This window comes from Typopeltis vanoorti, chromosome 19 (assembly GCF_054136105.1).
Source record: "Typopeltis vanoorti isolate ZY-2024b chromosome 19, IOZ_Tvanoo_1.0, whole genome shotgun sequence".
Classification (NCBI taxonomy): Eukaryota; Metazoa; Arthropoda; class Arachnida; order Uropygi; family Thelyphonidae; genus Typopeltis; species Typopeltis vanoorti.
The window spans coordinates 2512534-2584622 of NC_143567.1; the positions used below are offsets into that span (position 1 = coordinate 2512534).

At 36.3% G+C, this 72089-nt stretch overlaps 1 protein-coding gene across 1 annotated transcript; it reads right to left on the reverse strand.

The window, feature by feature from the left end:
• Window positions 1-2624: 2624 nt before the first annotated feature.
• On the reverse strand, window positions 2625-36281 carry LOC150095821 (acyl-CoA Delta-9 desaturase-like). The gene is made up of 4 exons (XM_090409540.1): window positions 36095-36281; window positions 32038-32168; window positions 4523-4728; window positions 2625-3045 (listed from the first exon to the last, which is right to left on the reverse strand). Exons 1-4 carry the CDS (start codon window positions 36279-36281, stop codon window positions 2625-2627), a joined length of 945 nt encoding a protein of 314 aa, XP_090265666.1.
• Between the last annotated feature and the right edge of the window lie 35808 nt (window positions 36282-72089).

Below are 72089 nucleotides of genomic sequence, written 5' to 3' on the forward strand. Positions count from 1 at the left end.
CTGTTATAAGCCGAATCTAGTCGTATTATTCTTATTAAAATCTTTATAAGTAATCTCGGTTTTTAAGTCATTAAATCTATTTTTGAATATATATATATATATATATATATATATATATATATATTATCTTTGTTATGGAAAACAGAATTAACGAAATTTTTGCAATTTTTTCTCCTCCTTAGTAGAAAGTAATGAAGAAAGAGGGGGGGGGGGTGGATTTGTAGCAGAGATACCTTGATGTCTACAAAATATGCCATTATTTTTTATATTAATAATATTTAATCGAATCTCGTATTTTGGTTTCGTACCTTCATTAAAGTGCAGTTTATATTCTTACTCGTATGTATGAAGAAAATGATTAAGGTATGAAAAAGACAAGACTTTCGCCTTGTCTTTTTCTTCATACATACCTTATACTGAGTGACATCTTTATCTCGTTTTGATGATATTTTTCATTCCTCATTTCCACTTCGTTGAAATTTTTAATCCTGCAAACAAACTTACCTGAGCATACAGTGAAGCCAGACCGGAACAACCGACTAGGAATAAATCAGCTCGATGTCATTTGGAAGTAGTCTGAAGATATCGGCATGAGGGAAAGAAAATATAAAGGAAAGAAATATCGAAAATCAGAAAGATTCCAAAATAGCCGATCATGTGTGTGTGTGTGTGTGTTGCGGGGGGGTGAACCTAGGACTGTTTGAGAACCTGAATTCAGTTTCTTCTGACAACTCTCTCTCTCTCTCACACACACGATCTGCATTATTGTTCTCTGTTTTCCTATCAAGACACTTGCATCCTCTTTCTCTCTCTCTATCTTCCTCTCCTCTGGTATTCGTGAGTTGTTTTTTTGATATATTAGTGGCGTTTTGTTTTTACTGAGTTACTTCTTTTCCTACATAGTTAAAGTGTTCCGTCACTGTTTTTTGTTTCTTTTATAATATGTTAGTTTTTCTCACATCTTTCTCTCTCGCTCTCAGGCAATACTGTATTCTTCTTCTCTTTTCCTTTCAACGTTTATTCTTCTGACTCATTCATGCACTATCTCACCATATTTCTCTCTTCTGTTATTCATGAAGTATTTTTTATAAAATGTTAGTTGGTATTTTATCAAATTATTTCGTTTCCAAAATAGTGGGTTTTTCTGATTCTTTCCATAAATATTCAGTCTTTCTCTCATGTTTCTCTCTATCTTCCTCTGGCAAAGCTGTATTTCCTTGTCTCATTATTTTCTTCACATTCTCGTGACTCATATACTCTCTCGCAATCTTTCTCTCTTTTGATTTCATGAATTACGATTCTACAAATGTCTGTTTGTACTTTTCATTTGTTTGTATAATTTCTCTTATCCTCACTTTCACTGTTGATGTATTTTAACATTTATTTTATTTTTTTTTTCTTTAAATGTGACTTTTTTAGCATCTTATTTCCTACTTCTTTATCCGGAATATACCAAATGAAGCGCTTGGTTTGCTTGATTTTTATTAGTGTAACATAAGTGGTGTTTCTTGGCGGTAAAAACGTCTTCAAGAAAATTCACATTTGCGTTATGGATAGTTTATTTCTCAAATATAATTCCAGTTATCATCTGAATCCGAATATTATTTTCAATGGTTAATTATTCTAAATATTCCAAAATTAGAATACATTGAAATCATCTATGCATATTCTATCAAAGATCCCAGATCGGGTTGAATGACACGTGGATATGAAATTTACTATGAAAAAAATGCCATATAACATACGAACATGTAGGAAGGCTTTATTCGTTAATGAAAGGTAAATTCACTGCATATAGAAACATTCTTCTATGCCTCTCTTTCCCAAGTGTTTCTTTTTCGTTTCTCTTTCTCTCATTCTCGTGCGCATGCGCATTTCACACAGCATAATTCGTATCTTTCTGTCTAGTTTCATGTTTTCGATCACACCCATAATATATTAAAATAGGAATTAAAATTAATTCTACGTATCCATGTAGTTTTTAATGCCAAGCATTCACTTATTCCCCCCCCCTATTTCTCTCACTGTCACATCTAACCTTAGTTTGAATTCAACAGACTCGCTCTCTTTTGCATTCCCATGTCCAGATGTTTTTGGACATTCCATATTTCTCTCTTCATTCGCTCTTAAGCCCATTGCACTCTCTCTCCCTCTCTTTCTCTTCCAAACTCAATTTTTCGAATAATTTTGGCAGCTCACTTTGATTCTCACACTCTCAGTTTTTTTTTTTTTCCTCACAGTCATTCCATATGTAAAGTTTCTGTTTTAGCTTTTCACTTTATGCCTGAATTTTACATTATTTCTTTCTTCCTCATTCTCTCTCTCTCTCTCGCTCTACATCGCTCCTTTAAATATGACCGAAAGATTTATTTAGTGCTTTTCTCATAGCTCTATTATTGCCATACATTTCAGTATCTTTGGAATAACACGAAGGTCGTACAAGGACATTAAATATAAATAATTGCATACCGATAATCAGTGCGCACTTATGTTACGGTGCAGTCAACATAATATCCAACATAATATCGCTACGGCATTGAGACTGGCACTAATGGTTATGTGGCACTCTGGTAATCTACGAAGTTAAGTAAGTATCTACAACGTCTCTCAGGACGAGAGGCCATTCAGTGATGATCTTCGACGCTTCTTGTCTTCCTCTGGTTTATAAGTTCGGCACTAGCTTTTTTCCGGTCGTAAACGAGTCCCAACCATGCCATGACATCGATGAACATTGCCGTGAAGTTTAGCCTCCAACCCAGCTCGCTAGTGGAATAGTCCCACGGGAACGTGTGATGGTAATTATGGAATCCTTCTCCGATTGCACCGAGGGCGACGAATCGATTTTCTCTGGCACTGATGTATCTGTCGTACGGCTTGTTTCCCCATAGATGAGCAGCGCTGTTGACGAGCCACGTGGCGTTCAGGCAGAAGCAGTATCTTAGTATTGACGCTCCAAAGAAAGACGTGGCCCAATCTTCTCCCCAGAAAGTCGGGAGATAAGCGGGTAGGAAGAAACAAAACAGGAAGGCTAGTGGAACGTAGAATCTAAATGGAAAGACGTACATTGTTAGTTCATCGATTCTATTTCATAGAATAACGGTTTCCAACTCTTTTCTTTTCATTTTGAGCACCTCACTTTAATAAATTCTCACTAAAATCAGGCGATTTTTTCATAATGCTCACTGGTACTTTGCTTGATGCAAAAGAAGAAAAAATCGCCATTAATTTAAATAAACTTAATGTGCCACATTATTAAAGAACCGAGTTGCTAATAACATGTGACAAAAATTAATGTTTAATTTTATAACAAAAGCTGAATTTAAAAAAAAAATCAAACTGAACTCATTTGGTACGCACGTACGTTGTGAGGTGTAATACATAAGTTGGGAATCATTATTCTAGAAGAGATTCTGGAACATAGCCGTTAAAGCAAATTTAAAACGTTGTTGATCAAACCAGTTTCCTTGATGGATTCTGCTGGTTAAAAAAAAATTTTTTTTTTAAATTCTTATATGAAATGATTCAGTGTTTCATTAGCATATTATTAAATTTTATATATTAATGTACAATTAAAGAATAACATTTTGGTTTAACATGTTTACTATAATAAATAATTCTAAATATAATTTTATCGAATTCTAGATGTCGTAAAAATTGGTATTGGGAAGTTAAGTCTTCTCAGATGCATTTCTTTTATTAAGAAAACAAAATGAAAAACAGATGAATGTTCGTTAGTTTTCTGCAGTGTGTAGAAGACAATCTTTTACACGAAATCGTTTTAATATCGCCATTTATTACTTCGATTAGATTCAATTAGCCGGCTGGTTTACCGATTAATAGCGTATCCACTCCAGTCAACAGGCTGTGGATTTGAATCTCGCTTTGGCCATGGATACTTGTGATTGTCTTTAAGTAGGAGATGAATCTGATCACACGGTGTTAGACCACAACCCTGCTTAGTGGAGGCCTGAAGTGGCTCGAAGAAGTTCCATGTTTGGCTTGTAGAGTAGATTTTTCGGATTGCATAAAATAAATGTGAGAAAATAAAAATAAAAAACGCTTACGTGGTCCAGGGTACAAAAGTACTATAACTCCCACCACGAGATGTTTACAACCTTTCTTGGGTAGAAGTCACATAAAAAATTCTCGACTTTTTTTTTTTTCAGAGGCTATTTGAGAACTTGATATACGTTGAAAAGGTCATGGTGTGCACGAGAAAGAAAGAATTTACTCGGTCTAGCATATATCTAGCGTTTGTTTGTGACCCTTAGCATGTTTCAGGAACTCGCACTCTGCGGTGCAGCGAATGCCAAGGAAGGTCAGTGTGATCATAACACAATTCGACACGTCTCTGATACTAATAATAATAAACTCCGTATGCTGACGAACATGTTAAAATTTATTTTACCGCAAATGCTGAATCAAATCGCGTAAGCGATGTGTTGCGTCAGGTCAAAGAGCAATCCTTCTTGTGAAGTCCGCGCCCTAACTGAAATAAGTAAACGAAACGTAACACACTTACTTTCTCTGGAATCGTACGAGAGGATCTTGTAAGAGGTCGCTGCAGTCGACACTTTTGCCCTTCTCCATCACATCGGGATGTTTTTTGGTCATGAGCCAGCCCATGTGGGCGAAGAAAAACCCTCGGTTGACATTATGGGGATCTGCATCGGTTTCGGAATATTTGTGATGCACTCTGTGATCTCTGCTCCATTCGTATATGTCGTTCTAAAGGAAAGAAAATGACTCGCCTTGTTAATCGTTCTTGGGATATTTTTAAGCTAATCATTATATATATATATATATATATATATATATATATATATATATATATATATATATATATATATATATATATATATATATAATGTGTGTGTGTGTGTATTCTAGTGCACTGACTTCCAGAACCAAGGGAAATTGAACCGCGGTTTGGTTGTTTTTAATTATAATTACTTATTTCTTTTTCATTTCTTAGTAATTGAATTAATGTAGGTAAAATTGTTAATAATTAAATGTAATAGAAGATCTGTCTCTAGTCATAGGAACGAGTCCCTTCTTGATCTCGGAAGTGGTCTTTGGCCAGTGCCATTCGTTATGTCATAGCCATTTCATGGCGTCGTTCTTAAAATTACATCGCTAACGCTTTAAAGTGGACACGTAAACGTTCGCATTGTCTGGGTTGAGTCAATGAAGTCAACATCTTGTCCTGCTACTCTGTGCAAAGAAGTTAGTTTAAGCCGTTTACGAGTTAGCCAGTAGTGAGTAATTGCGTCAGTGTGGATGCTAAGAGGTTGTTTGGTTCTAGAGCAGTGGTCGCCAAAGCGATCGCCGAATCGACTCCTAACAATGTTATCTCGACCCCTGGGGGTCGAGATAACATTGTTAGGAGTCGATTCGGGCTCAGGGATCGATTGAAAAATATAAGACATCATTGTACGGGTAATATTTAATTCGGTTAACTTGGACTACCTCCATCCTGAATAACAACGCAATTAAGAGTGAATCGTGGGAACAGTGACATGAATAGGACCTGTAAGAAGGACGTCAAAATCAAAAACGCATCCCTTTGACGTTAAGCCAATATAATAATATATACTATATTATACATGTAAGAAACACTGTAACTATAAAATATACATTCTAAAAACTCGCATAAGCGTCTTTTTTTGCTTGTCCTGTCATAATTACGTAATAGTAAAATAGAGGGGGTCGATAAAAAAGTCAAGAAACTCTTGAAGGGGTCGACGGTCAAAGAAGTTTGGCGACCCCTGTTCTAGAATGTCAACACTATTTTAGGGAACAGCAAGCAACGTGAACATTTATGAAAGAGGGGTGGGATAGCATGCCTAGTTAGAAGTACAGATTGCGGGAGTTATAATGACAGATGAAGAAAATAACAGACAGTGGCAAATGTAGAAAGGTGTTGATCATGCTCCAATAACGAGAAAATAATGTAATAATAACGACACTTCGGAATCATCGTTAGAGCGAAAGAGGAGCAGGGGTTGGAGAAGAGAACGCCATAGAGAGCGTAGCTCTCTTAAAATAAAATATATAACCTCTAGATTTAAAATTTCATTAAATGATATCTACCCAACGCATAAAACAATTCCCAACGTGTTTATCTTCAATTACTTATCTGATGCATATCAACAACTAGTGAACCAATTATGATACTAAAATCTCTTCATTTGTTTGTTTCTTTCTTTCTTTTCCTAGGGGAGGTACAGTATTCAAAGAGAACGCATCAAAAGTGAATTGCCAATCTTAGAAAAGTTGAGATTATAAAATATTGGGTAATGGTTATTCGATGAGGTCATGAGAAAACGTTCCAAAAGTAGTTAGGAACCACCCCTGTAAGGATAATCTGATAAATGGGTATATGTTTTAGGGGAAATATCATTATATAAAGAAATATTATAAACAATGAAAGGACAATAATAAGAGCATTTCGGAACAAACTCGGCGACACGATTTGGGTGTGGAAGAATGCAATCTGCGAACTTGAAGAAAATAAATATTTTGAAGGCCACAGTTCAGAGCAACCCTTTCTGCTAAAATAATCGATCAGGAAGTTTTTGAGCTCGCCCAAATCTAGTTCGCAGGAGTAGCTCACGGAGTGCACCTTCATTATTTCGTCCTAATTGGAAGGAACAACCGAAATGAGTAACCCGACTCGTGCCACCCACTTACAGTCCAGTGAACCCTCGAAACGAACACGCCGAAGGCTTTTTGCCAGATGACAGCGGGAGGTCTGGTGGCTTTGACCTTAGGAGGGGTACTTGTGGTTAACCTTCCTACTGATATCCGTAATCACCACCTAGGCGGGAAGGGAGGTTGCGAAGCGACAAAAGAATTTCTGTACACAAAGCGGATGTTTTGTTCGTTCATGTTTCGTCGGTACGTGCTTACATCTAACTACATGAGCAGCTCACGGAATGACTTCAGACGATTTATTTGAGTTAGTTAATATCAGTTGGCCTTATTTAACGTGATGGAAATACTGCTGTGAAATTGTCATAAAATCGAATGTTTTGAGAGGCGGTGTAACTCAAGCTGGTATTTAGCACATACAAAGTTATCTTGAATAGCTGAGATCCTTCAGTTAATTTATTATTATTATTTCATGTTCACTCTTTATTTAAATGGTTTTATTTCTCGAAAGTTAAAATGTTATTCCTCTCAAAATTTATTACATCGAGCTAATCGGAAGCTAATATCCACATTTTTCTGTGTTTTGTCAGAAGAGGTTTTTTTTCCTTCTGTTTTTCACTCAGTTTGACAACAAAGATAGCCATGTTTAAAATGATGATCATAAATAAACTATTTTTGTTTGTTACAGCAAAAAAAAAAAAAGCAATAAGTATAAATAAACAAGTAGAAATCGTGATCTCGCAGAATGTTAAGAGGTCATACTCGGATATTCGAAGAAATTCTTGCTTTCCTTTGTTATGAAAATGGAGCTTGAATTTCATATTTCAGAGGAATATTATTGGCACTACGGTGGAGTACATAAAAGCATTACTCGAGTACATCTACCACAGTTTCAAATTATCAAGAATCCCTTTCAAATCTTACTGCGATTTATGACACAGAAAACTGAATGCCGAATTTTATGTTTCTTGCTTTTACGAATTGTTAATATCAGGAAATGGAACACCACAATGCTGCCCTCAGCAGAGATTTGGGGAAAAGGAAGACGGCTTAAATGAACTTTTTTTTTTTGTTTAATGTTTATTATTCACATCACGTATACAAATTATACATATTATACTATTCAACTTGTATAATTATGACAATATTTCACAATACACTTCAATGCGAAGTACAATGTTACAAAATAAAATTCAAGTATTACTATCATATTCTGTTGGTACTAACACTTATTTTGGCTATTATTTTATTATGGTTAATAAAACGTTTTCTCATATATGCAAGTAGAATATAATATATTTCGAATGGTTTCATAGTTATGATAAGTAACTGGTTTACAGTAATGTAAGTTAGTTAATGCAAATATGTGTAACCAAGGGCCGTAGCCATATTGGTTACTAGAAAAGTAATTAGTTAAAACAGACACTGAGAGTCCGGGGACCGCATCTAAGAGGGCTCCTTTACCAGTTATAATAATGTACATGTTGATATTTTAATTCCTAATTGAATGAATCAATTTGCAAATCAATACCTTAATTGGACATGATATGTGACTTATAATGATCTCTTATACTATAAGTTTAAAATAATTGTCAACATTCTTTAATCCCATGAGGTAGTCTCTCAATCTTTTTCTGAATGCATATTCTGCGGTTATAGATTTGATTTCATTTGGGAGTTTATTATAGCTGCTCGTCGCAATGTACTCGAAAGATTTATGAAAAATTTCTTTGTTAGCCTTAGGTACTTCCAGCGTGTTTCGACCACAGCGCAATCCATAGTGAACATTATATACCAAGAAACTTTCAGCGTTTCTTTTTACATATAACAGACAACCATAGAGATAGTTTCTGAAATGGTAGAATATTATGAACGCTATACAGATCATTGGTTGAATGTGCGAAGTCGATAGTAGTTGTGGCTCTAATTATTCTGTTTTGTATTCTTATTAATGGAAGCAGATTGTTATAATAGTCTCCTCCCCAACAGGTAATGCTATATTGCAGTGAAGAATTTACCCAGGAATAGTATAAACATACCTTTTTATGAAACTCGAGTAGCGCTTTTTCAGTATTGCTTCCGGATCTGAACCCATATTGATTAGTAGCGTAAAAGGATATTGTATTTAAATAGCTATTTAAGCGTTTTTTCATCAGAATTTCAATAACCTTTGAGGTTGTGGATAGTATAGATATTGGTCTGTAATTTTTTATTTCATTTGTATTTCCTCCTTTAAATAACGGTACAACTGAAGCAGTCTTTAGGTGTTCTACAAATTTACCATGTTCAAAGGATTTATTAATGATATTTGTAAAGAATTGTAATTTATGCCTAATGATAATGTTTAACTTTTTAACATTTATGTTGTCACATCCCACTTTTTTCCCTTTTTTTAATCCGATTACTACACTCTTCACTTCATCTTCGTTTACTGCATGTAGATACATTGAATTCTTAATCCACGGAAGGTGACTGACATACTTTGCGCTTTCTGCAGGTTCTACGTTTGACCGTAAAGGATATACAATTATACATTCATGAATAATAACTTATTTATGAATATATAGTTGAATGATACAATAGAAAATTACTGGTTTATTTATCAAGGCAGTACTAGTTTCGTCTTTCTAGAAGACTTCATCGGGTGCATTGTGTAGAAGTGAAAAAATCAAGGATACATAAAATATTACTTGAGTATATCTACCATAGTTTTAAATGATCACATTTGAATGAATTAGATTCTCAGATTAGCTGTATCGTTGTTCTCGCACGAGGATGTGATCTCTCGATCGCCATAGATAAATAGCAGAGGAGTAACCATCAGAAAGGATGTAGCTGGGATTGACATTGAGGTGAACAGGCTTTTGTGCAATTTATCTTGATTACAGGATTTTTATTTCAAGTTCATCGAGCATTTGTGTACGATTTGAGATCTATTTCGGTTTACTGAATGTAGAGTGGATTAATCATCGTCGGGATCAGAAGAATTGAAAACATGACTGGATAAAGGTAAAGCCACACCAAAGATGGTAACACACCTGGATACTTAGATTGTCATGTTTTGGTTTTACTGGGCGAAACTAGGATCGGAGCTTTGTGAAAGGGTGAAAGTAGTAGGGGTGGCGGTTCTGACCAGATCAAGATAAGATAAGGAATCGTGACGTGATTGGTTGATGACGTCATTGTGTGCATGGCTTCATGGGTCTGGAATCTTTGGAATTTCCGTGTGGGCAACTGTGTCAATGGCTTCAGCTCTTGTGTTTTGGTTCGCATATGGGATTATGGGTGATGGTAGAGATAAGGATTCGTGTTGTGATTGGTGGTGCAATTCTGACAAGATGAAGATCAAGATAAGATAAGGAATGGTGACGTGGGTGTGTGTTGTTTTCAGATGTAGATAAGTGACGTCATTTGTAAATAAGTGACGTTGTTGTTTTGAATGGAAAGGATGATATTAGTGGATAAGAAATCGTGTCGTGATTGGTGGGACACTTCTGACCAGATCAAGATCAAGATAAGATAAGGAATCGTGACGCGAATGTTTGTTATGAGATGTAGATAAGTGACGTCATTTGTTAGTTGTAAATAAGTGACGTTATTGTTTTGAATGGAAAGGGAAATATATTAGTGTATAAGAAATCGTGTTGTCATTGGTGGACACTTCTGACAAGATCTAGATCAAGATAAGATAAGAATCGTGACGTTATGTCTTTGTGTGGTATTTTGGTTTGGCTATGGAATTGTGGGCTATGTTTTGAGATAAGATATCTTTGAATTTTCCCAGGGTGACACACATCCGTCATTGTCGTCTGTGGGAATTCTTAGAGTATGTCGTGATAGCGGGTGTGCTTAGATTTTTCTGAATAATTAATTATATACTGATGTCACTCAAACACACATACTTTTTTTTTCCCATACCTCATCTGTATTTTCTTCTATATTCATTTCTAATCAAGTTCATATTTTATTCATAATTCATCCGCATATTTTGATTTGTCTAAAAGTAAGATCTTAAAGTTCAATAAATAAATAAATAAACAAATCGTGTGTGTTTTCACGGTTATTTCAAAAGTGTTCTTTTAAGTTTACATATTTATTTCACAGATATTATTTACAATGCAATATGCAGAAATAGGAATTTACATATATCACCAATGCAAATGGTGTTTTTCTTGGCATAACATTTCTTTGAAAAAAAAAAAAAAAACTTACATTTCTTTCCAGAATGGGAACATCTTGGTACTATCTAGGTTTTCTGAATGTTCCAAAATGTTGATTAACATATATTCACAGAACACAAACACAAGTCTGAAAAGACATTTTCATTATAGGTTACTGTGGCTAACATATATTCACAACACAAAACACACAAAACATAGTAGTTGAAAGATATTTCTGTAAATAACCAGAAAAGCTAGTGGACTACTTAATTTACTTTAGTATCCGATTGGTTCTCTGTATTAATTCTTTCCCACGGTGCCCACCTTGGTGGAAAGTCTATGCGTCGTTTTGTTTAGGGTAAGTGTTATTTCCGGTTTCGAATTCCGATTGCTGTTAGAGTATGGAATTCAGACAAGTGAAATTTTTATTTATTTATTTTTTTTTTCAAATTGATTGGTTATTTTCTGTATTTTACTTTTACAGGTCATATTCTAACAGAATAACTGGGCTGAATTAATAAATATATAAAGTATATGAGACTTAGTTGAATATTTAATTTAGATTACTATCCGATTGGTTCGTTCTCTGTTTAATTCCTTCCCACAGTTGCTCATCCTAAGCTTGGTGAGAAAGTCTATGCGCCTTTTTGTTTAGGGTAAGTGTAATTTCCTGTTTCGAATTCCGAGTGCTGTTAAGGTATGGAATTCTGACAAGTGAAATTATTTTTTTTTTTTTTTTCAAATTGAATGGCTATTTTCTGTATTTTACTTTTAAAAATCAGTTTAATTACATATTCTAACAGAATAACTGAGCAAAATTAACGAATAAATAAAATGTGAATTTATTTTCCAACACTGTAGATTTCTCACTAAGTCGTATCTTAAAGATATCTCTTATCCCTATAAGAGAGATATCTCTATCTCTCTTATCCGGTTGCCAACTTGTTGTACCTAGGTGAAAAATAGTGTGTGTGTGTGTGTGTGTAGTAACGTGTTGGTTTAAAATATCTAATGGCTCTGTTAAATAACCAAATTCTAGCAGTATTGTAATTTCAGATGAAATCTTCTGCACTAAAATTCTGGTTATTAAAATAATACTCGATTTTTTTTTTTTTTTTTTTTTTGCTTCCAAGAGTTGACAGTTTCTTGATATATTTGGGGGCTTGCATGAACAAATAAGACTTTTAACTCACTGAGTCAAAAAAAAAATAAATAAATAAAATAAAATAACAAAAATCTAGTTAGTTTGTGGCATTAAATTTTACAAGGAGAAAAAAAAAATGTTGTGGTCTTACTTAAATTTGTATTTTGACTGTTGTCCTCTCTCAGCCCGACTCTTTTCTTTTTTTTTTTTCACAGTTGGGATATTTATATATTTTAACACAATTATTATATTAGATATTCTTTCCAACACAAATAAATAATTATGTATTCTTATTTCAAATGAATATTAGCTCAGAAAGAAAGAAAAAAATGTTTACCTTCAAATAACTATTTTGGAATCACAGCAAACAAGAAATTCATCACCTTCTCAAAGTTTTTAAATTCCTACCCGTATTGTTTTCATCATTTGGTATCATTTAAATGAAGAACGGTTCTGGCTATAAAGTTTGTTAATGTTATTGATTTTTCTCTTCCAATGGCTGTAATTTTTTTTTTTTGATACATTCATGCTGATTCCTTGTTATCTGCACGCTACGATACCTTTTTATTTTCTACAACAAACGTTTTTTGAGTTTAAGTAACGTAATTGGCTAAAATATCAGCTGTTTGTCTCTGTAAAATAATCAAATTCTAACAGTCGTATTGTTAGAATTTGGTACGACTGTTTCTGTTTCTTCTAGTCTGGTGAAGGTATCTACTTCAGATGTAGTAACAAATTGTCACTTATCACTTCATTTTTGCTTTATTCACAAAACTACAAATCCGTTATTTGGTATGGTCTCTGTTTTTAATTCCCCCATTACTAGAATGTACGGGTGGTAAAGTTTTGAAATAAGTTTCGACTCGCAAGAAAAATAAAATGTTTACATTCAAATAACTATTTATGATCACAGCAAGCAAGAAATTCATCAGCTTTTCAAAGTTTGGAAATTCATACCCATTTTGTTTTCATCATTTGGTATCATTTAAATGAAGAACGGGTATGGCTATTAAGTTTGTTAATGATTTTGATTTTTCTCTTCCAAAGGCGATTATTATTTGATATATAGATGTTGATTCATTTGTTATCTGCATGCTACGATATCATTTTTATTTTCTACAATAAACTTTTTTAGAGTTTAAGTAACGTGATAGACTAAAATATCAGTTGTCTCTCTGTAAATAACCAAATTCTACCAGTCGTATTGTTTGAATTTGGTACGATTGTTTTTCTAGTCTGGTGAAGGTATCTACAGATGTAGTAACAAAATTGTCACTTTTCAGTTAATTTATACTTTATTCACCAAACTACAAATATGTGTTGTCAAGTTTTGAAAAAAAAAAAAAAAAGAAAGAAAAAGTTTCGACTGGCAGTGATATGTTTTTAAACTTTTATCATGTACAAATATCTTAAAAGAAAAGAAAAATGTACCTTCTTTTCATTTTTACATCAAGCTTTTTTAAGAGTTTGGTAACGTGATGAGTTCAAATATCTGCACTCTGTAAAATAACCAAATTTTTATCTTACTTTGTGTTGGGAAAGGTAAAATTTGTATTTGTGTTATCTGGAGAGTATGAACCTTTTTTCTATACTAAACTTTAAGAGTTTAAGTTATGTTTTGGGTAAAATTATCTGCTTTCTCTCTGTTAAATCACCAAATTCTAACAGGTAGGATTTTCGAGTATGCGAACGAAATGTTTACAGATAACTCAAAAAAAAAAAATGTCAATATATAGCATTAGACAAATTTCTAAATACTTAATTACAGGATATCAGGTTTCCCATGGTCCTTGCATTAATTTCACATTAGTGATTTTTTTACAATAATTAAACAGAATTGCATTAAGGTATAAACTTATGGATTTAATTATCAAATTCTAAACTGAATAACTGAGAAAAAATTTCACTGTGGAAAAACACAACAGCAACACACATCTTTGTTCATTTAAGTTTTACAAATGCTTATTTTATTTTGCTGAAATATTACTTAAAACGAAAAAAAAATCGAAACTTGTAATTACCTAAAAATATTTCACAATATTTAGTTTACACTATTTTCCTGAAGAAAGAAAATTTCAAAGACTTTTGTGGTTCACTCATTATTTTACTTTACTGGACCTAAACACCACAACACAACACAATACGATAGCTGCACTGGACGAACGAATTGCAGTAACTGGAAAGACACTCGACTCGATTGTTTTACTTCATAGTACTGTTTACCTGACCCTTTACCCTGACCGTTCCTTCCAAATGAAACTTTCGCGCAGGTGACTCACAGACATGTTTTCGCATGCTGGTGGATTGATGTTGATGTGCGTTTATCTTACTTTGTGACATTATGGTACAAACTTTATCTCTGTGGCTCGAATTCATCCAAAGGAAGATGAGTGAGCTACCCATTTGTAGATATCTTTTAGTGATGTCACCTCAAACTGATAACCAATGAGATGAACGATCTCGCCATTGCGGATGTCCGAAATTGTTTGGATGGAAAAAAAAAAAAAAAATAGCATCATGTGTTGGGTGTGAAAGGGTAGTCAAGAGGTTGACAGGTCCGTGCGGTTAGCCTAGTGGCTTTGCGCTTCGCAACCATATGCCTGGGGAAGGAGTGTCCTAGGTTCGATTCCCGTCAGAGACGTGAGGAGCTGAAGGATCTTCCTCAGCCATAGCCAAGTTAGCCGGTCTTGGGCGCGGGCAGTAAGGTTTTTTCCGCCAGTTTATCTGGTGTTTTTCATCCCGCAAGCAGGCAAACCGGCCCTTGAACACACAGGGATACAGCCAAGAATACCTTGAGGCATAGGAGTGACCATTCTATCCTCGTATTTCGGTTACGAAATCCAAGCATGCTTGGAAGGTTGTGGGCCTTAAAGGCCTGTTAAAGCCATTGGGATAGATAGAAGAGGTTGACAGTGGTCTTCCCTGCAAGGCTCCCCCACCTTCCCTATCCTCCAGAAGATGTCTGCTCATCTAAGGGAGATGAGCTATTTTGCCGTTGTCGGATTTCTTTTAGTCATGTCACTTCTAACTGATGCTAAATGTTCCCCATCCCATAACCTAACCCATCATCCCTCTCTCCTCCAGCAGATGTCTGCTCAGGCTAGCGGAGATTAGCGAGCTTATCATTCGCGGATATCTTTTAGTGATGTTACATCCAACTGATACTGATAACTTTGGAGGAAAAAAAAATAGCATCAGGTTGTGAAAGTGAAAAGGTAGTGACTGAGGTCTTCCCTGCAATACTCCCCTAACCCCCTCTCCTCCAGAAAATGTCTGCTCAGCCTCATGGAGATGAGCGAGCTCATCATTTGCGGATATCTTTTAGTGATGTCACCTCCAATTGATACTGATCACTTTTTTGGGAAAAAAAAAAAATTTACAAAACTGGTTTTTTATGATAACTTTTTAGGAAAAAACACGTTTTTTATGAACACTTTTTTGGAAAAAAAATAAAAAACGCGTTTTTTTATTTTTTTTCCAAAAAAGTTTTCATAAAAAACGTGTTTTTTCCTAAAAAGCTATCATAAAAAACCAGTTTTTTAATTTTTTTTTCCCAAAAAAACGTGTTTTTTCCTAAAAAGTTATCATAAAAAACCAGTTTTGTAAATTTTTTTTTTTCCCAAAAAAGTGATCAGTATCAATTGGAGGTGACATCACTAAAAGATATCCGCAAATGATGAGCTCGCTCATCTCCATGAGGCTGAGCAGACATTTTCTGGAGGAGAGGGGGTTAGGGGAGTATTGCAGGGAAGACCTCAGTCACTACCTTTTCACTTTCACAACCTGATGCTATTTTTTTTTCCTCCAAAGTTATCAGTATCAGTTGGATGTAACATCACTAAAAGATATCCGCGAATGATAAGCTCGCTAATCTCCGCTAGCCTGAGCAGACATCTGCTGGAGGAGAGAGGGATGATGGGTTAGAGTATGGGATGGGGGAGCATTTAGCATCAGTTAGAAGTGACATGACTAAAAGAAATCCGACAACGGCAAAATAGCTCATCTCCCTTAGATGAGCAGACATCTTCTGGAGGATAGGGAAGGTGGGGGAGCCTTGCAGGGAAGACCACTGTAAACCTCTTGACTACCCTTTCACACCCAACACATGATGCTATTTTTTTTTTTTTTTTTTCCATCTAAACAATTTCGGACATCCGCAATGGCGAGATCGTTCATCTCATTGGTTATCAGTTTGAGGTGACATCACTAAAAGATATCTACAAATGGGTAGCTCACTCATCTTCCTTTGGATGAATTCGAGCCACAGAGATAAAGTTTGTACCATAATGTCACAAAGTAAGATAAACGCACATCAACATCAATCCACCAGCATGCGAAAACATGTCTGTGAGTCACCTGCGCGAAAGTTTCATTTGGAAGGAACGGTCAGGGTAAAGGGTCAGGTAAACAGTACTATGAAGTAAAACAATCGAGTCGAGTGTCTTTCCAGTTACTGCAATTCGTTCGTCCAGTGCAGCTATCGTATTGTGTTGTGTTGTGGTGTTTAGGTCCAGTAAAGTAAAATAATGAGTGAACCACAAAAGTCTTTGAAATTTTCTTTCTTCAGGAAAATAGTGTAAACTAAATATTGTGAAATATTTTTAGGTAATTACAAGTTTCGATTTTTTTTTCGTTTTAAGTAATATTTCAGCAAAATAAAATAAGCATTTGTAAAACTTAAATGAACAAAGATGTGTGTTGCTGTTGTGTTTTTCCACAGTGAAATTTTTTCTCAGTTATTCAGTTTAGAATTTGATAATTAAATCCATAAGTTTATACCTTAATGCAATTCTGTTTAATTATTGTAAAAAAATCACTAATGTGAAATTAATGCAAGGACCATGGGAAACCTGATATCCTGTAATTAAGTATTTAGAAATTTGTCTAATGCTACATATTGACATTTTTTTTTTTGAGTTATCTGTAAACATTTCGTTCGCATACTCGAAAATCCTACCTGTTAGAATTTGGTGATTTAACAGAGAGAAAGCAGATAATTTTACCCAAAACATAACTTAAACTCTTAAAGTTTAGTATAGAAAAAAGGTTCATACTCTCCAGATAACACAAATACAAATTTTACCTTTCCCAACACAAAGTAAGATAAAAATTTGGTTATTTTACAGAGTGCAGATATTTGAACTCATCACGTTACCAAACTCTTAAAAAAGCTTGATGTAAAAATGAAAAGAAGGTACATTTTTCTTTTCTTTTAAGATATTTGTACATGATAAGTTTAAAAACATATCACTGCCAGTCGAAACTTTTTCTTTTTTTTTTTTTTTTTTTTTTTCAAAACTTGACAACACATATTTGTAGTTTGGTGAATAAAGTATAAATTAACTGAAAAGTGACAATTTTGTTACTACATCTGTAGATACCTTCACCAGACTAGAAAAACGATCGTACCAAATTCAAACAATACGACTGTTAGAATTTGGTTATTTACAGAGAGACAACTGATATTTTAGTCTATCACGTTACTTAAACTCTAAAAAAGTTTATTGTAGAAAATAAAAATGATATCGTAGCATGCAGATAACAAATGAATCAACATGTATATATCAAATAATAATCGCCTTTGGAAGAGAAAAATCAAAATCATTAACAAACTTAATAGCTATACCCGTTCTTCATTTAAATGATACCAAATGATGAAAACAAAATGGGTATGAATTTCCAAACTTTGAAAAGCTGATGAATTTCTTGCTTGCTGTGATCATAAATAGTTATTTGAATGTAAACATTTTATTTTTCTTGCGAGTCGAAACTTATTTCAAAACTTTACCACCCGTACATTCTAGTAATGGGGGAATTAAAAACAGAGACCATACCAAATAACGGATTTGTAGTTTTGTGAATAAAGCAAAAATGAAGTGATAAGTGACAATTTGTTACTACATCTGAAGTAGATACCTTCACCAGACTAGAAGAAACAGTCGTACCAAATTCTAACAATACGACTGTTAGAATTTGATTATTTTACAGAGACAAACAGCTGATATTTTAGCCAATCACGTTACTTAAACTCAAAAAACGTTTGTTGTAGAAAATAAAAAGGTATCGTAGCGTGCAGATAACAAGGAATCAGCATGAATGTATCAAAAAAAAAATTACAGCCATTGGAAGAGAAAAATCAATAACATTAACAAACTTTATAGCCAGAACCGTTCTTCATTTAAATGATACCAAATGATGAAAACAATATGGGTAGGAATTTAAAAACTTTGAGAAGGTGATGAATTTCTTGTTTGCTGTGATTCCAAAATAGTTATTTGAAGGTAAACATTTTTTTTTTTCTTTACAATTTTCTTTCTTTCTTTCTGAGCTAATATTCATTTGAAATAAGAATACATAATTATTTATTTGTGTTGGAAAGAATATCTAATATAATAATTGTGTTAAAATATATAAATATCCCAACTGTGAAAAAAAAAAAAAGAAAAGAGTCGGGCTGAGAGGACAACAGTCAAAATACAAATTTAAGTAAGACCACAACATTTTTTTTTTTTCTCCTTGTAAAATTTAATGCCACAAACTAACTAGATTTTTGTTATTTTATTTTATTTATTTATTTTTTTTTTTGACTCAGTGAGTTAAAAGTCTTATTTGTTCATGCAAGCCCTCAAATATATCAAGAAACTGTCAACTCTTGGAAGCAAAAAAAAAAAAAAAAAAAAAAAAAAAAAAAATCGAGTATTATTTTAATAACCAGAATTTTAGTGCAGAAGATTTCACCTGAAATTACAATACTGCTAGAATTTGGTTATTTAACAGAGCCATTAGATATTTTAAACCAACACGTTACTACACACACACACACACTATTTTTCACCTAGGTACAACAAGTTGGCAACCGGATAAGAGAGATAGAGATATCTCTCTTATAGGGATAAGAGATATCTTTAAGATACGACTTAGTGAGAAATCTACAGTGTTGGAAAATAAATTCACATTTTATTTATTCGTTAATTTTGCTCAGTTATTTTGTTAGAATATGTAATTAAACTGATTTTTAAAAGTAAAATACAGAAAATAGCCATTCAATTTGAAAAAAAAAAAAAATAATAATTTCACTTGTCAGAATTCCATACCTTAACAGCACTCGGAATTCGAAACAGGAAATTACACTTACCCTAAAAAAAAGGCGCATAGACTTTCTCACCAAGCTTAGGATGAGCAACTGTGGGAAGGAATTAAACAGAGAACGAACCAATCGGATAGTAATCTAAATTAAATATTCAACTAAGTCTCATATACTTTATATATTTATTAATTCAGCCCAGTTATTCTGTTAGAATATGACCTGTAAAAGTAAAATACAGAAAATAACCAATCAATTTTGAAAAAAAAAAAAAATAAATAAATAAAAATTTCACTTGTCTGAATTCCATACTCTAACAGCAATCGGAATTCGAAACCGGAAATAACACTTACCCTAAACAAAACGGCGCATAGACTTTCCACTAAGGTGGGCACCGTGGGAAAGAATTAATACAGAGAACCAATCGGATACTAAAGTAAATTAAGTAGTCCACTAGCTTTTCTGGTTATTTACAGAAATATCTTTCAACTACTATGTTTTGTGTGTTTTGTGTTGTGAATATATGTTAGCCACAGTAACCTATAATGAAAATGTCTTTTCAGACTTGTGTTTGTGTTCTGTGAATATATGTTAATCAACATTTTGGAACATTCAGAAAACCTAGATAGTACCAAGATGTTCCCATTCTGGAAAGAAATGTAAGTTTTTTTTTTTTTTTTTCAAAGAAATGTTATGCCAAGAAAAACACCATTTGCATTGGTGATATATGTAAATTCCTATTTCTGCATATTGCATTGTAAATAATATCTGTGAAATAAATATGTAAACTTAAAAGAACACTTTTGAAATAACCGTGAAAACACACACGATTTGTTTATTTATTTATTTATTGAACTTTAAGATCTTACTTTTAGACAAATCAAAATATCCGGATGAATTATGAATAAAATATGAACTTGATTAGAAATGAATATAGAAGAAAATACAGATGAGGTATGGGAAAAAAAAAGTATGTGTGTTTGAGTGACATCAGTATATAATTAATTATTCAGAAAAGCTCGAAAGACTGAACCCATCACGACTTACTCTAAGAATTCCCACCCTTTAACAGGAAACAAATACCCCAAATGTATTGGAAAATTAGTACAAACATCTGTATAAAATAAATAAAAAAAAACCGTATGTTTGAGTGACACCAGTATATAATTAATTATTCAGAAAAATCTAAGCACACCTGCTATCACGACATACTCTAAGAATTCCCACAGACGACAATGACGGATGTGTGTCACCCTGGGAAAATTCAAAGATATCTTATCTCAAAACATGGCCCACAAATCCATAGCCAAACCAAAATACCACACAAAGACATAACGTCACGATTTTTATCTTATCTTGATCTAGATCTTGTCAGAAGTGTCCACCAATGACAACACGATTTCTTATACACTAATATATTTCCCTTTCCATTCAAAACAATAACGTCACTTATTTACAACTAACAAATGACGTCACTTATCTACATCTCATAACAAACATTCGCGTCACGATTCCTTATCTTATCTTGATCTTGATCTGGTCAGAAGTGTCCCACCAATCACGACACGATTTCTTATCCACTAATATCATCCTTTCCATTCAAAACAACAACGTCACTTATTTACAAATGACGTCACTTATCTACATCTGAAAACAACACACACCCACGTCACCATTCCTTATCTTATCTTGATCTTCATCTTGTCAGAATTGCACCACCAATCACAACACGAATCCTTATCTCTACCATCACCCATAATCCCATACGCGAACCAAAACACAAGAGCTGAAGCCAGTGACACAGTTGCCCAGACGGAAATTCCAAACATTCCAGACCCATGAAGCCATGCACACAATGACGTCATCAACCAATCACGTCACGATTCCTTATCTTATCTTGATCTTGATCTGGTCAGAACCGCCACCCCTACTACTGGTGAATAAAGTACGAATCTCATATTTTTTGAGGATTTTCGCCAACTTGATAGAAATAGGGCAGATATACGGAATGATGATTTAACCTTTCACATCATTATTTTGACACGGTGTGTGTGTGTGTGTAGGAGAATTAAAGAGGAGTTTAGAAGTCGATTGTTTACGATAATCATTCTTCTGAAAAATCGATAAAAGCGATTTTAATTCTTTGGCAATCTCTTCTTCATCGCTAATGAGATTGTACGCGCGGGTTCCCGAAGTAGAAATAGTACCAAGCCTTTGAGGTGGATAATGATAAAGGACTAAGCGTGGAGATGTCTGTTGTATGAATAGGTTTTCTGCAGCTAGAGATCTTTAGTTTTTCAAACGAAAGAGTAAGTTTTACATCAAGAAAAGGAAGCAGCTGTTAACTTCTAATTCGACTGTTAATTTTATCCTCGGATGTTGGTTGTTACGGTGGTTTCAAGAACTCTTGGAGCAAATGTGGACAACAGCACTCCTTCAAGAAACCATTATCATATAGATATCTTATCCACATTCTTGGCTTCAATAGGAGTGTTTGTTGCTTTTTCCTCTAAGGCTTCCAAGTTTATAATTACTAGTATAGTGATAGAGGGTTGTCCATAGCTAACCCAAAATTTTGTTTCTCGATCGCAATTCTAAATATGAAGTTGCCTGACTTCAGAATGCCTTTTTGTTGGCAGAGATATCATTATTTTTTTGCAGATGTACGAGTACTACTTTAATCACGGAAAAAAATGTTCAGAATACTTAATGCAGGAGTTAGAAGAACCTGTAAAAGCTTTCAGGAATTTTGCCAGATGCTTAGATAACTTATAAATAGGGGAGTCAATTCGATGTACAATTGGTCTTAGTGGAGTGGTTTCCTTGTGTATTTTAGGGACCCCATACATGCAAGTAATGAGAATGACTAAACAAACACACGTAATAACCACAGTAATAAGTGTTAATAAGTAAACATTTTCAGGTCGTTACATTCACAGTTTTTCTCATCATCCATCTCAAAAATTTGGTATCGTTAAATCATTTGTAACCAGAGCACGCAGATTCTGCTCCTCCGAAGAATCTCTAAACCAAGAATTGAAAATAATCAAAAATACAGCCATACTCAATGGATACAATCTTAAAACAACTCAAAAATCATCAGTCAATCCACACATCATCCTAGACAAGAACAAGGCCGTAGGATTCCCATACCTTATGTCAAAGGTATCTCCGAACGTATTTCAAAAATTATGAAGAAATACAAACTTGCCACTACCTACAAGCCAATCAACCAGATCTATAACTTGTTACCTTCTCCTAAAGACAAACTCTCACTTCTGATTGGCGTGTACGAGGTTAAATGCTCCTGTAAATAGTCTTACTATGGACAGATAGGTAGATAACACGGAGTTGAAAACCCAAACTATAGGATCCATTGGAAAAAGACCAAACTTCTACATAGATCTTTATATAAACATGAACGTTTATATAAAGAAAGTGCTGAAGCCTTATGTCACAGACCAAATCTAAACCGTAATGACGTTCTTGCTATTCCTAAAGTATGGGAATTATCATACAAAATTGTGTAAAATGATTTTTTTTATATGTTATCTTATTTTAATGTAATATATTTTTTTCCTCCAGATATATTTTAATTTAATTCTATAACACGATATATATACTCGCTATATTAAATTTTTCCTGGGGGTGGGGGGTGAGAAAGTGAAGGAATGATATCGCGAAAATCTTAAGATTTTTAAATGCATTCTTTATGTTATATTTTTTAATATTTCAAGTTTTCAGCTGTAGTAAATTACTCACGCATGCTCATATTGCACCGCGATTTCCAAACAACTGTACTTTTTTTTTTTGTTCCAACGTCGACACCCACTGAGGGCTGACCACTTATAGCAGGGGGTAGTACTGTGGGAAAGTGAAAAATTAAATAAACATACTGCTTCAGAGACAAACAGCTATTTTACACTCGTCAGAACTCCAATAAGTGCACTGATGCAATCTCCATCTGATGATAAAAATCATCTACGTCCCAAATGATTGGAACTGAGATTAGAAAACTGGAAATTTGAGTTTTGCTGCCAAATGAAGGAAAACGCATGGAACTTAACCCTAACCTATTTTTACGTTTTGACGCTGCGATTGCTCCCAACTTCGTGTGGACCTCAACCATTTTTTGTCGAGGGGTAGAATCGGAGCATTCCTGAGGTCACAATCAATGAAAGATAACCTCTCAGATACGAGAGCAGAGCTGAACTGAGCATTTTCTGGATCTGAGCAGAAATTCGCCTCACAAGGCAACGTGGATAACCACGAGGTTGTTATCGAATAAATATGGGACGATCTTATACTAATCTCTAGGTTATGTACGTATACGTCCACAACAATAAAAGGGCTTCTTATGAAAAACAACGCTTCTCTGGTTTTGTTCGTCGATAACGTCTGGCGTCACTCGAAATAACCGGCTGTCTTGTTAGGGGAGTGCCGTGTTTGCGATTATCGGTGGCGAAATATTTTTGTTTAGTTACTATGGTTGAAAACGGTACAAATCTTCAAAGAACATTTTGAACTTGGGGGGGGGGGGTGTAAGACTATAGTTAAATTTTCAAAATTAGAAACAAAATATCTTTTATGGAAAAGAAAAGGTTAGGTTGTAATGCTGAGCATTGAGTCGCTACGGCATCGTTCAGTTCACGTAAGAAGCGCATTTATCCTCTCACGTAACCTGTCAAATGTTATCCCAATTTTTATGATGTATTGTTATAATATTATTATCATAATCCCACTCACAGGAGATCGTAAATCTACAGTGTTGTGGGTGCTCTAAAGGTAAGATAATCGGGAAATCCAGCTCTTGAGATAGCAAGTGGCATTTTTGGCCTCATCTGAGGTCTACAATAATCACTGGTGGTGCGATACCTGATGAAATTCATCTCCACTTAACCCCTTAACGTACCAATTAAAAATCAGAAAGCGGTCGTTTTTCTACCGAATGTTTAGGCGAGTTTTGGGCGGCGGTGATTTGCTGGATCAAATTCATCGTTATTTGAAAAAAAATGATGAATTTGTGCAAACGCAAACGAAATAGCCGATACACGCCGTTGGCAACTTTTCTCGGCTGAAAGGAAATAGGCACAAGATTGTCTAGCGTCTCTATTCGGTTGTATTTATATGTGAAACCAAAATTCAAAATCAATTTTGGTGCAATAAACAAAAGACGTGTCACAGACGTCTTTGTAGGTTAAGGGATTAAGGATATTCATAACCATCCATTCCCATAGTGCAATTAGAAACCTTACACAGATGGGAAAGCGAACACGTATCCAGATATCCTACTCCAGCCCACATTCTTGCAAGTTCGAAGAAGACTTCAGCTAATGTTGATTTAAATACGATATTCCGATATTGATTTTTTTATTATTATCCTATCGTCGATTATATTAAACCAATAATGTTCTCCTTAACTAAGGTTGCGCATTCATTTGAACGCCACATTAATAGTAATTCGGCTTTAACCACCACTGAACACGTTTATCAACCAGCATTTGTTAGTAGGATTCAGTTCTTCTTGAACAGGATTCAGTTCTCCTGAAGGGAATCTTTATGTCATCTCCACTTCTTCTAAATGCTTCAGACCCGTTATCTAAAGTAACTGCGCAGTCGCCGTGGATGATGCGAACGCTCGTCTTTCGGTTGGAAAGACCTGGATTCGAATCCCTCCCTTCAGTAGATGAACCTTTAGAAGAAACTCTTCGGTGAATTAGCTGGTCGCACATAAAATTTTTTTTTGTCCCATCCTGCAAACTCGAATTTTTTATGTCGCGAAATAGGCAAATTGGCTAAATTATTTTTTAACTTCGTCGAAGCAACCAAAGCTGTGGGATGGGTTAGTGTATTATGTCAGTTAATCGGGTGTATTCTTCTTGCCGGTACGCCTGTTTTGAGGAAGGAAAACATGAGTCCGCCATATCATCTTCTGTCCCAGATTCAACATCGGAAGCTGTAAACTGTTTCCATCGGTTCCTTATCCTTACTGTTGGTCTCTTAGTTGAGCAGAACTCTTCTTATCACATTCTATTAAAGTCAATCCTCCATGTATTTTTAAGACGGCCATTTGTTCTTTTCCAGAGGTCTTCCTTAGTAATCATTTGTGACCACCGACTATGCTCCGCAGACATCGGTTTATGAATGTTTGTAGTTTTCTTTGTATTTCCTTTGAAACCAGCCATGTTTCAAGTCCATATAAAAGAACTGATTTAATACGTGCATTAAATATTTTTAATTTTCTATCTGTGTGCATATTTTTCATTTTCCATACTCTACTAAGTTCAGCATATGCACTCTTGCCTGTCGAATCCTTATATCAACATCTCTAACTGTTCCTCCATCGGAAGATAAAACACTGCTGAGATATGTAAAATGTGAAACGATTTAGATTTTTCCATTTTCAATTGTACTTGATGCTTTGTTCTTCACCTTGATTCTCATTTCTTCTGTTTTGCTTGTATTTATTTTCAAACCGACTTCCATTGATTCTTCTTGTAATGTGGTTAGTTTGTTTTGGATATCTTCATGTCTGTGAGCAATTAGATAAATATATGTATAATTTTATTATAGATCTGCATAGATCACCAAAAGTTTTATTTCCCATGATATTCCTTTGGCATGTTTCATTGCTTTCTGTTTTAGAACTTAATCTAGCACCAATATAACTAATAAGGGAGATAGCAGACATCCTTGTCGCACTCCATATACAGTTTGAAAGAGTTGTGACAGATATCCATCAAGCAACATCTGCCGTTAGAATTTGTTATATCCTTCCCGTGTGTGGTTTATTATCTTCTGTGGCATTCCACACACACAATCGCTAGCAATGGAGTCGAAGAATTTTTTATAATCCACAAACAGCAAATATAAAGGAGAGTTAAATTCATTCGACTATTCGATTATTATTCTTAAGGTGTTAATGTGGTTTATACATGATCTATTTGGCCTAAAACCAGACTGCTCTCTTTTTCTTCCAGAAAGTCTTATAATACTGTTTCCTCATCTAAAATTCTTGAAACAATAGTTTTTCAGGATATTTGCTAATGACACATGGCAAGTTTATTCCCCTCCAATTATTATGGTTTCCTAAATCTCCTTTGTTTGGTATTTTTACTGTTATTCCTGTATTCCAATCCCTAGGGAATTTCTCTTTTCCCCAGATATCTTGGAATGGTTGGCAGAGCATATCTGTGATTGTTGTCGTGTCAGATTTTAAAACCTCTGCCGGGATGCCATCATCTCCAGCCACTTTCTCATTTTTCATTTCTTTAATAGCTTTTTTTTTTTTAAATCTCCAATTTAGATGGTGGGTTGGTGTCAATTTTTAATTCATCTACTCCTTTTTTTATCTTATTTCTATCACTGCTATTGTTCAACTTTTGACTAAAATGTTGTCTCCGCCTTTCCAATTGTTCTTCTGTTGACGCTAAAATTTTTGCTTTGAGATTCTTCACTGAGACATTCTTTTGCATGGCTTCTCTAGAAAGTCTTCTTATAATGCTCTGTAACTCAACGGTTATTCGTATCTGTAGTTTGTTGTGTCCTCGATGCCAGTGCTTCAAACCATTGCCGTTTATCTTTTCTAACACTTCTCTTAACTTTTTTTATTTAAAATCTTATATTTGTTTTTGAGTTCATTTTTTTTCCTTTTAAGGAATATTTTTTGCACATAATTTCAGCTTTATTTTTTTCCCCTTTCTTGCACTAGTCTCCCAAGTTTCCATTGATAACCATTCTTCTTTCTTTCTTTTAGCATATCCTAAAACATGTTATTAAGGACATTTTTACGTTTTTTCCATTTAGCCTCTATATCATCATTCCTTATATCCTCTCCTCCATCAACTATCCATATTTTCCCTTAACTTTATTTTAAACCTATCGCCGACTTCAGCATTTTGTAATTTAGAACATCAAATTTCCATCTATTAAATGTTCTCCCCTGATGATTTTTTCGAATATATAACTGCATGTATCCTATTATTAGATGATGATCTGAGCCAAATATAGCACTTCTTTTATTTTGGACATCTAATAACAATTTCCTGCACCTTTGGCTGATGGAAATATGATCTATACGATTCTGTGTTTTGCCATCTGGTGACCAGGTTACTGTATGTAATGTATTCTCTTACGCTGGAAGATTGTATCACCTATTAGTAACTTGCATTTGTCACACAGTTCCACCAACATTTCACCATTTATATTTCTCTCTCCCAAACCACGCTAGCCCATTATATTATCCAGTCCCTCATTGTTTGTGCCAACTTAAGTTGAAGTCACCCATGAGAGGTATGCTCTCGTTACCATGTGTCATCATCAAGGTCTTATCAAGCACACTGTAAAACTTTTCTTTCTCTTCAAAGGATGCATTCTCAGATGAGGCATAGCACTGAACAACTCTTAGTCTTCCAAATTTAGTTTTAATTTTATTATTGGTTATTATTATTCGTTCTGAAATTGGTTCCCACCTAATCACGGCTTGACTAAATCTTTTGCTCATGAGGATTCCAACTCCATATGGATGTATATCAGTTATATTAGGCATCCCTGAATAAAGAAACACGCCCTCAATGGGAAAATGTATTCTACCAGTACGATTCCATCTTAATTCACTAACCCCCGATATTTCAATTTTTATAGTTTTTCCATCTCCTTTCTTAGTTGATTTCATAACGATTTCTGCATTTATCCAACTTAAAAACAGTATTTAAATTTACGGAGACTTGCTTGTTGTTAGCCCACAGAGTTCTTATTTTGGTGGTAGGGCTGCTACCTCAACAACCGGACATGCATTTTATACACAAGAATTTACTCTCGTGTAGATTTTTCGGTTATACTGCCGATACCCGGTCACCAGAGTCTCGTTTGTGACAACAGGTTCTACCACGAGAAAGTGAGGGCGGTATTTGAGTGGGAGAGGCTATACGTTATATATCATGATATATAGCGTAATTAGTTGTAATTAGTATATAAATATAATTAGTTGATTGTTTAGCTTAATCGTTGGTCTCTACTTTCTGAGGTGATTATTAATGGTAAATACAAAAATTTCTGAATTAGTAGGGTTGATTTTGATTTTTTGGTTTTGACAATATGTAGATAGACTTTCAATGGCTTTGTTCAAGTGACCTTGCGCTTTCTAAGTTGTTATGAGCTGAGAATAGGACCAAGTCATCAGCAAACATAGCTTTTTTGTTTTGTTTCTTTATTTATATTTTTATCTAAGCCATTTAAGTAGATGGAAAAAAGAAGGGGCGCTCAAAATATTGCCTTGAGGGAATCGCTGTCTAATCGAATACTGCTCCCATATCGGGTGGGGCCGGCAAAAAAACTCCCTCAAAATGCTCGACTCAATACAGAGGATAGCAATCAGACTTATTAATGACCCATCTCTTACCAACTCACTCTCCCCACTTTCGCACAGACGATCAGTCTCCGCACTATGTGTTTTCTACAAATATTTACATGGAAAATGTTCATTTGAGATAGCATCAATAATTCCCCCACTTAGTACTGAGCTCGTTGGAACACGTGCAGCTGCTCCTCAACATCCCTACACAGTGCATCTTGAAATCCAGAGAACAGGTTTCTCCTTCATCCCTGTAACTGCTATAATATGGAACAGTCTTCACCTTGATGCGTTCCCTAAGGAATACAATGTACAGTCATGCAAATCCAATGTGAACAAGTACCTTCTTTCCCAACCCATACACGGTACTAATGTGCTACAGGTTGATCCTGTCGTGTATGGACTCAATATATATATAAAAAATCACTTTCTTGGACGAAATATTATATATTCCAACTTGAATTGTTCTGTTTCTTAGAAAGTCATAAATCTAGTTTAGAACCTTTACTTCTATTCCAATATGACAAAGCTTGGAAGAGTTTCTGCCTCCACACCATGTCAAAGGCATTGCTAAAATCTATAAAAGCTGCAATGGTTGATTTGGTAGGTTTGATCTGGAAATTATCTTGAATTAACTGGGTTAAATAGAAACGTTGATCAGTTGTAGAGTGATTTCTTCTAAAGGCAGCATGAAAATGTGGTAGGATACAATTTTTGTTTAGATAGTGGTTCAAACGTTGAAGTATAATTTTTTCCATCAATTTGCCTGGAACTGATCATCTATCGTCCAGTGAAATTGGACGATAACTTCCTGGTTGATCTTGAGGTTTGTTAGGCTTTAAAATTGGTGTGATTATGGCTGTTTTTCCAGTCTTTTGGATATTTTCCTTGTTCTAGGCTATTGTGTATGTGAAGTAGCCAATCTAGCCCAAGATTGGCTACTTCACAATTCCATGTATGCAATCCGGTAAGCATGATTTATTTATATCTAGTCTCTCCAAGGCTAGAGATTTATCCGGAGTGCAAATATTCATGCACTCGGGATAAAAATAGATTCTAAAGGCATTTGATAATGTTCGCTTGTTCCTCGATATTTAATCAAAAACGTTTCAGCAGTGATTATCGGAACGCTTTTACATAAATTCGAAATAACGTGCTTACTTTAGAATGACCTGGATTCAAATCGTGTCTCATAATTGAATACTCTTAAGGAAATGGTAGGCAATGCGTAGTACTTCCAAACACCCCCCCCCCTACACACACACACAAAGGGCGGAGAATGCTAGTAACTGTTAGATTGCTCTCTTCGTAGCCTTATCTTTCAAATAATATTAATTGATAACAATTAATGTGGTTTACGAGAGAAAAAGTGATAATTATAAGTTCAACCAAATTTATATTTTTTCTCATTTTGCACCAACAATAAAAACTTATTTCGGCCAGAACATTTTTGTTTTTTGAATAAATAAGTCACTAAGGCAAATTTAACGAAGTTTCAAAACAAAATGGCATTTGCGATATGATTTAGTCGCATTGTGTCTCTCAATGCGACTAAATTAGGAGAAATGTCACCGACCTTTATGGGAGGCTCCAGTATAAGCAATCACAGCAGTACTCTAATCTGAGAAATTAATTTACTTTAAAGAATATTGAATAAATATCCATCATTTTATACTAAGTAATCAAAAATGTTTAAGTTGTATACATCCAAAGGGATCAAAGACTTTTTTCTTTCTTTTTTAGTTGAGTTCCTTTAGTATTGCGCAACTTAAAATAATTCATTGGATTTCGTATATTCACCATTTGTGTGTTTGATGAAGTTTCTGATTGAGTGGATCTCAGGCACCATGCAGAAAGTCAGACTACCAGTGTACGTTCGCTTGCATTAAGTTATTATTATTTGTATTCTCGATCGATATAAAATTCACAAACAGTTAACAAATACGTATTATAATTAATCGAGTCGTAATTAGCATAAATAATAATTTCATAATCCCTGCTACGACAGGGATTATGAAGTCGGTAGACGAGCTGTTTACAGAAGAAACGAAAGCACGACATTGCAAGTGGCGCTGAAGGTGTTCAGTATTATCATTCAATGTTTTGCGCTGTGAGTCAAAGTCTGTCTGCCACCTGCTTTTCCATGCCTGAACAGGCTATATGGAGACCACCTCCAGGTTACCTAGCTTTAACCCTTAAGCGAGCCCATTTATTTATTTATTTTTTAATTTTAAAACGTAATTGCATTAGACCTCGTATATAATGGACTTCACGTATAATGCAATTTAACGTATAGCACGAGTTATGAAGTGTAACGCGTTAGAAGTACTACGCATTGCGTATGGAACAGTAATAATTTAACAGTTCTTTGCATTCTGATGGATGATTATATTTAGATATTTTGTATCGGTATAAAAATAAAAACCGCTATGGAGTGAACTGTGAGTATTCTGATATTTCTCTTTTTGCACTTTAGTCCCTTCCTACGATGTTCACCGCAGAAATATACGAGGTTAATTAAACGCAGACAAATACAGAGCATTGTCTGGATATTTGATTAATGATGTTGTTTAACAAGTAGAAAAGTTTTTTTTTTTCATTGCCTCGTAAGAGTGTGATAGTACCGCAGGCACTCGATAATAGCAAACCCCGAGTAACTTAAATAGGGGTAGAAGGGTTTTTTTTTTTTTTTTTTTGATCAGCAGACAAGGAGATGGCGTGATTTATGAATTGCATCTGCCCAAGTCGGTCGCCATGGAAACCACCGCCTCTTCTGTCGTCTCCTCTAACGCTGTTACGAGGAAGTCGGAGTAACGAAATTAAAGAATCGATACCCTGCACGTGACTGACCGTTGCCGGTTCCGCCTCGTACTCTTCTCCAGAAAAAAATTCTGCAGGCGAATGAATGCGCGTGTGTTCGATAAAGTCTGGAAGGACACCATTTGGGGAAAATGCATTACGGACTCAAAGGGAAGGACCACGAGTGGTTGGGAACGTTGCCTATTTTTTAATGCTAAAATTTAAAAAGAATCACGACAGCCCTAAATTCATTTGTAGCATTCATGAACGGGGGTGCAACACCCTCATAAATGGATGTGGTGGTAGGCATCGGTTTAATATTTTATGCACTTTAATAGGTCAGCAACCCGCTTCGTTGTACGGCGTCTCCACTGGCCAGCCAGCAGGCTGGGAGTTCCAATTGTCAACGTCTTTAAGTGGAAGACAGAGTTCGCGTCTGGTGTAAGATTGCCTTATTACTTATTAGAGACATGACGACCCTTTCCTTGAAAATTTCACGTTTGGTCCCTTTTCCCACCCTCGCTGTTCAGGTGTTATACATTTCCATCCCTTGCAAGTGAAATTATTACGAAATGAAAAATGTTTACAGTTTCACTCTGATCTCAACGGAGGACATTTTGATCACCTTCAAAAATCAAATGAATGGTCTTTAGAAACCTCACATGTGTGGCAAGGCTAAGGTGAAACCATTTTGTTACGATTAAAATGAAGATTATTTACATAATATTCGCAGAGAAGCAATCTTTCAAATTCAATGACTGCGAAAAGGAAATGGATACTGCGCGCTCTGATGAGACAGCGCTGCACGTGTTAGTTTATGATCAGGAATGACGGCATTGCTTACCTGACATGCGAGGCAGTTGAAGATTACTAAGACTAGACGAAGCGGCCATTTTGCTTTATAGGATCTGTGCGACCATAATCTGTGTGCTCCTGCTGTTACTCCGAGTCCGTTGCAGATACCCAATATCACACCTGCGGAGGAAACATCGACATTCTGTATCGATCATTCTGCGAACAAAAACTTACTATTATTATGATGCATTAACATTTACAACCATGGTAAAGGAATCCAAAAATTTCTTGAATATTTTTATCGTAACCAACATAATGCTAAATAAAAATGACAAAAACTGTTTCTATTTACGATATCGATTGCTGAAAAAACTACGTTATTCAGTACAAGTTAACCATAAGTGAAATCTACTCATGATTGATCTGAGAAAATGGTGACAAATGAGACATGAAGTTAAACCCGTCAGTAGATCTGAAATTAGTATTGTAAAATACGACTAGGAATATTTTTTTGGACGACTGTAATGTAGTTAACTGAGGTTTAGTATTTAATGATAAACTGAATTAAGTAAGCAGTATTTTGTTTCCCATTGCTCGTAGCAGTCGACTTGGATCATCATTTTGTTCCGTGAAAAAAAACTAGCATCGAAGAAATGTCCTCAGATGATATAAATTTTGTCTTCAAATTTATAAGTTCTGAGCGAACATGAACCAAAAGAGGAATTAGACGATTGAGGTAAACATGCAAAATCCAAATGGACCTGTTTTGATAAACTCAGCAGTTCAGCATGCCACAGCTTACGCTTTCTTGTAACATAATCTTTCGAGAAATGAATGTCACCCCCTTTTTCTTTCAATAAAAATTCAACAGTCTGAAAGAATGAATATTAAATCTGAAAGTGAAAATAATCATTGAATTGTTTTAATTAATGGCAAAATCCAGAATACAATCAAACAGTTATATATTGGGTTTTATCCAAATGTTAGAAAACAAAGTTTGCGCCTGAAGTACTTTCAGGACTGAGGCAACTCCTGGTAAAGGTGGTATAGGTTCTCATCACTTGCCTTAGTATCTCCCATAGTGCTTTGCACTATGGGAGATACTAAGATACTCCTTGCGGATATGAATAATGCTATGCATTAAGGGAAGGGCCATGACCCAGAACAGTTTCGACCTTTATTGAGGTCTCATCAGTGGAAGGCAGACCCAGAGGCGGTGACACTAAGGTGGAAGCGATGGAGAAGTCGTATTTACCTATACGAGTTGCTAAAGGGTGTCACACCCCATTATTAAAATTCTCTGGATTAGAGATAAGTTTATGGAAGTTTTTTCACTTAGCTATGCTACTAATTTGTGCCTGAAGTATCTTCAGGACTGGGGCAACTCGTGGTAAAGGTGGTATACTTTGTTTGTTAACACTTGGATAAAGGATAAAACCCAATATATAATTAGTAGCACAGCCAAGTGAAAAAACTTCCATAAACAATCAAACAATTTTTGGACTAACCATCGAAGGGCAGTTTTATGGTGAGTGCAAATCTCTCTGCAAAGTCATCTGCCCTTTCTTTCCAAGTTATAGTTTGTGTTACTGAGAAGTGGCATATGGTAAAGTGGGATCGTGTGTTTTGTCCTTTTTGAAATAAGCGGCAGTTGCGCTTCATTTAAAAACTGCTACAAAAATTTGGTGATGCGCTAAGAAACGTGTTCGGAAAGGATTTCCAAGTTCAAAAGTAAGGTGATGTCTGCTGATGAGACGGAATCTTGGGATTGTTTATTAATGATATTTATCAATCAACAATTTATTAATCAACATTTCAACGGATGTTCTTTGGGGGAAATTTCCTGAGAAGCGTAAGATACGGTAATGGTCTGGCTTTGTGTTGTCATCGTCTTACAGACAAAGCCTCATGCATCAACATCAAACGTTTTTTTAATTTAAACGCAAGCGCTAAAAAAAAAAAAAAAAACACGCAGTTAGCCTTGCAACCTGGTGAGTAACCGTACAACTCCAAGTCGTATTTTCGAACTGACAGACGACACGATTTCCGTAGAGACATGTTTGTGTTCTCTTTATTATTTCCTTTTTAGAGTTCCACAACCTACAGCACTGCTCCGAGCTATTGGTTCTCCGCAGTGATTCCTGTTCTTCTGTTTTGCAGGTCGGTGACGTCGAAGAACATTTTTCTCCTTCCCTGAAGGAAAACAAACAGTTCAGAACTGTGCTGTCTAGTAATGAAACCTTGAAAATGAACTAGTGAGGCGATTTCATAAGCTCTTCGAAGATCGTGGTTAGGTTATCGACCTAATGGAATACACTGGCCATCACTCGAGCACATTAAAATAAGTGAAAAGCAATAGCAGAAATACGCAGAGAATTGCATAATGTGTCATAATCTCCATGGTCTGCACCAGTCACGGCTATTATTATTTTTAATCCGCATCGCTCTGCACTTTCGAAAAGATAATTCCGTTTGTTGCAGAACATTTATTTTCGTTCATCCGGTTACCGATGGCGTGAAAGCGGTGTAAAAATCGAATTATTCCACAACACTTTCAAAACGCAACTTTCTTGAATGCTCATGGTAACCGGCTTTGGAAACGGTGTCAGAATTTTGTTCAATAGACAGAGAGAGAGACATATGTGTAACAGGGGAAAAAAAAAATTCTAAGACAGTAGTTCACTTTAGTGGAACGAGATCAGCACTGAGCTGTCATAAATCCAGTTCCACGCGGTGAGTGGGGATACTAAATAATACTTTTTTCAACCGCATGATGATAGTATATGCAATCTATATTTAGTTCCCCTCGAGCTGCTCATTCATTTTAGCATTTGCATACCTTCAGTATTTGATGGCCTCCTTGGTGGAGCGGGTGGCTTATCCGCTGTGCAACTAATTGGTTGTTTGTTCGAATCCCGCTTTATGTGTTTATGAATGTATTTATCATCTTCCAGTGCGAGGCTATTATCGTGCTCAGCGGAGGCTGGAAGTGGCTTGTGAAGCACCTTGTGAAGCTTGTGGTCTGTCCGGATTATTTGACCTTCAGTCCTTTAAACAGCACATTGCACTACAGGTGTCGGTAACCTTTTCGTTGGTGGAAAATATTCCAAAAAAATGACTTTTTTGTACTTTTTAAAATATTTCTATCAATGGAATTCATTAATAAATATACTCTACGTTTTCTGTCAACAACAGTCTTAGGTTGCTTTGATGAATAGAAGCCGTAGTGAGGATGCGATGATTCTTGGCACTGAGAGCTCACGAGGAATACTTGACCACACACACACAAACTCTAAAATGCGTAAATGCTAAATTTTACAGTTCTGTGATTTAATATAAATACATTTATATATTTTTCTAGAATCCATTCATTGCTTTCAGGGTATAGTCCTTCAGAAGTTCTTCAATTTGCAAATGAACTATTAAAAACTAAGCTCTTAACTTTATATAACATTTTTTTTTTATTCCGTACAAATGTTATTCGAATTTCTGTAGCCACCAAGAGAATCTCGTGATTTAACAATGTTCTTGTTACACACACGTCTCTCTCTCTTTATTGAAAATGCTGATCCACCACCAAGAATGAAGCAGAAGGATCACTTGTGAAGTGCATTGAAAAACTAAGTCTGTAGTAATCATTTCTATAAATTATGTTTTGCTTGGTTTTATTTTCAGGCATATTTCTGCTTTCTTATAGTTCAGCTGGTGGGTAGGTTGAGATTAAAAATGCCAGTAGAGGACGCTCTTTCAAGGCTGTAATATTCATGAAAGGAATCTTCCAAATGCGCTGTTAGGAGAATTTACATTTTAATAAAAACCCTCTCATATGAGAACGTATGAAAGCAGCTCTGACAAAACGACAAACCACGTTTGTCGTTTTGTTTATCACTTACGAATTTTCCAATACTTTGCTTGTTTGAAATATCATGAAGCAAAAAGAAAAGAAAACAAGACGCACTGCTTCAAGGAAATATAATGGAAACAAAGATGTTTTCAAAGATAATCGGAATTTTGTCACCAGGGTTATTGCGCTGTAGATTGTTCAATCAATCAATAAAATTGATGAAATATCAAGCTTAATATTCGAATTAGAGAATGCGTCTTACCATAGAACCACGAAATGAGACAGGCCGTCGTGATTGCCAAGTACAATCCATAAAGAGCTCCCAAGTGAATGAATGCGAAAATGGCGACATTTTTCCACACTATCTGCAAGGGCGGCTGTGGCTTGGGAGGATTATCTGCCGTGACGGTTTCTGCTATCGTTGCCGTGGCTGCTGAACGAGGGCCCATTCTGCTCTGCAAAACAGTTACATTGGCGTGAGTTTCTGGTGAATTTAAAACACTATGGGATTAAACGTACAGGCAAAGCACTTAAAATTGTAATTATATTAGACAAGAAAGCATATTCTAGTTGTAATCCTTCACCCAAGTGTAAACAATCAAAGACTGCACGTGAATTATCTTCATGCCATGCCTATTTGATATTTATTACTTTATCCGCATGTCCACGAATACCATACCATTCTTTCCATACCCAAAAGCAGGAATCGAATATTAGTGGACAAGTCTAATAAACCTTTGATCATACAAAAAAGAGAACACTGGTGATGAACAAAACTAGTCAAAATTGATGGCTCAGTGTGTGTGCGAGAGAGAGAGAGAGAGAGCGTCATGCAAGGTTATGGGTAACTCCCAAGCATAGCGTGCGATGTATACGTTACCCAACCCTTATTTCCATGCTACACTATTGTTGCGCATAGAAACAACGGCACGGATTTTTACTTTTTTTTTTATTATTTTATATGCTTATTCATTTGCTATTACAGCTTTAACTACGAGCTCAACTGAAATATGCAGCGATTCACTTGTGTTGGGTCAATCTGTGTTGACCAGCAAAATGGCTTAAGACCTTTCTTGAAATCTCTTTCAAGTCCACAACTGGATATTGAGCCATATTTCTTTCTGATCCTGCATTATTTAACTCATACGCGATTCCATCTGGGATTTATTTCGGATAAATTGTTTTTACTGATTAACTAACCTGGAGAAAAACAACCGCTTCATAATGTTCGCATATAAATTATGTCCGTGTTGTGTTCTCAATTACGAAAGAAAATTAACTGAATAGTCCTATCGTAAATATAGCTAAATGCATGCCGACTAGATATCCAGGGTGATCAGTAGGAAATGTTAAATCTGTGCGTCGCATTGCCCAAGGTACACAGCAAATACAGGGTGTCCCAAAATTCATGCAAGAAGTAATTTTAATAGAAAACACAGGTTTTTAATTAAAAATTGTAATTTCTTATTGATTCATAAAGTATACAGTATAGGGTTATGCATGGAATAGCATATCAGGTAAATGGCCTCCACGGCTTTGCTGGCACATACGCACTCTTTTGTCGAAATTTTCCATGACCATTTTGCATAAATGTGGCTGAATTTCGTTGATACAACGCTCAATTTCCTCCTTCAAGGCGTGAGTGGTCGTGGGCTTGTTGGCATAAACCTCAGACTTCAAAAAACAACAAAGAAAAAAGTCCAACGGCATTAAGTCACATGATCTGGGCGGCCAATTCTGATCACCAAAACGGGAAATTACACGACCAGGAAACGACTCATGCAGTAATTGAATTGTTTCTCGGGCTGTATGGCATGTGGCACCGTCTTGTTGAAACCACATGTCGTCCACATCCATATCTTGCAATTTAGGCACAAAAAACTGGATTATCATGTCGCGATAGCGAGCACCATTAACTGTTATTGTCTTACCAGCCGCATTTTCGAAGAAAAAGAGACCGATGATGCCTCCAGCCCAAAATCCGCACCAAACAGTGACACGTTGTGGATGCATTTGTTTCTCAACAATCACTCGTGGATTTTCTGAACCCCAAATGCGACAATTTTGTCGATTAACGAAGCCATCAAGATGAAAATGAGCCTCATCGCTGAAGATGATTTTGTTCGAAAAATAAGCATCCACTTGTTGTTGTTCCATAATCCATTCAACGAACTCTCTTCGCTGTGTGTGGTCATTTTTAATAACCCCGAACTGTCAGCTGTCACGCTGTCTTTTTTTTTTTCTCGTTGGCAACACTTTACCGCACAAATGGCGCTAAATTTAAATCTTGCGTGAATTTTGGGACACCCTGTAGTTCTTCATTACACCAGGAAGTTCTTCATTACGTCAGCAAACAACCCCGAAAGCTCGCATCTGAAGATTAAAGTTTGACATTTAGGCTTATATGGCATCCTATTATTGTGACTAAGCAATCAGGAGTTTTTAGGAGGTGTCCTTATCGTAATAGCCTTACCGAACCTGAAATGCACGATACAGTCAGTGGAGAATATGGCGCAATACTATTCCTGCCAAATTGTATAAATTTAATCCAGAGGTGGAGAATTTCTTCTTTGCGATGGACACGTGGATGTGATCTGCACATGTGTTCGGAGTGTCCTGCTAATAACAAAGGGAACCCTTCTTCCTCTTGGCGAGCGACGGTTCTAACCATGTTCCTGTTTGTACTCCAAAGAAGAAGAATACAGCCACGTCCATGTACATTCAAGAATTCATCCAGTTTACTCTTCCTCTCTCCCAGAGCAGTAATTTATAACTTTTACCTCCGAAACACTAGAGCAGGCAGCATTACACCTTCGCTGAGAGCGAGATTCAACTAATCACCCGCTTGGAGGTTTCGAACACAAGCTAAGGAGTCTTCTCCATACACGTCGTTATCATAATGAAAGGGATCGATTCCTGATTGAGCAGCCAAATATCATTGCGGTCTACTCTGAAACTCTACAGAAATATAACAAAAGAAAGAGAACGATTTCTGCATACAGAAATCAGTTAGAAAGATGAGCAATGATCCAAAAAGTATCATTTATTTTTTCCTTCCATCTGGTAATAACTATTATTGCATGCAGCAGTGCCGATGTGTAAACTCTCTGCTTGAGTGCAGATAAAATCACTAAATGAATGCCCGTTGCGTTTTGTACATAACATCACTATTTTTAATAATTGTAGACACACACGACCACATATCGGAATAAGCATGTGGCCAGAATGTGCACAGAACGATAATTTTCTTGTTTATTTATTGACTCGGGGTGCTATTTTGAAATGACACCATCCCCCACATGTCCAACGGGCATCACCGAAGCAGCCAAAATATCCTAAATTGAGCTATTATTTAAGTTAACTGTCCGTGTTGCTTGCCTGCATAATGAAATGAAATATCCTCCTTTGCCGGAGAGTGTGCAGATAGAACATCCCGTGACCTATTTTGGAATGTGTACTTAAACCATGTCTGTTTACTTGACTTCGTATTGTTAACTAATATTTCATATACGAACGTCTGCAGAAATACACCGTCTATCTTCTGAGAGTTTGCCTTCCAACCAGTGTTATTTACCTTTTCAAATATGAGTTCCTGTTTTCAAATGATGTCTTTATTTTTCGTGACTGTTTCACATTTGTTATCGTGCTGGTGTGCGTTGGAATCGAGGTTTATTGTCGAATCACGGAGAGGGCATGCTTAATTTCTTATTTTCTTAAAGGTTAATAGTCTTTTAAAAGACATCTGACACGATGAATAGCCTTTGTGTGTTGACCGTCTTATATTTATTTGCTATTTGTCGCAGAATATGCCGTACAAATAGCTGTCCTAAAGTTTCAGACATGTAATATCTGCGCAAGTGGGAATTTCAAGCACAAGGCTCTTGGATAAAAATAAACATTCTTTCATAAACGTGTATTTGTATTTTGGGAGGTGAATGAAAGTATCAAAATCGTTAGCGCCCAAGAAATAACACTGTTAGCTCTTTCGCTCGTTTACGAGGTCAATGGTTGTCGGTACAACAGTCTGGAGATAGTAATTTTCTCTGAAATCAACTGTTTTTAAAGTGACCATTGCAAAATTTAAATATTTATGATAACGCATACTGCAAGTATTTTCCTAATATCAATTATTTTTTTTTTATATGCAAAAGTTTTATCGCATGCAACTAAAGGAGTGCATTACATTCAAAATAAAGAATGACAGTGCAGGTTCTAACAGCGGCATCGCCTTAGTTGTAAATAATCACTTATAGACCTTCGAGTTCTTAGCTTGAGTAGTGATTTATGCCCAACATGCTTAAAAGGTTCAGCGTTAAAAAAATTCTCAGAACTGCGTGAACATTTTTCTTACATTTTTTTTTTCCATTTCATTTCTTATGTTAAAAATTTTTGTCAATTTTTAAGATGCTTTGTTATTCATGAGTAAAGCCTGCTTCCATTGATACGAATACAAAATAGAATAATTCGAACCATAGCCATGACTGACTTCGCATAATCAACCAATGACCTGCTTCCTATTACACAAAATTTATCTACATAATTGTCTACTATATGTAAGAAATAATTGTAAATTTTTCTGTATATAACGTAGACCAGGGCTGTCCAACCTTAGATAATCCGAGGGCCGCATTAAAAAAAAAAAAAGATTTATCCGAGGGCCGCATCACAATGAGTGTCTAGTAATTTGGTGAACAGCAGCGACACAACCTCGATAGTTGAACAAACGAACATCACTAATTGCGCGTTCACGTTCCCCCTGAGCACCCAGAGTAGGCGCGTTGGAACAAAATAGTGTAAGGACACTTTTTTGACACATCTAATATTTGAAAAACACGTGGGTATACAGTGATGTAAAAGCACCAAATAAAATTGCCAACATTGAAATTAGCGATGGAATTAAAATATCTAATACGCATTCGGTTCAAATTGTTATTTTATTTTTTCGCTCGTGAAAATCAAAACCCACCGGCGGGCCGCGCAAAATCGCACCGAGGGTCTCATGCGGGTCGTGTTTTGGACAGCCCTACGTAGACTATGGTTTGCGTTGTATCTGGAACTTGCTGGTAGTTTCCGAGGCAAAGAAAGAAATTTTTCACAAATCCTTTGAGCACTTTGCAACAAGCAGTTACAATAAATTGCCCGATGATTTAGTCTGTAACATCAGGTTACACACATTGTTGTTATTTCTAACCTTTTTCCCTTTTCTGTTCTTTATTCCAAAGTCCTTTTTTTCCCTTTACTATCAATCTGTATATTGCCACTAGGGATATAACTGCAGGATATATAATATATTTTATAACATATGTAGTATTATTATCATTTGTATTGTTCTTGCTGCATCTGTTCTATCATATTTTCATTTGTATACTGCTTATTCAGTGTGCTAATAAAATTTCAATTTTTCCTGGTTTAAATTTTCTTTTCTTTCTCGACTGTAAAAGGCCACCAGGACAACCATTTCTCATAATTATTTTCATACCAATTCAAAATACGAGAGCCTGCAGAACTTCTGGCACTTCAGTACCATATGCGAAGTCGGTTAAGAAGAAACTCGCCATCTTGAGCTGGAGGTTGCGGTCCTTAAGGAAATCTGTAGATGGAAGGCTGTCGCGAGGGAGACGGAAAGAAAGATTACGAGAAATTGGTTCGGTATGCTGAACATTGGACGGATGTTAACCGCAAATTGTTCGTGTTACAGGCTTAAGAGAAAGTGGGAAAATGTTGGCAACCAATTAAAAAGCCCTTCCCTCCTAGATGGTATTCGAGCCCAATTTTCAAACTCACTTCAGGCCTCCAATCGGAAACCACTGTCTTTCAACAAGAATTTCAGTCTGACGTGGATTTAGATTGGAGGACTAAAGTGACTTTGAAAAGTTTCATGTGTTTTTCTTCTTTAGGGCAGTTTTAGGATTATCTAACCCTGAACCAACCACACAGTTCTGAATTTACGATAGTGTTTACGACCTCTGATGTGTGTGATTCGCACAAAGAAAAAAAAATTAAATCCAATTCAATACCATCTTGCCACCGTTGAGCTCGTCTGCAACAGAGTTAGCCAGTCTCGTGTTGAAGCAGTGCAATTCTGTCAATGATATTTCAGAACCAGATAAACCAGTATTTCAAATACAGTTTGAAGACATAAATTACATTTAAATATCAGTTAACCTGTAGACAGTTTCAAGTTCTGATTTTTCCTTCAATTTCATACGAAGAATTTGATGTGTTTGCTTACCCAAATCTTCTAAAAGTATTGCTGCGGTTTTTATTTATTCAGTAAGAGGTCCGTCTTGATTTCTGCTTTCATCCAGTATGGCATCCATCTCCTCTCAGGTTCAAGAAAGAAAGAAAGAAATTATGCGTTTCAAAATAATATGCATTTCTCTCAATTAGTCCGCAGTTTTTATGACCAACCGTGTAACACTCTTCATGAATGCGTATTATTTCCGTTTTGCGTGCAGAAGCAAGTACCGCATACTTATCAGTACAATTAGACAGCAGCTTAAACAGCGGTTCGGTTAAGCTTATTGCGATATTTAAACGGAATATCCAAGATAAGAACGTATGTATTATGAAAAGCGTATCTACTTAAACTAAAATGCCATTTTAAAACTATAAAAGTTTAATCCAATAAAACTACTTCGCAAAAAAAAAAAAAGAAAAAAAGAACGAAAATGGCGCATGAAGACGCTGTCATGCGGTGTGCATCCCACAGTTTAAGAACCGCCTGCACGATTGTCATGCAAGATTGCGTGCTTGTCTTGGTACGAAGTAGTTGAACTCGCATATCCTCCCATAGAGCGATATTCCTCTCTGCGAAGAATCGCTGCGGTGAGCAAAGCAGCGAAGTAGAAGCGACTACTTCTGAGGAATTCTTTGTTTGGGACATGGCAAGGGAACCTGCGCACGTTTTCCTTTTCCCTCTAACCTTCCTCACAAACTGTGCAGAAGGGCATATTCACCTCCATATCTGAACTGGGCGTAAATATATAATATAAATAAAATAAGAAAACCAAAGAAAACAGATCGGGAAAAAAAGATACAAAAGCAGTCACAAAACCATTCAGTAGTAGAGGGAGGGAGAGAGATCGGTTGTTCCCCTATTTTCGTTAGTTAAAATTACCTTGAAAAATGATCAGCTGTGATGGGAAAGGGAAATGTCTTATTACAAACCACATTAAGATCAATAATAACTCGGTTAGTTTTCTTGTTTTTTATTCGAGAATTCTAACTCGCTTCGTTAAATTAATGTAATTGAAACTATGATAATTAAAATTTATTTTAATTATATAACTTTTAATTCATAAAATGTAGAACCGAATTTATCTGGTGATCTCACAGGTCACTAGATCAATTCAGTTTTGTTTCCAATCATTCAGATAATCATGATATCATCATCCATTCCTGACATTTATCCTGAAACGATGAAAAGGGGATGCTATCACAGCACTGCATAATTAAGTTTATATTACTGTCTTATCAACCATTTTCTTCCAAATTAATCTGCGATTTGTCAGGTCTTCAATATTTACCAGGCTTACATTGTGGTCTCCTGACTTCCCAACCCTGTTATATATTGGTCTTATTCTGAACTTTTTTCCAGCCATCGAATAGCTGCTTTGAAAACTTGACTTCTTTCATTCTGTTTATGTGACCTCGATTTTACTTCCGGATATCTCTACTCAAACATCTTTATAAGCTACCGATGTCAAGTTGCTTTCTAATATCTTTAATACGATTCATTTCTCTGAACTCTCATTATCTCCAACGACCTTTATTGCTTTAATTCAGCAGTCTGATCTACGTGAACACCGTTTTGGTCATTGTCTTCCACACTTTCGTTTAGTTCAGTGTTTCAGTTCATTTCTCTCTTATTCATGGAGATCTCTTCAAATTGCTCTCCATCATATCGGAGTTACTTTTTCTGTTTTGAAATTTACTTTCCGAGAATGAATTTTCCACGTTCCTCATTGTTTTCATAATTTTTATTGCTGATTTTAAGACATACCTGATATTCAAATTTGATTTTATACTAAATGAAATAATTATTTAATTTAGTTGCAGGCCCGAAAACTTGCATGGATGCTATAAACAGGAGATTAACATCTATAACAAATGACCGGATTAAAGATCTTTTAGAAATCGAGTTCTATACTACTACTTCGCAATGTGATCAAATAGATGACGAAAAGTAATATAGGTATACCTGATGCACACACACACACACTATTAAGTGCGTGTTATCACTGGCTACTTCCTGTTTCGCAAAAGCGCCTCCGTGAAGAACTCGGTGGCGACGATTTCCTTTGGTTTTAGCGATCTGATTCAACGTTGCTTGTACTTTTAAATTATAATGAAAAGTAAAGTGAGATGAGCAGTGGAACTGCCGAAAGGAAAAGTTCCTGCAGCTGATGGAGCGTCAGCGAAATTATTGAGAACGAAGGAGTGAATGTATTGATTGAAATTTGTCAACATGTTTGGAAGAAAATATACTGGCCTAGAGATTGGAAAACATCAGGATTCATCTCAATTCCATAAAAATAAAATAAAAAGATTGTGAGAATTATACAACCATCGCTTTAATTTCACATGCAAGTTTTTTTATGCTGAAAGTGGTCCAACAAAGGTTGAAGCCATATGTGAATAGGGAAATGCTACAAGAACAGGAAAGCTTTAGGAGAGGTAGAGGAACTAGAGACCAAATAACAAACATGAGACGGATTATGGAAAGAACAAGAGAATTTCAAGGAGGAAGTATTCGTCTGTTGTGTTAATCATAAGAAAGCTTTTGATTGCGTGGATCACAAAAGACTGTGGATTGTAGTGAGATCAACGAGAATACCCGAACATCTAATTCTCTTGAGAAGAGCTGTATGACAACCAGTAAAAACAGTCCCTGGAGAAACAGTGTTCGAGTGGGAAAAGGGGTGCGGCAGGGTTGTATACTGTAGCTCTACACTTTTAATATTTACAGTAAATATGTTATAAGAATGGCTGATTTAGACAAGATCCAGCTGTAATTAAGATTGGTGGCAAAAAAAAATATAATAATAATAATTTAAGACATCTAGATGATACAACTCATAGTAGAAACTAAGGAAGATTTGGAGTGGTTGATTTTATTGGTTAAGACGGAAAGTAGCAAATCCCTGCTTAAGCAAAACAAAACAGATGGTTTCTGGCAATTGAAATGAATTTATAACGGAGGGAGATAAAATAGAAATCGTAGAAAGTTATGATTTATTGAGCGTCCAGAATCAGAAATGGTGGTATAAATGTGAAGATGGAAAAAAAGCTAGTTAAACCTGGCAAAAATTAGAGGTGTGAGTAAGGCCCCGAGAGTTAGAACTGTCAAAGCAACGGTATTTCCAGTAGTGACGTATGGATGTGAAAACTGGATTATTAAGGAGAAAGACAGAAAGCGAATTGATTCATTTGAATTATGGGTGTGAAGGAGACTATGTAAGAATCCCACGGATTGAAAGAATGACCAATAAGAATATTTTAGAGAATATAAAGACAGAATGCTCCTTGGAGGAGATGATCGCTAAACAGAAGTTGATGTACTTTGGACATCTTATGCGAGCTGATGAATCATTGAAAAGTTGTGTTGGGGGAAGATTGAGGGAATGAGAAGAGGAAGACCGCAAAAGGGAGAACATAAAAGAACTTACCAAGTTGAACTTACAATTATTAAAAAAATGATTGGATGGTACCTAACAACAAAAGATTTTCTGCACAACATGCAGAGAAGAATGATGAAAATGATAATAATCACCGGTACCTATGCCTTAGCCTTATGCCTACAGTAAATATTTTGTACATAAATTAAGTGTGTTTTCCTCATCTTGTCTGGTTGCTAACATACCTACAATCGAAAAGCCTTGATAAAATTCCTCGCGTCCTATACGGGGTTCGAATGCTAATCTTTCCAGTCATCGAAACTGAATGAGCTCTCAACTGGCCTGAGAGCACATGCAATGGTGTACAGGCATGATTCGCTAGTTGCCTTGATGATCATCTTTCGTAACCAAGGATTTTTTTTTAACTCGCGGGGGGGGGAATAAACCCTGAAGCATGTGTTTGATGCCTGCAAAGTCGGTGAAAAGTCCTCATTCAAATTTTTTTAAGAACCTGGATTATGATTCCAAGTAGGACACGAGTGGTCTTTATTTCAACTTGTTCACTTCTAAACGCCAAGTGAAATCTTAGGAGACATACTGTAAATTATAGTCATCTAAAGAACTTGTTAAGTTACTTATTGACGCATTTTAAAGTAATTTTATGTAAGAAAAAAATATGAAATTGAGAATTTATTACTAGTAATTGCGAGTTTATTAGCGAAGATTATAATAGGTTAGTGCTGCCCTCTTACCATTGAGAGAGTGAACAAGTGAGTTCTTAGCATTCCTTAAAGACGATGCTAATAACCCCTCCATGTTTAAATGTTTTCTGACGGCAAATTACCAGCTGTGAGTTAAATATTGAATAAGAAAACTGTCGAAACCTTAACGATTCTTATTTCAACAGTGATCGTCAGATAATGTTTGTTTGACGAATACAGTCTAAAAAAGTAAATTTATGTTATTAAACTGAATCATTTGAATAACGGTTTATAACTGAAATGTAATAAAAGAAGAAGTTGTTTTGGTATATATAAAGTTCATTATTTTTTTTCCTAATGGATTTATGAGATCATTCGAATCATCGATATACGAATATTCACGACTTTAATATTTGTTGTTCATTAGTCTGTCTGCAATATAGAAATAAACCAACAGCGACATCCAGTCTGCCCATTAGTGGTGGCGTTCTCATACACCCACCAACGCTCGATGCTGCTTCGTCTGCGTTGTTGCACAATTCGAGCTGAAGTGCTGGAAAATCGATGTGCGATATTTCCGCTGTTGTTGCTGTCGATAGGCAAAATGAAGTGTGGACTCGTTGCTAAATCAAATGAGATGGACTAATCTGTGGGACAGGGTGGTTGGCAATAATAACACTCATACAATAAATTTAAAAATGAAATTTGAAGCGACTGTTTTAAAAAAAGGGTAATCAAAACCTTAGATATTACTTATCTTGTATAAGGTTTTGATTACACTTGGCTATCTTCTTCGTGGCACTTAATGCTCAGATCCATCTTCTCACGTCGTCCCAGGCTGCTGCAACTAATTCTGTTCCTCCTTTCTTTCTTTCTCTTTTGTTTGACAAGTTAGTTGAGTTCTTTCTACTTTCCTTCCTTGAACTGCCCTGAACTTTCACCCTTGGAACATCTGCCCTGTCCATCCTCGACACATGCCCATTGCATTTCCATCTAAGTCTTTCTATTCATTGTTTCCTGTCTTTTTGTATGATTCATCATATGAAATGTTTCTAATATTTTACGCAAATACTTTAGCTTTGAAAACTTGAATTTGGTTTCCTGTTCTTTGTGAATTTCTGTCTCTGGTCCATAAATAATAATATGACTTTCGCATCGCTCTTCGCCATTCTTTTCGTTTTATTATTATTTTCTACTGCATGTTGATTAATTTTAATTTCTTTCTAACATTTATTGTTCAGTTTATTTTATTCATAGTTTTGTCTCAACTTTCTTGAGCTCTCTTATCTTATGTAAGAGTTTGATGAAAACTAAAGGATATTTATTCTAAATTAGGCTTATTATTCTTGTCATTTTGTTTTAAACGCCGAAAGAAATTTCCCTGACAAGAAGTCAGTGAAGGCTATTGTTGTCCTGATGGAACTGCCCTGAACCATGCTCATTGCTGCTGGGCACAAGTTACGGGAAATGAATCCACATGCGAATCAATGAAGTGTGGTTTTAATGGCTGTTCCAAACTCACTCGTTTGAGCATCTTATTCACAGTATTGATAATAATCATAAGAATATACAAGAAAGCTTTTTTTACTCTTCTGCGTTAAGCAGGAGCAACATAAAGCTACGAGGTTCAGGATGCCATTAAAAAGTAATAATTATCCCCAGAATTTACACTTCCAAGAAATTTCGAAAACGCTTACCACGATGATCTGTTCAAATAAACATGCTTCATTTTATTCTTTTTTTTTTACTAACAATCTTGGAAATTTATTCTTCATATAAAGAAATGCTTCATCTTCTTTTCGAATACGTCAGATACCCGTATAACGAAATGTTTTATGAATGTCGTCTTAATATGAAGGTGAGAAATTTTTTTGTTTCCTGATCAGACTCAAAACAGGACTCGATTAACGAAACTGAATTATGATACGGTGTTGTCTTGCTAAAAGAGACGTTTCCTTAGAAACGCCAACAAAGTAGAAAGCATTGCATTCTCCAGAATGTTCAGACACATTTCAGAGTTCAATGCTCGTGCTACAAACGGAGGTCCCAGGCCAAACCAGGACCATTCCATCACACCGACACCTCCGAATTTCATAGTTGGGGTAACGCACTCTGGTAAGAGACGTTCACCGTACATCCACCACACCCGTCCGTCTGCTCGGTAGATGGTGCAGCGTGGGTCGTCGCTCCATTACACAGCTTTCTAAGCTTCCACGTCCCACTGTACACGCTCTTTGCATCACTGAAGACGACGCTGCATGTCGGTTCGGGTAATCTGGGGCTTCATATCGCGGTCCTACCGTCGAAACTCATGTTGCGAGCCTCTGTTCTGAATTTGTTTGTGCAGATTCGTGTTCCAGTTGATTCCCGGAATTCTGCTTTCAACGTGTCCGCCAACGAATGGCGGCTTTTAAGTATTATCCTTCGTAGTACCCTACGGTCACCTTCGGTGACCGTAGTCGGTCGTCCACTAAGGGTAGCACTTGCACTGCTTTTCCATCTCAGTATGGTATCACTGATTGTTGATCTGGAATGGCACCTTTTGTCAACAATTTGCTTAAAGTACAGGCATTCAACATGGCATCATATCACAACGCCTCTTCCAAACTCCGTCAGTTTCCTTCTCGCAGCCATTTCGCCCGGATACAATTGCACTGACTTGGAAGCATCATATTCCTCCAATTTATACCGGCTACTAACTCGCGATTCGTTACATGGCACGATGCGTCATGGTGCCATGATGTATCGTGCGTTACATTGCTCATGGGGGGGGGGGGTCCGTTGACGTATGTTCAAGCAGTGTATATTGGTGATATTGGATACAGCACATCGGAAGCTCACCATAGAGATACTGCAACACAAGCGCTTCAGTGAAATAAATCCGAATTTGCAATGCATTGCAATTCACGCCGTGAAAGACGAACAGCAAATAGCTTGAATGCTTGCTGTTTATAAAAGTATTTTAGCGGTGACTATTCACGCCCGTATACAAAGGTGGATTTATTCCAACTTTCAGAATGAATAAGTATACACCAACTTGAGTGAATAGGTATACGCTTTCAGCATTAAAAACGTCATTTAATTGATGTTTGTAAAAGGGTTTTTCTTTTGGCGAAGTCTTCTTTCTTTCACAATTTAGATTAAGTGGACTGTTTCATTCAGCATTTCGTGGGTCTGCTTCTGTTCATTCGTCCCATTAATCTCATTCCTCATCTTGGATACTCTTCCTTATTTTGTATTGTTCCCCCCGTTTTCTTTGGTTCTCATTATTGGTGACTGGCTTACTTCTTTCTTTGTGTCATTCTTCTTCTCTTATATTTCATTTCTGCTGCGGCGATTCTTTTCTTAACTCATCCTTTCATTGTGCATGCTTCACTTCCAGACAATGTTAGTTTTGATAAAAATTAGATCTTATTGTTTTGTTACTACCGATGGTTTTAGTTTTATTTATTATTTCGCACACTTTAAAATATAGAAGAGCGCATCTCTCGTGCTAGGTATGTCTCGATCTTCATTGTAACTTATTTTGTAGCCCAAGTAATTAAAATGAATTAGTTCTTTGGGTGAATTCGGAAGTAGGAAATGAAAGCTTTTCAATAATAAGTGTTCCGATGTAGACAAAAAGATAAGCCGAGTGTTTGAGCAACGATCATTTCATTTTAGTCCAATTGCTCAGCGACTGCTCCCTCTCCCTCAGAGTGGGAGTGGATAAGAAAAGTGTGCCCCTTTGTTTTGGGAAAAAACTCTTAATGGTTCAAAACGGCTGTGAAACAATTAGAATATCCCGATTGCGCTTAGTGGGACAACTTCGAACCTCACTTCGTCATGCAGAATTTCTTTTTTCCGCCCTTCGGTAATTTTTTTGGTTTATGTTGATGGGGTGGAGGGGAGGTTGATCTTCATTATTTTTTAGATTTATAGATTTTAATCTATTAGACTTAATAGATTTTGAAAAACCCTAAAGGAGGAAACTTGCATCTTATCCAAACAGCAGCCAGGCGTTATGGTTTCTTGTCAAAATATTTGCCCAGACCTGCTGCTTTCACCTTTACACCCAAGTTGTTCTGCTGCGTCACTGCCCATGAGAAAGCTAATTCTCTCTGGTTCTTATTTTCCTGAAATTTTGCTATAAAATCTTGTAAATGTTCTACTTACATTCTAAGCACGGAAAATTCAACGCTGCTTTGATTTTTCTTCAGAAAGAGACAGAAGAATTTTCTCTGAAATGAATATAAAAAGTTTCGTGGTCCTAGGATTCCTCTGGTTGTTTTTAGCCTTTTTGGGCCCAGACTGCTCTTATGTACAAAGGCTATTCAAGGCCTCTTCAGATTCCACTTTGACACCAACAAACCAGTTTTCTTTGCTCATTTCTTCTACTGTTGTCCTTAGAAACTGTCTCCACTGCTGTGTTTGTCTTAAGGTATGCAATCTGTTAGTCTTCGAATCCACTGTTAACAAGCGCCTTTCTTTCTCCTCAGCCTTCTGCCCAGCTACGTTACGAACGTACTACAGCTTGAAGAAGTCTTCTGTGTGAGATTACGACAAAAGGGTCCACGTCATCGAGAAGAAATTCATCGATAAAATAATATAAACACGATATACGCTCGTGCATTTTTCACATCGGATTAGGAAGTGTTCAAATTAATGTTGATTAATGAAGGCATTTGGGAAGTTTCCAACTGAATCTAAAGGAGGATGAAAGGATGATCAAGAAAGCGCGCGTCAAGATCATGCAAACAATACTTAAATGGGTGTAAGATGTACTGTTACGACGGGGGGGGGCGAGGATCGAATTTTCGATCCTGGTTTAATAGAGTTATTATTGAATACAAATCGGAATATGTTAACGAGACTTTCAGAATGAGGAAGTTACACAGCTTTTCTGTGTAACCAAAGCTTGATGCCTAAAAATTAATATGTATTCGTTACCTATAAGCAGGAGTGTAGTCCTAAAAGAAATAGTGCCAGGGCTCTACCTTGGAAACAAAAATCCAGAGCACGAAGAGCGGCATTATCATTATTACGACGGCCATATGGCAGAGAGATGTTTTCTGAAACGAAAATGACAAGAGCGGCAAGCTGCTTTTTTTTTACCAAAAGTTGGAAATGCATTATAAGTCTCATTATTATAATTCATTATAATGAATGTAAACATTTTGATAGTTTTAAAAAAGTGGCCCGACTACACCCCTGCCTATAAGTAATATTTACGTTTTAGCAGTCTCACTACCTACGCGAGTCGACATTATTTCTTTGTACATATGAAAGAGATGCTGACGTACTAACAAGAATCTGTTAGAGCGATGCGTGTCGCCTGCTCGAAGTTGTAATTAAGAAGAAACAGTAACAAAAGGTCAATGCGTCCATTGACGCAGAGAAGGCGTGTGAGATGAGCATTTCTGAACGACTATTGTGTGCCTAAATAGGTTATGCACGACGAACAACTTGGTGTAACGAAGGGAACGTCGTGTCAGGCATACACTGGCGGTTCTTGCACTGGAACGAAATGCTCGTTAAATTGAAGGGTAGGATCAGGTTTGTTGCTGAGAAAGAAGAAAAAAAAACTTCAGTTGTATTGGCCAATTGCAAATCTGATGAACTCAACTACCCGTGGTGGATACTCACCGAACATTTGTGTGCCTTTGCGAGTGTGAATTTATTTGACTGTTCAGATTAAGCAGGTGGTAAAATATTAAAATGTACGCGACTCCTTCTTGCCCAGTTAGAATACTTTTGCGGAGGCCCATAAACTTGAAAGAAATGTAACATCAAAGTATGTCCGATTCTCATCTCAAATGGTTGGTCACTGAAAGAGCAGAGAGAGCGAGCCGCTCCTGGAGCAGTACTGGCTTTCGTCCGCTGCCTTCCTTTCTAACTCAAGATCAGATTTTCGATACTCAATCAGTACTTCAGATTTCACCGACCAACACTGATTTCTGCCTCCCATTCTATCACGCCACTCGTACCCAACCCCTGAATGCAGGGGTTGAGTGAGAGTTCTAGGATTGTCTGAGAACATCAAACTTAACTTTTGTTTATTCTCAGACATGTTTTTGTAAAAAACGAAAAATCCAAGTAATCTAGAAGAAGAAAAAAAAAATTGCCGCCGTCGTGTGCAGATCGGTTAGTTCGCCTTTCGGCTAGTCGAAAAGCTGTTTCCGAACAAAACGTTCCTCACGACAGCGACTACAAATCCGCCCAAAATGTTTTCGAAATAGTCGTCGTTGTAATTGCGTATGGCGAAACTCTCTTAATGGAAACAGTGAAAAACACTGCGAGCAGTTTGAAGTTGCGTTCAAGAATCATTTCATGGAAAAGATCTGTCTGAGTATTGCAGGACTTATTTCAGGAAAACTGACTCGACCAGTCAGATATAGGCGGAAGACTTTCGCTCCAGCCAACCAAGACCACCTTGAGAATCCATGCAGATGACAAACATATTAATAACCCGATAACCAAAGCATTCTGTAATGAATCTACACTCTTATACATCACTCACTAAACAAAACGCTCGAACACGTAGGGCATGTGCTACAGGTTTGGAACTTTCCGTGCGTGGGCCGTGGATTAGATATCCAATCTCCAGACGACAAACACGAGATGTGATTAAGTTATCAATGCAGTTAGCGTTTCATAAACCTACCCTTTTACCACCATACCTTAGCATTTTATTAGTGTACGTAATATAAAAAGGCGCTTTTTAAAGTTATCTAAGTCAAGATAAACTATGCTGGTTACTTATTTTCCCTTATTTGAGCTTCTTTACAAGCAAACAGATTTATTATTATTATCTGAGACATCCAGGGAGTCAAGGACTCATCGAGGGAGGCTGTAAATTACCCAACCCAGCTATCATACCTTCCCTTAAATTCATTTACACTAGATGCACTCACTACCCCTATGGGCAAATTATTCCACTCACTGCTCTCTGGGAGATAAACGTAGCTCTTACCCCTTTCTTGTCTGAAAACAACCTTCATTTCCATGTGTTCTCTCCCCGCCTTCCATATAACAAAAACGTTCATCATTTGAAATGCTATAACACCCATTCAAAAGTTTAAAGACCTCTATCTTATCTCCCATCTTTCTCCTGTTAACCGAAGTCTGCAATCCACATACCCTCAATCTTTCCTCATAATCTAAATCCCATAATCCGGATATAATCTTTGTAACTCTTCTTTGCACCCTTTCCACGGCTTCTTTATCCCCTTGGAACCGGGGAGACCAAATCTGCGCACAGTAATCCAAGTGGGGTCTTATAAAGAGGCAAAATTACTTCCTTACATGTGTAGGTTCGCTTAAACATAGGAATTATCCTCTGAGTTGTATTTGCAACTTTTGCTATGGAATTCACGCTTCGAAGATTTTTCTTGTCATTATTCGTGTATCATATGGAAATCTTTCCTACGATGCAAGGCAGAGAAATTTTCTCAGGGTCTTTTTTGAGAAGGTTATAGAGTTGTGGTATATTCGTGGTAGTACCCCGAACGGGCTACGGGTTTGGAAAGCCGAAAAGCCTGGAGAGCAAACACGGAACTTTTTTAAGCAACTTCGAACTTCAGCCCACAATTAAGTGGGATCTCGCATCGGGCAAAGAAATTCGAGTAACATTCGAAGACATTCACAAACATCTATGCGCACAGCCCGGTGGATTTGCAATTCATGGCCAACGAGACCAGTATTTTTTCATATTACAGATAAATTCAACCACGATGGTAGTGGAATTGAATCATCTGAATTATTGTTAGCGTTCAGTTAAATGTATATTAATTGCAAACAACCATTCCTACCGTGGGCTTGGATGTTTGTGATTGCTTTTAGATGAAAGGTGAATTTCATCAAATACTTTTCCACCTTATGCTATCTTCTCTATACTTTTCAGGGCCTTTCATTATTTTGATTCATTTACTGTTCTAGTAACTTAGGTGACGCATGTATCTACGCAAATACGTTTACTCAAGGATTGTTATTTATAGCTCTCCTTTTCCTATCTGTCATATTTTATTCGGAGTTGTCATCCCGAATGCAACGCATGATCCTTAGGTAAAGCGCAAAGAAAGATTTTTTTTCTCTCCGAGATATTTGTAGTTCTGTTCAAAATCAGACGGAGTGATGTTTTATTTCTCATATTTTCGCTTGATACTAACTATCCCCGGCTGCTTGAAGATGCACAGTTAATGAAGAACAGAATGAATTTTCGTATTTATTTTGTGTTCTTTAAATGAATCTCTCTTTCTCTCTATTGAAGTATGTGGTCCATGTTTATAGGTGAAATACAACATAATTTCTTTATTTTAGATCTACTCCCTTCTCCAAGATACTTCGATGTTCTCTTGAAATTTATTTCCTACCTGCTGTTTACATCTTCAGTACGATTCAATACTTCTTTCATTCTTTTGTTTCCTTTTTTTACTGATCCGGGCAAAGCAACTTTGCGATATTTTTCAGTAATTCAAAATTTTTTTAAAACATTTACGCCAGAATTTGTATTTCGCCATTTAATCTCAGTGTTTAGTATTCAATAAAATTCTTTCTATGTTTTGGCTCGAATAAATAACCCTAAGTGGTTCTCTTCTTGTTTACCATATATACTGTCAGTTGCTGCTGGTATTATTCACACGGATTTTAAGATATTTGCGATGTTTAAAAGTTAAATTATTATCCTAAAAAATCTTAGCATTCGGGACTGGTTAATCTGTCGTACTAATCAATAAACGAAATCAACTGAATATATTAAAAATCTATAACATTTCTTTGTTCACGATAATGCGAAGTCGACCCTAAGTTAATCCTCTCTGTAATTAGTGTAATATTGCACGCGACCTTGGCCTAAAATGCTTCATCCCAATCTGTCTCGACGAGCAACGATTGATTACCAAATGAATGTAACGCGTGATAAAGAATGGCATAAGCGGAATAGTTTTTTAGAAGTATAATCAAATATTTTTCGACTGGTTCTGCTTGTCACATCTTCATTTCATTCACTAAGTAGCAGGAGGGAATATAATTCGCTGTGCATTGCTGTTGAAATTCCAAAATTGTTGCCTGAAGGTTATCCGAAAGTTATGGGTTACACCCTAGGAGTGCACTACATTCTCATGCGATTATTGTTTTAAGAAGGGGAAGACCATGTCGTCAGACAATAAGAGTTCGCACTTTGAGAAGCAGTCTTTTATGAGTATTTTAACAGCCTCTTAAATTTTTTAATATCAAAGTGCGGTTTACAGCGTAATGGCAACAAACACGCCAGAAGTGCCGGCAAATGATACTTCGCACGTTCCCGGATGTGATGGTCAATGCGTCAATGGTAAGCAGTTTCTAGTTTGATTTCTGCTTTAAACGTCATGTGGAGGTTATATTCACTTGATATTTTAACTCTGTCTTTTTAGATTATAATGGAAAAGAGGTGCGTATTGGGTACTCCTTCACACAGGATTAGATGAAGAAAACGGTACTTTGCATAAGTCGTTGGAGAGACTGATTTTAGAGTCGTCAGAAGCAGCGAAATACCCTCCTAACGTAATCAAGAAAGGTTGCATTAATCTCCTTTAATTTTTTATTTTGAGGTAAATCGCAACCACCGTAAAATTCTTTTTATCCGACATTAGAGGACGCAAAAGTAAAGTTTGGTCGTGTAATGACAATTCTGGATTGTTTCGAGCACCAATTATAAGAGCCTCTTTGTCGTGTGAAGTTACCAAGTATACCTGTTTTCGCGAGGAGATTGTGCTTTATAAGATATTTATTAATTATTACGTATTTTCTAAATATGTTATTCATTTCGTTCGTCCGGTGTTGTTAATATGGTGGCAGTTAATCGTCTTCAATGTTAAACGTGAGATGAATAACTGTGGACACTTCAGCAGGTCTGCATGATCAAACACAAAAATATGAGAGGTGAAGAAAATATTGCAAGGCTCCAACTGGATTGGATTTTTTGTGAAAAATCAACAGATTTGTTCATACATGGTTATGCAAATTAGACCTGTGAACCAAGTTTCTAGTTTTATTTATAGCACTCAGAGTGTCAAATGCAAATCTCGCAAAATGATGTAACAGGGGATGAATTAATTTCAAAATGCCCGAGCGAATGCTTTCTCCTTCCTGCCCCTACAGCAACCAAGAGAAAAAAGCTACTGTTCTATCATCATCGGGACGGGTTTTTTTTTTTTTTTCTAATACTCGACCAGTGAGACGATGTAATGATTGACGCCTTCTCGTCAGTCGTCAATCAGAACCTGAGCTAAAAAATCACGCGCTCGTTTTTCTGTTTTTAATCCTTAAAATAAGAGTGCAAATTGAAGGAAAATTTCCATTTGAGATCACAATTGAGCATTTTTTTTTTTATGTATTTGGTCTTATGGAAAAGTATGAATGGCGAGTGCTTCATCGCTTCTCCCCCCCCCCCCCTCCCGTACAGTCCTGACATGAGCCTTCCAGACTTCCATCTGTTTAAGTTGAAAGAAACCACTGAATGGGAAATGTGTGAATACCACTGAAGAGGTTTCTGCTGAAGCGACCACACAATCAAACAAAATATTTGATGACACGAATAATAAAAAAAAAAGGAATAATGGAAAAGGAAGAAGAGAGACCATGCTGCAGGTCTCTGAATGAATTGTTGTTAAAGGAGTTGTTTAATAAGTGGACGAAGAACTTTTAAAATGATCCTTGTTGCTCAATTCACGTTATCCTATCACGGAAATGTCACGAACAGAACACCGAAATGCGAGTCGCACTTCACTTGTCGCTACAGTAAACATTTGTTGAAGACTCTTTTCGGAATTATCAAAAGCACCTTCGACTTTCATTTCCTGACGTCATCAAGTCTGTGACATCTAAAAAATTGAGGTCATTATTAGCTTGCTCCTTAAACAAACAATAAAGTCTAATCTAGCCAAATCGGGATGCTTCTTTACTTTGTGCTGTCCTGTTTTTCACAAAGGAAAAAAAAAAAAAAAGGAGTTGAGACACGTCAACTTCTTGTTCTAGTTAAATTCAGTCGCACGTGATAAGAAAATCCCATCCTCTTTTGCTAATTGATGGGTTGAGTTACTTTGAAAAATACGAGGAAGATGGTTTGTCTGTTAACTTGCGTTAACAGACAAACCATCTTTGTCTGCACCTTCGTATGAAACACACACCGGCCCGAAGAAGCAAGGATTTCTCTTCCGGGGGTTTTCATGGCCCACGTCCTGCTAATCCACCTTCAGCCGAAAAGCTCTTAAAGCCAAAAGAGCACACATCACCGGGTGTATTCTTTTGGTTGATTTGCTCCCTTTACGAGCAGGAAAATCCCAGTTTCAGAAAAATACACTTTTATCTTCTTTGCGCCGTACGCCTGATTCGAAAGCGCTGTTTCCACTTTTTTTTCTGCGTCGCTCCCAACTAAATCGTAGTCGTGGTTTATTACGTACGAGTTGTGCCCTTCTCGAATTGACAGTCGCTCAGAATGAAAATCGCGTTGGATTGACGTTTCCTCCTTTGATTCCACTCAACAACTCTGGCTTGTACGTTCCACCCCTCCACCATTCAATCCTATTCTATTTTCAGTAAATCGAAGTGTTTCAATAATGATGTCTCTAATTTTAAAACGAAATTTAACACATCATGTTCTTACCGAGACATAAACTTTGATAAAAACATCTTCACTTTTACTGACGTTCAAATCAGCCCGATGCTACACAAAGGCCATCTGCTTTGTTGATTACTAGCGTGCATCTTTACAGGCATCTTCCTTGTCATAATGACGGCCGCACAATCTTCATATGCTTTCTAGTTCGGTGTTCACTTCCGGTTATAGAAATCAACAGATGTCGACACATCCCCATTGAAATGGAGAAGGGTTACGAGTGCAGTGCCCCTCCTGAACACTGATGTAAACTCGAAAAAATCCCCACTTTTGAGATATATAAAATATAATTTATTACTTTAACAAAAGAATAGTTCAGACAGTAATCGACTCTTAATCATTCGTCCCTCAGATTAACTCTTGAGTACCTTTTTCAGAATGCGACATTCTCGGAGATTAAACAAGTATTAGCTTGTCTTTACATCGATATCAATGTAGACTAATTAGTCTTCTGAGTTCGCAGAAGAATAATTTCTTGGATTTATCCTCAAACTGAATTCAGATAAACTTTACCGATAAGCCTCTTCTTTTCATCCTTCTCTCTCTCACACTAGTAAACTCTTCACTGCCATCCCCTTAGCATAAAGAAATCGTAGAGAGCCTTCTCAACGCATCCGAAATGTTTTTCGCTCACTCAGGAAACAGAATTTATTCAACTGGTATTTATTCTTTGAATGATTTAAAATCACTGCAGTATAGAACGCAGTTCTCACACTTGGTGAAGTGCTTCTGGAACTTTTATATCCAACTCTTTTTTTAAATGTTTTAAAAAAGAGGGCCGAGCCTCCGTAGCTCAGTCGATAAAGATGAAGCCCTGCGATCGGAAAGACCTAGATTCCATTCCCGTCCGTGTTGACGTGAGGAAACTCTCTTTTCTTTCGAATAAATGGTGGGTATAACCGGTCTCATAAGGAGATGGGGGAGGTGTCTTTTCACCCGGAAACTTGGGTTTTTCGTCCCGCAGAACAAGTAAACCGGTTCCGTGAACACGTGCATCTACAAACATAGGACACTCCTGGAATAAGGATTGATTCCGTGGGATTTCCGGTTTCGAATCGTAACAGGCCACTAACCTAATACGTAAAGGAAGAAGTTCAGGCGGTCATCGCGTTGATCTAATGGAACACCGCGTTTATTAAAATGTTTAAGATTTGGTCATGTGGTTTCCTACACGTTCCGTGGGAATTGCTAACCTGCACTACTTGGAAATAAGTAGTGTAGGTTAGCAACTGACAACGGATACCATTGTGTGAAGTACAAACAGCCATGGTACAAAATTAAAAATAAATAAATAAAATGCAGGACCTTCTTTCGCTGCCATGGCTACAGCAATCCTAAGGGGCATACTTTCCACGAGGGTACGATTGCAATCAATGGGAATTATGCGCCATTCTTCCTGTAGGCATGTAATGAAGTTCTGAACTGTTGGGGGTCGGACGTATCTTGACTTTACCCGACGCTCCACATCATTCCACAGATGTTCAGTATAGGGTTGAGATCAGGGCTTTTTTTTTTGGAGGTCAGTCAAGTGTGGTGATGTTCGTTGTCCGCAAACCACGCAGTTACAGCAGCAGCCTTATGACACGGTGCATTGTTTTGTTGGAAGAGACAATAGTCAGTTCCATAGAAAAGCCACAAAGCACTGCATTGTCCACAATGTTTTGATACCTCTCGGAGCTCGATGTTCTTGCACCACAAACAGAGATCCTAGGTTAAATCAGGACACACCACACTCCACGTCCAAATTTCATACTTACGCACTCTGGTAAGAAACGTTCACCGGACATCCGCCACACCCATCCATCTGCTTGTTAGAGGATGCAGCGTGATTCATCGCTCCATAACACAGCTTCCCAGAGCTATGTTATGGAAGCCGACTCTCGTCCCGCTGTACACGTTCTTTGCACCACTGAAGACGACGCAATGTTGGAGATTGCATATTGCGGTCCTACCATGGGAACCCATGTTGCGAACCTCGGTTCTGAATGTTTTTGCACTGATTCATGTGCCAGTTGATGCTCGGAACTCCGCATTTAACATGTCGGCCGAAGAATGGAGGTTTTTACAATTTCGTCGTAGCACCCTACGGTCACGTTAGGTGAGTGAGGAATACACTGCGGTAGCACTTGCAGTTGACTCCTTGCGCTTCCATCTCAACATAGTATCACTGATTGTTGACCTGTGATGGCCCAATTTGTTAACCCTTTGCCAAACAGATAGACCGGCAACATACCACTGTCACTACTCCTCTTTCAAACTCCATCAGCTTCCTTCTCGCAGCCATTTCACCCGGACTCAGTTGCATTGATTTGGGAACATCATATTCCTCAGGCTACAATCACGTGACTCGCTACATGGCACGATGCACCATGGTAGGGGGTGTGTTCGTTGACTCGTTTAAGCAGTGTGTATTGAAGTATCGAATTGTTACATATCCTTCGAACAAGTGAGATCGAGATTACGTATGCGAACCTGCTGCCATCCATTTAGAATTCAGTTTCAGATGTAGCAGTGAATTATTTTCTTCCTCGGCACTGATCGCGCTCCTCTCTCTCACACATACACTTCTTTTAGAAAAACATTCGCGCATTTCTTAGAAAGCGCAACGTACAATATCTCAGTTCGGTATTAATAAGATTCGTCTTTGTTCTTGAAAATTAATAAATAACTTAATTTCAAAGTTGCATTTCACATACGATTAAGCTGCGAAAATAATAATCCTATATAATCGAATGTTTGTAATGCATCGACAATGTTGACTACTAACATGTCTGTGGTTTCTAGTTGAAATTTACTTTCTGCTCCTTATCAAACATCCACAACATTGCCTCTTAATCCAGTATTAAAGAGAGTAGTTCGGTACTCGTAAAAGTCATCTGGACATAAGCAACTGCTACCGATATCGTTCTACGTTAAATGTTATTCTCAATCGGTATAAGCATTCAAAAAGACAGTAGGCTTGAAACATTTCAAAATATGTAAAAAGAAAGGGAAAAAATATTTTTTCTTATTTTTTATTCAATTCCTTCAGGCCCATCACGTAATGGATTTCGACAAAATTTGGAATTCTATTTGTTACGTTGCGTGAGGTCTTCCCTGGTCGAAGAAGATACGCTCCAGAGATAGATTTGAATTCCATTCGGGATGCGTGAAACTTTAAGAGCTTTTCAACTGAAGGTAGATTGCATTAGCAGGACGTAGACGATGAAAAGTACCTGAAGAGAAATCCTTCCACCTTCGTATGAAAAACAAACTGGCCTGAAGAACACCGCATTTAACAGACAATACATTTTCCTCGTAGTTTTAGTTATCTCGACTGTAATTCGAAACAACCCGCACTTTAGGTTCGTAAAAATTTAAGTATTAGAGCACTGAAATGGCGAGTACCCTCCTTCCCTCCCCAGCATGCAAACCTTTTTTTCCGTTCGTCACTACTGGTTAGCCGCACCGTTTAAACTTTAAACGATCAACTAACTTGAAGTGTCTTTGGGGTGTGGAAGCATCTCGTGTGCAAAATAAAGCACATTGTGCTGACTAAGCACGAGGGTGGCTGGACGAAGTTAGCAGGGTCTATCATTAGATTTGCAATTGTTTGCTGATGATGCGAAGATAGGCAGGGCAATCAGGGATGCTACCGATATTCAGCAATTACAAAATGATTTGAATATAGACTGGAAATCCGGGCAAACGAAAATGACTCTCAGTTTAACGTTAGTAAGTGTAAAGTTATGCACTTTGGCGTGATTAGAGTTCCAGCGGCATATTATATTAGCGAAGTTATGCTACAACAAACTGAAGAGGCAAGGGATCTTGGTGTATTGATGGATAAGAATTTAAAGTTGCAAATACAACTCAGAGGATAATTGTTATGTTAAAGCGAACCTTCACATGTAAGGATAAGGAAGTAATTTTGCCTCTTTATAAGGCTTTGATAAAACCCCACTTGGATTACTGTGCGCATATTTGGTCTCCCCAGTTCTAAGGGGATACAGAAGCTGTGGAAAGGGTGCAAAGAAGAGTTACAAAGATTATATTCGGATTATGGGATTTAGATTATGAGGACAGATTGCGAGTATGTGGATTGCAGACTCTGGTTAACAGGAGAAAAATGGGCGATATGATAGAGGTCTATAAACTTTTAAATGGGTGTTATAGCATTTCAAATGAAGAACTTTTTCGTTATATGGAAGGCGGGGAGAGAACACGGGGCATCCATGGAAGTTAAAGTTGTTCTCAGAAAAGAAAGGGGTAAGAGCTAGGTTTTCCTACCAGAGAGCAGTGAGTGAGTGAAATAGTTTGCCTTTAGAGGTTGTGAGTGCATCTAGTGTGAAGGAAGTTAAGTGAAGGTATGACAGCTGGTGATCTATTACCTCCCTTGATGAGTCCTTGACTCCTTAGAGGTGCGAGATGTTTTTTAACATTTTATTATTTCTCAGATAAATTACATACATTTTATGAACACAGTTATGCATAACAAATACTTTCTCGTACATAGTTTTTTTTTAATAATAATAACAATAACTGTTTACAACGTATATTATTATAATATTCATAATGATGATTATTATTGCAATTTTACACTCTATATATACAATATCAATGGATATAATCACTCTATATTGCCTACTTTTGTTACAGTTATTACATACATTTGATTACATATGATACATTACTTACATTTTGTTTACATATGATACTTACATTACATACATTTGTTTAGATATAATACATACATTACTTTATATGTGATACGTACATTAAATGCATTTGGTTACATGTGATACATCTTGGATGAGAATTAATTTCTCTGCTTTCATCCTCGAAGCTTATATGTAAGCTTATCTGAGGATGACACCAGTTGGTTATCATTATTTATTGTTTTTTTTTTTTTTTTTTTTGCTGTGTTGGGAAGCTACGAAATCTATGATTGAGAAATTCGCACACGCACACACAGAGACAGACACACAATAACTTGGAATGTATTGATGCTGTTGGATTCTAATTATGTAGAAAATAGAATAAATGTTGTTTGATTCAGAATCCAACATGATTTTCCGTCATAAGAACTATATTTGTAGATATTATTTAATGTAAATAACATAAATTATAATTGATATTATATAACTACCTTAATTATGTCAAATATTTAATTGCTTAATCAAAGAAATGTGTTAATGGTAAATAGATTCTGTATTAAATGTTATTAAGCTGTTTTATTTATTGTTATGTCAATATTGTAAGAACTTATATTTGTAGTTTAACTGCGCATTTATTGAAATGCGATCATTCTATTTATTCCTTTTGTGAAAGCTTAATGTTATGTAATAACTCAATGTAACATTCGCGAGAATGTTTACGTCTATCGGTTGTCATGGAGACGCGTGAAAATAAACGGGCGCGTGTGAAGGGAGCGTTTGGGAGAAGAGAGAAAATAGATACGTAGTAGTAAGTGAGGGTCGGAACGGAACTTTGGAACTATAAGGTAGCAAGGAAGTAAACTAAAGAAGTAGATGTAATTAAAAGGTTCTTAGGGAAGAATTGAGTAGATATTTTTTTTCATAAGTGAATCTTATAGTTGGCTGAAAGCAAAGTCAGCCGTAGTAATAAAGGAAATTATTGCCGTAATCGGATAATTAGAGAACTGGACATTCAAAGAAGAATTCTGAATAAATCCAGTCAGTCTACAATTACGACTTATTTCTATACTACGAAAAAAGGAATTGTACGGAGTTAAACTAGTTGATGAATGAAAAATAAGAATAATTAATGTACCTTATAGTTTTTATCTGGAGTTTTGAAGCGCGATTAATAAGGCTTAGTTATAACCTTGGAGAATTTTTATAAATGTGTTTCGCAAGTATGATAAATACAAATTGAAAGTGTGCTCACAAAATATTGGAAGTACTGAAGATTATTTCTGGTAAGGACAGTCACATTAGTTTATTTCAGTGTATGAAGATTTAAGTATTAGTTCCGTTGCGCTGTTTGTAACATTAACTGTAGCTTACCATCGAGGCTGAGAGTTGAAACTATAGACATTGAAATGATATCTACCGTGGTTAGTGCCTGTTATGAGTTAATCGTAGAGTGTAGCTGAGAGACACAAGGAAACTGTTTAAATAAGAATTTCTAATGTAATAAGTTGAGTGTAAGAACTTTGTGATTCTGAAACTGTGAAATTGTATGTGAAAGTTTGAAAGATTGATTTATTGTGAATGACTTGACCTGATGTACTAGCTTGACTGAGTTATCATATTTAAAAGTGGAATACATGTATTTTGTTATATAACCATATATTAAATGTTTTGTTTGTTAATTTAAATATTGTGTTTGCCTGAATTTCTTTTTACTGCACCGTTCACAAAAATTCGGATCTAGCGGGAATCCCAGAAGGAAAGAAAATAAATACCATCGGCCTGAATGAGTGAAAAGACTGTTAACTAATTTTGAATTAATCTTACTAATTCATATAGACTTATCTAAGGATAGAGTGGCGCAGTATAATAGAAATTTCTCTACCCTTAGATCAGTGATTAATTTGCAATTAGTTTTCCTTTATTTTATGAAAGTGACTTTTAGCAAGATGGCGGATTTAGAACATAACATGAAAATAGAACGTCACGACAATGCATCGCTGGAAGCCTGAGCGAATATTGTGTTTCATTAAGTTTGTATGGTATTTTGGGTGCGTGTTTCTTGTTCATAGTATGTCCTTAGAGCTATTTTCAGGCTATTGTAGTTTGTAAGGTTTCTGTATTCAAAAGGTAATTTGTTTCGCCTGGCCTTTCCGTAGTGATTGTTGTATTTATATGTGATATAATTGGTTGTCTGAGGTCTTGTTATACAGTATGTATTTCTGACTGTCCTGTAGTTGGCATCGAAATAATGTTTTAGCAAGGCTGCATAGTGACATAAATGTTTTGCTGTCAGTATTTTGTGTTCTGCAATTGCAATGTTTATAAGGTCGTGATTTTCTCTTTGTTCCCAAAAGATCAGTTTTATCATTTTGTACAGTATCGACATTAATCTATTTAACTTGTAGGGTGCACAGAAAGCATAGGTTGTTATAGCGTATCTTAGTATATTTTGGCATAGTGCTTTGTATATTAGTGTTTTTAGGCGTATGGGAACTATGTCTTTTAACCTATAGAGTTTGCCACTTATTGTTCAGAGTTTGTTGTGTAGATGGTTTATGTGGCTATTCCACATAAACCATCTCTGTGGCTATTCCAGTTCATATCTGCATCAAAGTAAATTCCAAGGTATCGTATTGTTTCAACCTGAGTGATTGTAGTGGTTTTGCTGTTCTGTGTGTTTTTTTATGTTGGAAAGTGGATGTTGGATGGTTATATATTTGTTATCAACTGGTCGAGTCAGTGGATTTCTGAATATCATTAATTTCGTCTTTTATGATATAATAATAATAATGACATTGTTTTGGTTGTTTATAATTGCAAGCAGAGATTTCAGCAACATTGCATCACCATTATTTATTAAAAATAATCTCCTTAAAGTAGCAGTTTCTAAATTAGTCGGCTTCTTGCCTACTGAGTTGATTTTTTTTTTTTCAAATGACATTTTCATTGGACCCCCAGGAATATTCTTTCAACATCAACAATGTAATACTCAGGTCGTTCCCACCTTACTGAAAAATGAGCGCAAACAAGCCAACACAACTTTCTCCAATTTGTTTGTTATCGGTTTCGGATTGAATGATGGCAGCTTTCGTGAACGCGATGCTCAACAGTAGCCAGCTGTCCCTTTCGAGTTGCTGGTTTTTTGTTTTTTTTAACCAAGTGTGCATCACATCAAGCGTGTCCTCACGTGTCGTCCTTTATTATCAAGGGATGAATAACGCAATGATGTGTGAATAGTTATCCGACATCGTTCGCACAAAAAATGACAATACGTATCAATCTGAATTGCTCTGTTTCGATGATACGACCTTTGACCTTATCCATTTTCCACTCTGTATAGCACACGCGCTGCTGCGTGCAATAGCCCGAGTGTAACAGGCTTCGATAAAGTCGAATTTATTTACCGTGGAAAGTTCGTGAGATGTTTACTGTGTCACAGTCCTGTCGTTTAACCCAAAATACGTCATTTACGTTGAACTGGATGAATACGAAAGAAAGAGGTCGTATCTTCGATCAGCTGTAGCTGAACGGATCTGGCGAACGTCCAAACGTACGACAACAGCTGGCCAATGAGATCAAACAATTATGCTGAGATCGCAACAAAGCAGCAGCTTTTGCCAAATAGAAGGCGGTACATTAAAATTTGTAAAATTCCTAAACCAGTCAGCTAATAGACAATTCCATGGAGATATTGTGGTGGTTATCATGGGATGAAGAGAGGAATTCATGCTTTCATATAACACTGTCGCGTGATATTTATCAGACCGAAGACAGGGAAGGCAACTGGAGGAAAAGAAAAATCCTCCGTGTTTGTATTTAGTGATTGGTAACACGTTTCATTTCTGAAAAATGATTTATGTAATCTGCAGACATTAGGTTCTTCTTTCACTGGGATTAGAAATTTTCCCTGATTAGGCATCCCTGCTGAGAATGTTTACAAAGATTGTCAGAAAAAAGTAATGAAAAAAAACAGCTCAATAGAAGCAGAAATACGTTAGAAAAGAAGGCGATTTTGACTTTGAGAGCTAGTCACAGCCGTACGCTATACCTGATGCTGATGAGCAAGCCAAGCCTTACACGTTACTGGCAGAGCATTCTGGGATAACAGAGGCTCTACTTTTCGCTGGGGTGGGTTACGCACTGATTTGCTATGCAATGCTCAAAAAAAGAACATGTCAAGTTGCGCCTACCCTTCAGCAGAATTTTGAACAGGCTTCTGCGAGAAATGATGTCGATAAGTTTATTTTTTGTTCCCAATCCATACGCAGAGCTAACGTGCTGTGTATTTGCCAACACTTCGTGTGTGATACCTCATCAAAAATTGCAAGCATGATCATTTTACACTTTACAAACAGAAAACGTTGAAGAGCTAATTCTGGCATTCATAGCACAACAGAGTAAGCATTCGTGCAAAATATTGCGGCTGAATTAGAAACCTTTATACAGATGTACGTAAACATCACACGCAGCGTACGTGCAAAATACTTCGTCACGTGAGTCACCACGTGTTCTAGGCAACTATTTAGATCAACATAATTGGAAAAGCAAAGGATCTTTCGAGTTCGATAAATTGTAGATGCCTGTCCGACTGGTTTCTCAAAAGTGAGATATCTCGGGTGTGTAATCAGCGGAAAAATAACCCAAGAGGCGTAACTGTGATCCTAAGACAGTTTCAGGAATGAGATTATCGTATTTGCCTCGTTTACTGATATCCTAAAGACTTGTAGAAGTACAAAGAATAATAACTCGGTGATAATACTATAGACAGTACTCCGAAATTAACTGCACCCATGTGACAGGCCAAGTAATTTGGCTTCACAGAGACCTATTTAAATAATGATTTAAAAAATGTTAACCCTTTCTGAATAGTGTGCCAAGTCTGTTTTTGCCGTGATGATAAACATGAAGAGAAAACGATGTCATCTCCGTAAAGATCGGCTATTTCAGGGCTTTATTAATTAAACCTTTATTGAGGGCTTCAGTTGAAAAGCCCTTAATAAAGGATCTTCGCATTTAGGTGGGATTCGAACGCAGGCCAAAGAACATCTTCATTACCGAACAAAGAACGGAGGCCTCGTCACGATTAAGTTTCCATTCTATATATATTCTTATATTCTCCAAAAATGGAGACCTGAACAATCAGATTAATAATTCAAAATTAATCTGATTGGTCAGGTCTCCATTTTTGTCAAAACTCGTATTTCGGTCTTCTAGGGCAGTGCTTCCCAAACTTCTGGATGTCAGGGCCCCCTTTGCAAAAATTAAAATATTTCACGCCCCCCCCCCCCTCTAAAAAAATCGTAATAGAGAAATATATTATAATATTTATTGTATTTATATTCAACACAAAACATACACAGCGAATATTGCAAAAATCAAATGAATATATTACATTTTTTGCCTCTTACCGTTTGGTTCTGAAGACGATGCGGGCTGTTCTGGTAAAATATGAAATACGGTCCTTTTTTTTTTAGTCTGTTTCTGCTTTTTCCGATTGTTCGCGGGATTTTTTATCAGCCATTTATTGATCTCAGGATTAAATTTTTTTTAACGTAGAATAGATCAAATAATAGCACCACTTACCGATACTGGCACACCACAGACTAACAACATGAAATTAGTGAATATTACCTGAATAATGTAATTCTCGGACCAGGAACATTTCTCTTTTGTGACTTTTCTCCCTTTAAGGTAATTAAGCCTAACGCGAAACAGACAGCAAAGGCAGGTGATTAAAACGTGCATATAATTGGTGCGGTATTAACAAAAGATCGCGCAACCGAAAGATAAAACAATTGAGTTGAAATGCTCACTCTCTTCAACGAATTCCATATGTGAAACTGCCATAACATTCATTATATATATATATATATATATATAATGTAGAAAGTATTTTTACCTTGGGTATAAATATGTTAAAGATACCAAGTAATTTTAAACCTGGTTTTACTCCATTTCCTAAGTAAGCAATGTTAAAGATAAAAACCAGGTTTAAAATTACTTGGTATCTTTAACATTGCATCAATTGCAGGCGCAAACTTGACTTTTAGTCTGTTTGCTTACTTGGGAAATGGAGTAAAACCAGGTTTAAAATTACTTGGTATCTTTAATATATATATATATATATATATATATATATATATATATATTACTTAGTTTTAACACTTTTAAGAATTTTAACACGTTCACAATTTTAACATGTTCGGTTGAATTTTATTGCTGCCTTGGGAAATCGAACTCACACACATCTAATTAATAACAATAGTTTGCCCATGCAACATGTGGTTTTGTTTCAGTCTATACAGCATAGTTTCTGTATGAGGGAACATGTGATTCATTAATTAGTGTTTTTATCCCAGTTGTCTCTAATTGCACTATTTGTTGAGAAATATATTACACAGACTCCTCATACCTTATTCACTGGCATAATAAAAGTACTTGTTTTAATTGCCTCTGCAGTATAGTGGTTGTTAGGGAGGGTTTTTGTTTACCACTGCAAGCGAGTTACTATCTCCCCACATGAACTTGTTTAAGCTTTTTTCATGTGTGAAGTATATGCGAAACTTTTATTGGTAACAGAAAACTAGCTCGGATGACAGTGATAATATAAAACGAGTTTTGATATGTATATAAAGTCAATATCAACAGTCCCTGATTACGAACGCGTAACGAAAGGGACAGGAAGATTTGGAGCTTCCCTGGAGAGCATTCGAAGTAAATACAATTAACCACTGCTTTGAAATGAAACATATGCATAAGCAATATTTACTAATATTCGTTAAGCGCCGAAATACGCAGGAAGCAAAGTTTGTGAACCCACACCAATGTGTGAATTTTTCCATTAAAATATAAAAAATAACAAAAAAGAAATAATAAAAGTTAAATACGTTTCTTTTAAAATAAAAAAATATACTTAGTCTTAAAACATTTTAAATTTGTTTTCATTATTTCACGGCCCCCCTCAACAAAACCTACATTTTTCTATTTTGCAGGATGTAAAATCAAAATGCAAGTTTCCGGAAAGGAAATCCCTCCTACCCGGTATGAAACTCATTTTCAATTAAGAAGCGCTTGGAAATGGTCCTTTTTTGCATCCCAGACAGGATTCGGACTCTGGTCATTGCAACCAAAGGGATTATTCGATGCCTACTGAGTTTCGCCAAAGATGTATTGCCACCGCTTGTTGTGCATGCGTGTGTGAACTTTTATGGAGACAAACAAAATTTACGGAGAGAAACAAAATAACGGAAGAAAATAAAAATTATTTAAATTAAGGGGATATTAATCCCACATTGTTTCAAAACCGAATAAGAAACTCAAAGATCGGAATCAAAAGAGTTTCATGCCGAATATAGTAAACTATAAAAGCATCAGCGAATACTAGCGTAAGCCATAGCACTTAGTACAAACTAGGGCAAGTAGTAACAAAGGTGGGTAAAGCTCTGATCACTATTCTTATTATTTCCCATAATGTAAAACACATCTCCTAGGAGATGTATGATGTTGTACATTATGGTGGGAGGTCACTACCCAGACCGGTTTCGACATTTATTGAGGTCTCATCAGTGAGTAGGTAGACCAAAATTAATACCAAGGGTATAGCGAAAAGAATTTATATGCTTTGCGATATACGAGTTGTCAGAAAGGTGTACCCATTAAATTACTTAAATATAAAGAGCCAATAGGCTTCACTTCGGTGATGTAACATTATTTAAATTAATGGGATATTAAATTCCACATTGTTTCTAAACCGAATAAGAAACTCAAAGATCGGAATCAAAGAGTTTCATGCCGAATATAGTAAACTATAAAAGTATCGGCGAATATTAACGTAAGCCAAAACACATGAAAGTGATGGTTATCACATCCAAGCAGCTGATCCGAGTTCAATTCCAGACTTGTTTTTGTCGTCCTTTTTAGCCGCGTGCGTAGGCCATTCGCTCTAGCTAAACGCTGTGGGAATCACGTCGTGTTCTTGAATCCTCTGTGAATACCTTTAGGTAGGAGATGAATTTCATCGCCTGGTGTGAGACCACCACCACCTGGTTTATTGGAAAACCAGAGTGACGTGAAAAAGTTCTGTTTCTTCTCTAGTTTAATTTAAATGATTTTGTCTACTCTACAGCAGGGGTTTCCGATTATGTAAAAAATTAAATTAAATTAGTTAGCCCTGAACAGCTTTTCAACTTTGGACGGAGTCCTAATATATATCGTCTTTAAAGAAAGGAAATGACGTCTTCAGGTCTATCACCAACATACTGTTACCCAAGAGAAAAAAATGCGTGATAAAATTAAGAAACAAATAGCAGGAAGATATATCTTGGGTCGATCAACCTCACCGATAAAACGCTGCTTAAAACCCCTGTGCACTTGAGTATCGCGCAGTTTGTCAAAGATTAGAAAAGCCGAAATTATTTCTGTGGATCAGGCATGATTACCTGTGATCTAGAAAGAATTTAGGGTAAAATCCTAGGCAGGTTTCGAGTGAATAAGCACATAACCGCTTAATAATTTTCACATTAGCAGATTAATCAACCTGCAAAAAAGATTTTATGAAAAAAAAAAAAAAAAAGAGAGAGAGAGAGAAAGAAAACATTAGGTTGTATTCTCCATAAACAAATAGAATAAGTTAAGCGTTTTGGCTGATCAGCCATCTTTAAGCGTGGATGAAGGAGGGAAATAAGCAGAATCCAGATGGAGCAGCTTAGAAAATTATAACGCCTTTCAGCCATCCGTCCTACAAAAGTTTTAAAACCAATAGCACACTCATACCAAGATGAGGTAATGGCTGGATAATCCGGAAACATTCCCCTCCTCCCTCTAGTATTCAAACCTGGATTTTTTTTTAAGTCGCTTTAGCTCTGCATATAAAGGAGGATCTTGGACAGGACACTGAAATTAGTTTATTTTTTGCTTTTTGCTAAAGACATTCACAAACACTGCAACAGTGGGCTTCGAACTTTAGTTTATGTTCCTGAAACACCCCGTACAACACACCAAACCGGTTTGGACCAAGAAAGTAACCAGCCTTGCAGTAAAGGACTTTGAATGGATTTTAGTTCGGAAATAAAACAGTCCTTGAGATAATGTTCACAGTGAATGTTTTGAGGGAAATCAGGGAGGGAATGCGTGATAGTGAAGTTATTCTGCGAAATTATCAAACATGCCCATGTTATGTCCTTAGGCATATTTTAAAATTGAGCGCACGCCGTAGACAGTTAACACCGCAAATAAGTCTAAAAGCTAATCGAATTAAGAAAATAATTTAAAGAAAAATGCTGGTAGAAAGAAGTGGTCAAATCCTCAATTTGTTTGTGCAAACGCTTTGTTTTTATTAGAAGGAAGGGAATTAATAGAAGGGTGCTTTCAATTTCAAAGTACGATTTTTCATTTTATTTATTTTAGATATTTAAGTGTTTTTTGTATCTTCCAAATTTTAGACCGATGATATTACAATAACCTCCATAATTTTGGATGTACAAGTTTCAGACCTATTTGAGTAAATATAGCGTCTATTGCAAGACATCTTGTCGCACAGCCTACTCGTAAATCAGATAAGAAGCTGCAAAATCTCTCCCCCTCCCGTTCTCTCTCTCTCTCTCTCTCTCTGTCCTTATATAATAGAAGAGAAGAAGAGAAAACGGTTGCGCGCCTGGGTTTTCATAGA

What these genes read in the sequence shown, in the direction of transcription:
- LOC150095821 (XM_090409540.1), bottom strand. Translation starts at nt 36,281, where the DNA reads ATGGGCCCTCGTTCAGCAGCCACGGCAACGATAGCAGAAACCGTCACG. An exon ending in TCTCATTTCGTGGTTCTATG is followed by an intron (nt 32,169 to 36,094) that starts GTAAGACGCATT and finishes TTTCCTCCGCAG; the next exon opens with GTGTGATATTGGGTATCTGC. An exon ending in CTCGTACGATTCCAGAGAAA is followed by an intron (nt 3,046 to 4,522) that starts GTAAGTGTGTTA and finishes CTTTCCATTTAG; the next exon opens with ATTCTACGTTCCACTAGCCT.